A 71,663-nucleotide genomic window follows, 5' to 3' on the forward strand; every position below is an offset into this window, starting at 1 on the left:
TATTCTCTTTTGTTTTATTTTAGTTACAATTTACTTTTAGTTTAGTAAAATATGACAACAACTCCAAAAATAGTGTTTCAAAATAATCCACTATTCTAAAAAGTTTTACCTCAAAATAAAAATAGTTTAGCATTTCTTAAAATATCAAAGGCACTTACTTAATCATTTCAACTACTGTTTTAACCATTTTAGAGTAGTAAAACATTTTACAAAAGTGGGGTTTCTTCACCACAATTACCTTTGCATTCTTTTGTACAACTTGAACATTTTAGTGTTAAAGTTTGAAACTTTTGCTGTTTGCCTGATTTTTAATTTGAATCTGAATCGATTTCAAACTAATGCGAGATTAGCAACAGTAATCGAGGTGACGTGGCATCATTAGCAGAGGTTTACTGTAGCTTGATTATCCGGGCGTCACAGGGGAGAGGCCAAGGGGCACCCCAAGTAGGACCGAATCCAACTTGAGCTCCTGCCCTTGGTCGCGCCCCCTTCCTTATTTGTCAGAGGGGGAAAGGAAAGGGGGAGAGAGAAGGAAGGGGGAGGCCAAATCCCCCCTTACCTTTCTCCCATTGGTCGGCTGCCTTAAGAGGGGCGCGCCAGCCCCTTGTGGGCTGGTGTGCTCCCATCTAATGGCCTGATAGGCCCATCACCCTTCCGCGGGTGCCCGGTACCCCCTCCGGTACTCCAATGATCACCCGGTACACTTCAAAACACTTCCGGTGTCTGAATATCATCATCCTATATATCAATTCTTACCTCTCAACCATTTCGAGACTCCTCGTCATGTCCGTGATCTTATCCGAGACTTCGAAGAACATTTGGTTGCCAAATTATATAACTCATATAACACTATATCGTCAAGGAACGTTAAGCGTGCGGACCATACGTGTTTGAGAACTATATAGACATGACCACCTCTCTGGTCAATAACCAATAGTGGAACTTGGATGCCCATATTGGTTCCTACATATTCTACGAAGATCTTTATCGGTCGAACCATTATGACAACATACGTAATTCCCTTTGTCCATCGGTATGTTACTTGCCCGAGATTCGATCGTCAGTATCTTCATACCTAGTTCAATCTCGTTATTGGTAAGTCTCTTTACTCGTTCCGTAATACATCACCCTGTAACTAACTCATTAGTCACTTTGCTTCTAAGGCTTCTTATGATGTGTATTACCGAGAGGGCCCAGAGATACCTCTCCGATACTCGGAGTGACAAATCCTAATCTCGATCTATGCCAACTCAACAAACACCTTCGAAGATACCTATAGAGTAGCTTTATTCGTTTGATAGCACACAAGGTATTCCTTTGGTGTTCGGGAGTTGCATAGTCTCATAGTCGTAGGAATATGTATTTGACATGAAGAAAGCAATAGCAATAAACTGAACGATCAATATGCTAAGCTAACGGATGGGTCTTGTCCATCACATCATTCTCCTAATGATGTGATCCGATTATCAAATGACAACACATTTCTATGGTTAGGAAACCTTAATCATCTTTGATCAACGAGTTAGTCTAGTAGAGGCTTACTAGGGACACGACATTTGTGTATGTATTCACACCGGTATTTAAGTTTCCCATCAATACAATTCTAGCATGAATAATAAACCTTTATCACGAATAAGGAAATATAAAATAACAACTTTATTATTACCTCTAGGGCATATTTCTTTTAGTCTCCCACTTGCACTAGAGTCAATAATCTAGATTACATTGTGATGAATTTGACACCCATGGAGTCTTGGTGTTCTGCTCGCGAAAGAGGCTTAGTCAACGGGTCTGCCACATTCAGATCTGCATGTACTTTGCAAATTTCTATGTCTCCATCCTTGACCTTTTCACGAGTGGAGTTGAAACGTCTCTTGATGTGTTTGGTTCTCTTGTGAAACCTGGATTCCTTCGCCAAGGCAATTGCTCCAGTGTTGTCACAAAAGATTTTTCATTGGACCCAATGCACTAAGTATTACACCTTGATCGGATATGAACTCCTTCATCCAGACTCCTTCATGCACTACTTCTGAAGTAGCTATGTACTCCGCTTCACACTAGATCCCGCCACGACGCTCTGCTTGGAACTGCACCAACTGACAACTCCACCATTCAATATAAACATGTATCCGGTTTGTGACTTAGAGTCATACGGATCAGTGTCGAAGCTAGCATCTGTTGGAAATATGCCCTAGAGGAAATAATAAAATGGTTATTATTATATTTCCTTGTTCATGATAATTGTCTGTTGTTCATGCTATAATTGTATTGACCGGAAACCGTAATACATGTGTGAATACATAGACCGTAATATGTCCCTAGTAAGCCTCTAGTTAACTAGCTCATTGATCAATAGATGGTTATGGTTTCTTGACCATGGACATTGGATGTCGTTGATAAAGGGATCACATCATTAGGAGAATGATGTGATGGACAAGACCCAATCCTAAGCATAGCACAAGATCGTGTAGTTCGTTTGCTAAGAGCTTTTCTAATGTCAAGTATCATTTCCTTAGACCATGAGATTGTGCAAATCCCGGATACCGTAGGTATGTTTTGGGTGTACCAAACGTCACAACATAACTGGGTGGCTATAAAGGTGCACTACAGGTATCTTCAAAAGTGTCTGTTGAGTTGGCATGAATCGAGACTGGGATTTGTCACTCCATATGACGGAGAGGTATCTCTGGGCCCACTCGGTAATGCATCATCATAATGAGCTCAATGTGACTAAGGAGTTGGTCATGGGATCATGCATTATGGAACGAGTAAAGAGACTTGCAGGTAACGAGATTGAACGATGTATTGGGATACTGACGATTGAATCTCGGGCAAGTAACATACTGGTGGACAAAGGGAATTGTATACGGGATTGATTGAACCCCCGACATCGTGGTTCATCCGATGAGATCATCGTGGAACATGTGGGAGCCAACATGGGTATCCATATCCCGCTGTTGGTTATTGTCCGGAGAGATGTCTCGGTCATGTCTGCATGGTTCCCGAACACGTAGGGTCTACACACTTAAGGTTCGGTGACGATAGAGTTGTTATGGGAAATTGTATGTGGTTGCCGAAGGTTGTTAGAAGTCCCAGATGAGATCCTGGACGTTACGAGGAGTTCCGGAATGGTCCGTAGGTAAAGATTTATATATGGGAAGTCCAGTTTGAATCACTGGAATGGTTTGGGGGGTTATCGGTATTGTACGGGGACCACCGAAAGGTGTCCGAGGGTCCACCGGGTGGGGCCACCTGCCCCGAGGGACTTAATGGGCTGAACAAGGGTGGGAACCATCCCCCTAGTGGGCTGGTGCGCCCCCCAAGGACCCTTCCAGGGCGCAGCCCCTCCCTCGTCCAACACCTCCTCCTCCTCCGTAGTGCTTGGCGAAGCCCTGCAGGAGAACCACAAGCTCCACCACCACGCCGTCGGGCTGCCGGAGCTCTCCCTCAACTTCTCCTCTCCCCTTGCTGGATCAAGAAGGAGGAGACGTCCCCGGGTTGTACGTGTGTTGAACGCGGAGGCGCCGTCCATTCGGTGCTAGATCGGATCTTCTGTGATTTGAATCGCCGCGAGTATGACTCCATCAACCGTGTTCTTGTAACGCTTCCTCTTAGCGATCTTCAAGGGTATGAAGATGCACTCCCTCTCTCTCTCGTTGCTAGCATCTCCTAGATTGATCTTGGTGACACAAAGGGTTTTTTTTGAATTATTACTACGTTCCCCAAAAGTGGCATCATGACCTAGGTCTATGCGTAGATTCTATGCACGAGTAGAACACAAAGTAGTTATGGGCGATGATTTGTTCAATTTTCTTACCGTTACTAGTCTTATCTTGATTCGGCGGCATTGTGGGATGAAGCAGCCCAGACCGACCTTACATGTACGCTTACGTGAGACAGGTTCCACCGACTGACATGCACTTGTTGCATAAGGTGGCTAGCGGGTGTCTATCTCTCCCACTTTAGTCGGATCGGATTCGATGAAAAGGGTCCTTATGAAGGGTAAATAGCAATTGGCATATCACCGTTGTGGCTTTTGCATAGGTAAGAAACGTTCTTGCAAGAAACCCATAGCAGCCACGTAAAACATGCAACAACAATTAGAGAACGTCTAACTTGTTTTTGCAGGGTATGCTATGTGATGTGATATGGCCAAAAGGATGTGATGAATGATATATGTGATGTATGAGATTCATCATGTTGTTGTAATAGGAATCACGACTTGCATGTCGATGAGTATGAAAACCGGCAGGAGCCATAGAAGTTGTCTTAATTTATTGTATGACCTACGTGTCGATGTAAACGCCATGTAATTACTTTACTTTATTGCTAACCATTAGCCATAGTAGTAGAAGTAATAGTTGGCGAGACAACTTCATGAAGACACGATGATGGAGATCAGGATGATGGAGATCATGGTGTCATGCGGTGACGAAGGTGATCATGCCGCGCCTCGAATATGGAGATCAAAGGCGTAAGATGATATTGGCCATATCATGTCACTTTATGATTTGCATGTGATGTTTGTCATGTTTACATCTTATTGGCTTAGAACGACGGTAGCATAATTAAGATGATCCCTCACTAAAATTTCAAGAAAGTGTCCCCCCTAACCGTGCACCGTTGCGAAAGTTCGTTGTTTCGAAGCACCATGTGATGATCGGGTGTGATAGATTCTAACGTTCGCATACAATGGGTGTAAGCCAGATTTACACATGCAGAACACTTAGGTTGACTTGACGAGCCTAGCATGTACAGAAATGGCCTCGGAACACGAGAGACCGAAAGATGGAACATGAGTCGTATGGTAGATGCGATCAACATGGAGATGTTCATTGATGATGACTAGTCTGTCTCACGTGATGATCGGACACGGCCTAGTTGACTCGGATCATGTATCACTTGGATGACTAGAGGGATGTCTATCTGAGTGGGAGTTCATTAAATAATTTGATTATATGAACTTAATTATCATGAACATAGTCTAAAATATCTTTACAATATGTCTTGTAGATCAAATGGCCCATGCTAATGTTGCCCTCAACTTCAACGTGTTCCTAGAGAAAACCAAGCTGAAAGATGAAGGTAGCAACTATACAGACTGGGTCTGAAACTTGAGGATCATCCTCATAGCTGTCAAGAAAGCATATGTCCTTGAAGCACCGCTAGGTGACACACCCATTTTCCCAGCAACTCAAGACGTTATGAACGCTTGGCAGTCGCGTAGTGATGATTACTCTCTAGTTCAGTGCGGCATGCTTTACAGCTTAGAACCGAGGCTCCAAAAGCGTTTTGAGCAGCACGGAGCATATGAGATGTTCCAAGAGCTTAAATGGTTTTCCAAGCTCATGCCCGGGTCGAGAGATATGAAGTCTCCGACAAGTTCTACAGTTGTAAGATGGAAAAAAATAGTTCTATCAGCGAGCATATACTCACTATGTCTGGGTTGCACAACCGTATGTCTCAGCTCGGAGTTAATCTTCCAAATGACTCGGTCATTGACAGGATCCTCCAGTCGCTCCCACCTAGCTACAAGAGCTTTGTGATGAACTACAATATGCAAGGGATGGAGAAGTCCATTCCTGAGTTATATTCAATGCTGAAATCAGCGGATGTGGAAATCAAAAAGGAACATCAAGTGTTGATGGTGAATAAGACCACTAGTTTCAAGAAAGGCAAGGGTAAAAAGAACTTCAAGAAGGACAGCAAGGGAGTTGCCACGCCCGGTAAATCAGTTGCTGGGAAGAAGCCAAAGAATGGACCCAAGCCCGAGACTCAGTGCTTTTATTGCAAGGGAAATGGTCACTGGAAGCGGAACTGCCCCAAGTACTTAGCGGATAAGATGGCCGGCAACGCCAAAGGTATATGTGATATACATGTTATTGATGTGTACCTTACCAGCACTCGTAGTAGCTCCTGGGTATTTGATACCGGTGCGATTGCTCATATTTGTAACTCAAAACAGGAGCTGCGGAATAAGCGGAGACTGACGAAGGACGAGGTGACGATGCGCGTCGGAATGGTTCCAAGGTCGATGTGATCGCCATCGGCACGCTACCTCTACATCGACCTATGGGATTAGTTTTAAACCTCAATAATTGTTATTTAGTACCAACTTTGAGCATGAACATTGTATTTGGATCTTGTTTAATGCGAGATGGCTACTCATTTAAATCCGAGAATAATGGTTGTTCTATTTATATGAGAGATATGTTTTATAGTCATGCCCTGCTGTTTAGTGGTTTATTTTTATTGAATCTCTAACGTGATGGTAGACATATTCATAGTGTTAATACCAAAAGATGTAAGGTTGATAATGATAGTCCCACATACTTGTGGCACTGCCGCCTTGGTTACATTGGTGTCAAACGCATGAAGAAACTCCATGTAGATGGACTTTTGGAGTCTCTTGATTATGAATCATTTGACACGTGTGAACCATGCCTCATGGGCAAAAAGACCAAGACTCCGTTCTCCAGAACAATGGAGCGAGTGACCAACTTGTTGGAAATAATACATACTGATGTGTGCGGTCCAATGAGCGTTGAGGCTCGTGGTGGCTATTGTTATGTCCTCACCCTCACTGATGACTTAAGTAGACATGGGTATGTCTACTTAATGAAACACAAGTCTGAGACCTTTGAAAAGTTCAAGGAATTTCAGAGTGAGGTAGAGAATCAACGTGACAGGAAAATAAAGTTCTTACGATCAGATCATGGAGGAGAATATTTGAGTCACGAGTTTGGTACGCGCTTAAGGAAATGTGGAATTGTTTCACAACTCACACCGCCTGGAACACCAGCGTAATGGTGTGTCTGAATGTCGTAATCGCACTCTATTGGATATGGTGCGATCTCTGATGTCTCTTACCGATTTACCGCTATCATTCTGGGGTTATGCTTTAGAGACAGCCACATTCACTTTAAATAGGGTGCCATATAAATCCGTTGAGACGACACCATATGAATTATGGTTTGGGAAGAAACCTAAGCTGTCGTTTCTAAAAGTTTGGGGATGCGATGCTTATGTCAAGAAACTTCAACCTGAAAAGCTCGAACCCAAGTCGGAAAAATGCATCTTCATAGGATACCCTAAGGAAACCATTGAGTACACCTTCTACCTTAGATCCGAAGGCAAGATCTTTGTTGCCAAGAATGGATCCTTTCTGGAGAAAGAGTTTCTCTCGAAAGAAGTAAGTGGGAGGAAAGTAGAACTAGATGAAGTACTACCTCTTGAACTGGAAAGTAGCGCAGCTCAGGAAGATGTTTCTGTGGTGCCTGCACCGACTAGAGAGGAAGTTAATGATGATGATCATGAAATTTCAGATCAAGTTACTACTAAACTTCGTAGGTCCACAAGGACACGTTCCACACCAGAATGGTATGGCAACCCTGTCCTGGAAATCATGTTGTTAGACAATGGTGAACCTTCGAACTATGAAGAAGCAATGGCGGGCCGGGATTCCAACAAATGGCTTGAAGCCATGAAATCCGAGATAGGATCCATGTATGAAAACAAAGTATGGACTTTGACAGACTTGCCGATGATCGGCAAGCCACAGAAAATAAATGGATCTTTAAGAAGAAGGCTGACGCGGATGGTAATGTGACCGTCTATAAGGCTCGGCTTGTCGCTAAGGGTTATAGACAAGTTCAAGGGGTTGGCTACGATGAGACCTTCTCACCCGTAGCAAAGCTGAAGTTCGTCTGAATCATGTTAGCAGTTGCCGATTATGAGATATGGCAAATTGACATCAAAACGGCATTCCTTAATGGTTTCCTGAAGGAAGAATTGTATATGATGCAACCGGAAGGTTTTGTGAATGCTGACAAGGTGTGCAAGCTCCAACGCTCCATCTATGGGATGGTGCAGGCATCTTAGAGTTGGAACATTCGCTTTAATAAAATGATCAAAGCGTTTGGGTTTATGCAGACTTATGGAGAAGCATGTGTTTACAAGAAAGTGAGTGGGAGCTCTGTAGCATTTCTCATATTATATGTGGATGACATACTATTGATGGGAAATGATATAGAACTTTTGGAAAGCATAAAGGCCTACTTGAATAAGTGTTTTTCAATGAAGGACCTTGGAAAAGCTGCTTACATATTAGGCATCAAGATCTATAGTGATAGATCAAGACGCCTGATCGGTCTTTCACAAAGCACATACCTTGATAAGATATTGAAGAAGTTCAATATGGATCAGTCCAAGAAGGGGTTCTTGCTTGTATTGCAAGGTGTGAAATTGAGCACGGCTCAATGCCCGACCTCGGCAGAAGATAGAGAAAAGATGAGTGTCATCCCCTATGCCTCAACTATAGGGTCTATTATGTATGCCATGCCGTGTACCAGACCTGATGTGAACCTTGCCGTGAGTTTGGTAGGGAGGTACCAAAGTAATCCCGGCATGGAACACTGGACAACACTCAAAAATATCCTGAAGTACCTGAAAAGGACTAAGGATATGTTTCTCGTTTATGGAGGTGACGAAGAGCTTGTCGTAAAGGGTTACATCGATGCTAGCTTCGACATAGATCTGGATGACTCCAAGTCACAAACCGGATACGTGTACATTTTGAATGGTGAGGCAGTCAGCTGGTGCAGTTGCAAGCAAAGCATGGTGGTGGGATCCACATGTGAAGCGGAGTACATGGCAGCCTCGGAGGCAGCACAATAAGAAATCTGGATGAAGGAGTTCATCACTGACCTAGGAGTTATTCCCAATGCACCGGGCCCGATGACCCTCTTCTGTGACAACACTGGAGCTATTGCCCTTGCCAAGGAGCCCAGGTTTCACAAGAAGACTAGGCATATCAAGCGTCACTTCAACTCCATTCGTGAAAATGTTCAAGATGGAGACATAGATATTTGTAAAGTGCATATGGATCTGAGTGTCACAGATCTATTGACTAAACCTCTTCCACGAGCAAAACATGATCAACACCAGAACTCTATGGGTGTTCGATTCATCACAGTGTATCTAGATTATTGACTCTAGTGCAAGTGGGTTGACTGTTGGAAATATGCCCTAGAGGCAATAATAAAATGGTTATTATTATATCTCCTTGTTCATGATAATTCTCTATTGTTCATGCTATAATTGTATTGACCGGAAACCATAATACATGTGTGAATACATAGACCGTAATATGTCCCTAGTAAGCCTCTAGTTGACTAGCTCATTGATCAATAGATGGTTGTGGTTTCCTGACCATGGACACTGGATGTCGTTGATAATGGGATCACATTATTAGGAGAATGATGTGATGGACAAGACCCAATCCTAAGCATAGCACAAGATCGTGTAGTTCGTTTGCTAAGAGCTTTTCTAATGTCAAGTATCATTTCCTTAGACCATGAGATTGTGCAACTCCCGGATACTGTAGGAATGCTTTGGGTGTACCAAATGTCACAACGTAACTGGGTGGCTATAAAGGTGCACTATAGGTATCTCCGAAAGTGTCTGTTGAGTTGGCACGAATTGAGACTGGGATTTGTCACTCCGTATGATGGAGAGGTATCTCTGGGCCCACTCGGTAATGCATCATCATAATGATCTCAATGTGACTAAAGAGTTGGTCACGGGATCATGCATTATGGAACGAGTAAAGAGACTTGCCGATAAAGAGATTGAACGAGGTATTGGGATACCGGCGATCGAATCTCGAGCAAGTAACATACCGGTGGACAAAGGGAATTGTATACGGTATTGATTGAATCCCCGACATCTGGTTCATCCGATGAAATCATCGTGGAACATGTGGGAGCCAACATGGGTATCCAGATCCCGTTGTTGGTTATTGGCCGGAGAGATGTCTCGGTCATGTCTGCATGGTTCCCGAACCCGTAGGGTCTACACACTTAAGGTTCGGTGACACTAGAGTTGTTATGGGAAATTGTATGTGGTTGCCGAAGGTTGTTCGGAGTCCCGGATGAGATCCCGGATGTCACGAGGAGTTCTGAAATGGTCCGTGTAAAGATTTATATATGGGAAGTCCAGTTTCAGTCACCGGAATGGTTTCGGGGGTTATCGGTATTGTACTAGGACCACCGAAAGGTATCCGGGGGTCCACCGGATGGGGCCACCTGCCCCGAGGGACTTAATGGGCTGAACAAGGCTGGGAACCATCCCCCTAGTGGGCTGGTGCGCCCCCCCCAAGGACCCTTCCCTGGCGCAGCCCCTACCTCCTCTAACACCGCCTCCTCCTCCGTAGTGCTTGGCGAAGCCCTGCAGGAGAACCACAAGCTCCACCACCACGTCGTCGTGCTGCCGAAGCTCTCCCTCAACTTCTCCTTTCCCCTTGCTGGATCAAGAAGGAGGAGACGCCCCGGGCTGTACGTGTGTTGAATGCGGAGGCATCGTCCTTTCGGCGCTAGATTGGATCTTCTGTGATTTGAATCGCCGCGAGTACGACTCCATCAACCACGTTCTTGTAACGCTTCCGCTTAGCGATCTTCAAGGGTATGAAGATGCACTCCCTCTCTCGCTCGTTTCTAGCATCTCCTAGATTGATCTTGGTGACACGTAGGAATTTTTTTGAATTATTACTACGTTCCCCAACAGCATCGACGTAAACATTTACGACGAGCTCTTCGTCACCTCCATAAATGAGAAGCATATCCCTAGTCCTCTTTAGGTACTTCAGGATGTTCTTGACAACTGTCCAGTGATCCACTCCTGGATTAATTTGGTACCTCCCTGGCAAACTTATGGCAAGGCACACATCAGGTCTCGTACACAACATAGCATACATGATAGAACCTATGACTGAAGCATAGGGAATGCCTTTCATTTTCTCTCTATCTTCTGCAGTGGTTGGACTTTGAGTCTCACTCAACTTCACACCTTATAACACATGCAAGAACCCTTTCTTTGACTGATCCATTTTGAACTTCTTAAAAACTTTATCAAGGTATGTGCTTTGTGAAAGTCCTATTAAGCGTCTAGATCTATCTTTATAGATCTTGATGCCCAATACATAAGCAACTTCACCGAGGTCTTTCATTGAAAAATTCTTATTCAATATCCTTTTATGCTATCCAGCTTCACCGAGGTAGCAGTTCAGGTAGTCTAGTCAAAACTGTCTACACGTACGTACAACCAGATGCCAAAAATATGACCACGTACGTACATACGGGTGGGGTCTCAAACGCCTACTCGCGCATTTGTACGACCAGGACTCGTGTACATGGAAAGGCAACGGATGGCAGCGACGTTGTCCTGTTCATCGTCAGCTAACTGGCTGGGTCGAAACGGAGGAAACAATGTCATGTTCATCGGGAGCGAAGCCACTCGGTCGGAACGCGTCCTGTTCATCGGGATTCAAGCCACTGGGTCGGAACACGTCTTGTTCATCGGGAGCCAACCAGCTTGGACAGAACAGCCGGAATGGGTTCTGTCGTACTGCAAAGGAAAACGGCCTTCTGTTCGACCGCGTATGGTCGAAACCGGGGTCCTGTTCATCGGGAAGGGTCTGGCGTAAAACGGAAGAAACGGACTTGTGTTTGAGTGCCTATAGTCAAAACGGGGTGCTTTTGATAGGGAGGGGTGTGGTGTACCGCAAAACGGAGGAAACAAACTTTCGTTGGAGCGCCTACGGTCGAAACAGGGGTCCTGTTCATCGGGAGGGGTGTGGCGTACCGCAACGGGACTCCACGGGCTACTGTTCATCCATCGTCGACTTCCTCCAGCCACCATCTGCTACTGTTCATCCACCGTCGACTTCCTCCAGCTTCCACCAGCTACTATTCACCACAGGGTCCTGTTCATCCAGCCTCCACCGGCTACTATTCAACCAGCCCTCCGCATGGGGTCCTGTTCAACCAGCCCTCCACGGGGTCCTGTTCATCCACCCCCAGCCGGCTCGGGTGTGTGGCGGCCTCCTCTCGATCGGGGTCCTGTTAATCCAGCGGTAATGGCCTCGACTACCGTGGGGTCCTGTTCATCCAACCCCCACCGGGAACTGTTCATCCAACCCCAACAACAGTCACTATTCATCAAGAGGCAGCAACAGGTTCGATCAAGTTCAGTTAGCAGCAGTAGCGAAGGGATCGCTCGGGTTCAGTTAACAGCCAGGGATCGATCGCTCGGGTTTAGTAACGTAGCTAGTGCAATCGCTCAGGTTCAGTAAGCGAACGCCTCGCTCGGGTTTAGTTAGAGCCCAACGCCTCGCACCCACGCGTGCACGTGTACGAGAGAAACATGCAATCCCTGCGTGCATCGCTCGGCCCTGACCACCCATTGTAACCGGGAACTCCCCGATATTTTCCTCGCCCTTGCTTCTACCATGATTTTTCCCGTCATGGACGGCCCAAAGAATGTCATGCAGGTGCGTCCCCGGCCCGTCCAGGATGAAAAGCCCATTTCTGTCATGATTTTTTGTCATAGAAGTAGGAGCCCACCACATCTATGATGATACCGGGTTTTGTCACAAGTATCGTCATAGAAGTGTCATAAGCATGACATAAAAAAAATTGTTCAGCCCAAAATGTCAAAGATGTATCTTTTTTTGTAGTGACGGAATGGTGCTAACGCTAGGAGGCGAGAAGACCTTCGTGACGCCCAAGACTAGTGGACGACGACACCCCAGATCGCATCCGGCATGTAAACCCTAGACCTCTCATGTATATATAAAGGAAGGTCTAGGGTTCGCCTTGATCCATCTATCCTCGGATTGGAGAACTCTCGGTAGCAACATCATACACCATTGTAACCTCTCGCACAAGGTATCCCTCCTTTTATGAATAATCAAAACCAGCAGGACGTAGGGTATTACACTCTAGAGGCCTGAACCTGGATAAACCCCTCGTGTGACCTCCGATCCATGACATCCAGCTGCGTTTGGACCCCTACCGAGGGATCTGACGGGAATATGCTCCGTCAACAGGAGAAAAGGGTTGAGCTTGCGCCAACCAAAGCTTCCTCAAAAACCATTTATCACCTACTATCGTCGCTACCTACGCACCTCCAGGGTAGCTCTGACTTCGCGAAAACATGGCGAGACAAAGGAAATTCTATCGAGCACGCCGGAAACAAAACGGCTACCAAAGCCATGTTGACACCCTACCATCTGGCCATCATCATCGTTGCCAAACTCGACGCCACACCATGACACCGCAGGTCGAGCACCTGCCGACAGCAAAGTCGTGAGCATCTAGCACATGGAGAGCGCAAACGGGATCCATGGGTCTTCAAGGCGACACCCAAAGAGGAAAGCGACGACGGCGACGCCCTCTCTCGGCCCGACATAGCCTTAGGCTTTCACCCAAAAAACTGGATCCAGGAGTGTGCAAGTGATGGACTCCACGGCGGCGCCTCCAAAATGGTGAAACGACGTTCACAGATGCCGAGCCGTTGCCGGTAAGAGACCACCCAACACCACCCGCCACGCACTACACCTCCGTTAGCCTGCACACCACTCACGAAGCCACTGCATTAGAAGCTTCTGAAACACACCACATACCTCGGTTCGCCGCCACGCAACGCCGACAGGCCATATCCGCAGCCGGCGCGCGACTTGGCGCTTAACGGCTGCCAGTAACCCCATGTAATTCGTAGTAGAACACAGTGTTAAAGACTAACTCTGTAGCCATCTTAACTGCTAGTTTTGAAATTTATGAATATTGTTGCTTTTTTCATATATATTATAATAAAGATCTGAATACTTGCATGTCTGGATTTGAGAAGTGATTTTAACCATGAGTACACAAACAAAACCCATCTTAAATTCTACGTATGATTTTACTACTTGTGATCGAGTTTGGGCTCTGAAACCGTGTAACTACTGCCTAGTACTACGTACTATTTGGGGCCAACAAGCTTCAAGCCCCATTTCACGTCCTCGCAGCGCCGGAGATGCGGCACCGACCTCGCGGTGTCCGCCGTGTGTTTGAGCTTGCAATCGTACATGGGCGGCGTGTGGAAGCAGGGCTCCATGGACACGTCGCGGCCGCAGGGCGGGTCCGGCGTCTCGCTGAAGTTGACCGGGCGGTACATGACCCACGGCGTGACGCCGGCGAGCCCCTGCGCGACGTACCCGAACGTGGACCAGCCGGAGGTGACGAGCACGTCGCAGAGGCTGAGCAGGTACATCTCCGCCCACGCCTTGGTGTCGTGCGACCTCCGGCCGAACTGCTGGTACTCCTCGTGGCTCGGCTGGTGCACGCCCACGTCCTCGCCGCTCGCCGTCGGCTGCTCCCAGTACATGCTCTTGATGCGCTCGTAGAACCACGGCCTCAGCGAGGCGATTAGGACGGTCCTGGACATGCCCCCGGGCACTGGCGTGATGACCGGCTCACCGGCGGCGAGGACCTCCGGGAGCAGCTTCTCCTTCCACACGCACGACGTGATCTGCCGCAGGATGTGCGGCGACTTGCCCTGCTCGCTGTCGAAGACGCGTAGCTGGATGCCGACCAGCTGCTCCGCACGCGCGAGGTAGGCGCGGTAGTACCGCGAGACGAGGCTCCAGACGTGGTCGGCCGGGTGAAAGAGGTAGCGGCCGAGGTGGTGGAACACGGCGTCGCGCTCCGGGAAGAGCGCGGCGAGCTCGTCCGCGAACGACGGGACCTGGAACAGCCCCGGCACGCTGTAGGTGTCCATCCTCGCAACCAGCCACTGGATGCTGGACATGAGCCGCTGGTCGTCGTCGCAGAAGAACCTCTTGTCGCCGTCGCCGTAGTCGTGCTCAAGGTAGGCGTACGCCAACGCCGGCACCTGCACCGGCTCCTTGGAGTCCACCGTGAGCACCTTGTTCTTGAGCATGTTGCCGTAGGTCTCGGCGGCGTCGACGGTGATGTTGGCGAGGCCCGCCACGGGGAAGTCCGGGGGCAGCAGCCACGTCGCGCCGGGGAACGGCTCGCAGAAGAGCTCGTCCATGCCGTTGCCCCGGTCGATGAGGAGGACGCGGTCGGTGAGCAGCGCGTAGAGGAACGCCGACGCGACGGCGAGGATGCGGTTGCCGAGGCCGCGGTTGCAGACGGAGACCACGTACTTGCACTCGGCGTCGACGGCGCTCCTGCCGGCGCTCAGCTGCTGGATGGCGCGGCCGTACGCGTCGCTGCCGGGGCCACACCGTCGCTGGAGCTCTTCGTGCCGTCGCAGCCTCGCGACGAGGTGCGGGGAAGGCCGCCGCGGCGTGTTCCGTCGGTACGCGGAGGACTCGTGCCTGCTGCGGCATGTCTTGTCGTCGACTTCGTCGGCCAGGAGGCCGCCGAGGAGTTTGTCCGGCGCGTTCCTCGCGTACGGTAACCAGGCGTAACCGGAACCTGCATGCACGTAAAAAGAGAAGGTTTAGCTCGTCCAGCTCCAGTCAGAGTCAACTTCAGCTAGTATTGACTTGTCTTGGCGTCAGATTTACGCATGGGGCAGACAAACAGTCTCTACACTGAAGCAACAGTTGACTGGGGTTTGGAGATGCTCTTATGCGCAACAGTGCAAGCAGCTAGCAGGAGGTCAGTTAATTTCATTGAGAAAGGTTGTGAACATTCACGGCCGACGTGCAAAATCAATGCATAATAACGGTAGGCTAACTTTCAGTTGAGTAAGCAGTGACCCATGTTTGCACGATGCTGCAATTACAGCTGCCGATGCTGCGCATATGTAGCCTGCAGCAGACTGCGTGGACAAATCTATGGTCTAAGATTAGAACTACCAGTTTACCACGATCGAAACACATACTATTGTACAGAGACTTGTAAGCATGCATGTATGTATGATATGAGAAAACTAAGCTTGGTTACCTCGGCGCAGCTGGGCTCCGGCAGCGGCGATCCAGACCGCGGGAACGCCGACGCCGTCGACAAGAAGGACGACCGCCAGCAGCACGGCCACGACGAAGGCGACGAGCAACAGGTTGACCGCCGGCCTGCACCGCCTCTCACCGGCGTCCATCGGCCTCTTCTTATTCTTCTTCCGCGGCGTCATGGAGCACTGGTCCGGAGCCTCCTCGGCCTCCAGCAAGTCGCGCGCCGTGGCGGTCCTCGGCAGCACGGCCGCCGGCGACGCCTCCTGCTCCGTGACGCCCTCCGCGAACACCTTGGCCTTGCGGTGCATCGCCGACGCGCGTGTTCCTCGGCTAACCAACTAAAGCTTATGACGCCGTTGCGAGGCGAAACCACTCTTTATCTATTGCTAGCAGGGGCAGGCAAGAAACTGCGGCTGGCCTACACGGGATTAGGCGCGGCGCATTTCTCGCGGATTTGTTTTAGTCGATCGATAACGCATTGGATTTGTCAAATCTTAAGAGCTACGGTCTACGGCCTGTCCTGCACCGCCGCTAGTACTGAAAACAGGACATGAGCAATTAATCACATCGTAGAATAATGTAGGATAGTACTGGCACTTGCGTGCATACTTTTTGGATCGTACCGGCGAGTCCACGGTTCATCGTCAAATGTGATTACGCAGAGCAACTAATCACGAGCCGAGTTCTGATGCTAAACGAACTGAACCACAGCTTCTCTATCTTTCGCCCCACTTGCGCATGGTTTCAGAAACAGAGTTGTTTAGTGCCCACTACCATGGGGAGTTCAGGGCCTCTTTTGATTCACAGATTTTAGTGCTAATTTTTTTATAAGAAGGGTTAGTGTGTTTCTTTAGATTCAGCTCCCTGCACGGCAGTGCTGAAATTCCCATTTTAGCAAACTGAAGATACCTCCATAACGAAGTCAACAGAAAAGATTCAATTACAGATGTAAAACAAAGAATGAACCAATAAAATACATTTCCATAGGAAAAAAACAGCACCGGTAATTTAGCTAGTACACACGAGAGCACGAGCTTATTCTGATTACTCTCGGTTGCGAGGAGTCAAGAACTTAAGATGAGGGCACGCCATATTCTGATCAGCCGTTCGTGAGCTGGTTAATTCACAAACCGGCAGTGCTTTCTGATCTGCCCGTTGGCCTCGGTCTTCACCTCGATGCTGCCCATTTTCACCATAGCCGCCTTGAATTGCTTCAACCACTCCCGCAGGTCCTTGGCGTGATTGTCGACCAATCTCGATGTCGTCTCAGATGACATGAGCGCGGCGTCTGACTTGAACAGCACCTTGCGTTTCTGCACGTTGTCATAGTATTGGTTGTCCAGATCATCGGGAGTCTCGGGATCCTGAACCACAGTGGGGTCGCCGCCGCGGCTGCACTGCCCCTGCAGGGATGCGGCTAAAGTAGGATCCATCGATGAGGGGTTTGGGGGTAGGCGGTCAAGGAAGGACGAGCAGTGGGAGATCCCGACCGTATGGGCGCCCGAGAGGGTGACCATGTCCTCGAGGCTGAGCCCCTTCACTCTGAACATATCCTCGAGGACACTGACGTTGGCGAAGGGAGGGGGCAGGTTGGGGAGGGTCTCGCTGGCGAGGGACATGTTCCCGTCGTAGCGGCCGGCCGGCATGTCGAAGTTGGACTTCCTGTCACCCCATAGGAAGTCGAGGAAGCTGAACTTCTTTTTTCCGCTTAGCAAAACGGTGGCGTCGCGCCCGGCGAAGGCTACGATGTCGGCGCACGAGACGACCCCCTCGCACTCCTTCTCAAGCTTCTCCTTGGCCGCGTCGATCACCTCGTAACCGCGGAGGCTGGGGAAGTTGGGGATGCCGAACTTCTCCGTCTGCGGGTTGGCCGTGGTGTTGTCAAGGAGAACCGAGGCATCGCAACCCTGGGCAAAAAGGCTCGCGCACGTTAGTGCCTCACAAACATATCCATGCATGCGTAAATATTCACACGTATGGACGTAGCATGATTGCATGAATTCTATACACTTGTAGTTCGGCGTACCCTGACAAAACAGTCGTGGAAGAAGAGGCGGATGAGCGCGGCGCTGATGCCAGGGTCGGCCTTTGCAGCCTCCTCGACGACCTCCCTCACGATCTTCTCCGCGTTATGGCACTTCGTTTGGTAGTAGCCCACGGTGAGTACCGCTGGTGCGGGTGCCGCAGGAGGTGGTGGGCTTGGGGTGGGCGGCAATGGGTTGGGATACCCATAGCTCGCTTGGCATGTGTGCGCCACACAACCAAGCAATGCTACCACAACCAAGGCAGCAAGCTTGTCAGCAGCCATGGTTGCTATATTATGAACTCTGCAGCTAGCTAGCGAGAGGATGAAAAGACGGATGGGTGAAGCAGAGTTGGTGTTGTGCATGTCTATTTATAGCTGGCTTGATCCAAGCTAATCAAACTGTCCTAGACGAGCCAACGACCATGGCCCATGGGATGAACATTATGCCTGCATGCATGGGATTTTGCGTAATCTTTTGAACATGCATGTTAGGTTGTGGTGTTTAAGTCAAGAGGGAACATGCATGGCGAACATAGTGACAGCTCGCGCGGTTGACATTCCATGCCCGTTTCCTCCGTTGTGGGTGTCAGGTGGCATCAACTGGCTCCCATAGGTTTTGATATTGTATCGTGTGCCGCATGTAAGGGATGGATGCAGTTCTTTTATTGGTGACGGAGGGCAATGTCCAGCGTCTCTTGCGTGGATCAGGAAATTGTTGTTGCGGTCGTTGGGTTAACTTTTTCCCCCGAATGTAGTTGTCAATTATTTCTCATGTACTGTATCAACTAATGTATATTTTTTTAATGAAAACAAGAATTTCTTGCATGTGACAAGTTGAGCAATGGTTGATCCTTGCACCAAAATTTGTAGCCAAGACATTGTTTCGTGGGATTTCTCGTCTCAAATCGATGAATGCCTGCAAATTTTCTTTTAGAGAACAGACACAAGAAGTGTCCGGCTTTTAAATTAATAAAGCTAGCCGACCACGGCAATGGTAACATCAACATAAGTACGTTACAGACCAAACAAACCTCCTGCCAGTGAGAATTCCTTCGAAAGTAACACGCCTCTTTGCTGCCTTCGCGTGTCCGTAGCACAAAACAAGCAACTCCGTTTCAGGGCCCTCGAAATCAGAGTCCTCCGAGGTAGCAGGGATCTGCGCGTGCAAAGGAAAGCCAAAGATTTGATCCAAAACTTGAGAACAAGCTCCTTCGAGAAATCCCCAAATCACAAACCCTAACCCTAACTCTAAGAACTTACCTTCATGGTGCCGTCGTTGGAAACTGAGATGACGTACTCAACGGTGTGGTCGCTACTTTCACCATCACTCCAGGAAACCATGACACGGCGGCGGCGGCGGCGGCAAGCACGAACAGAGCAAGAGAGAGGAGAGCACACAGAGCGAGGGAGACATAGTGGAGAAGAGATGGGGGGGGAGAGTAAGATTTGGTCTCTCGACCGAACGACGCCGTCTAACGGTGGTCTGCACGGCTAGCTACGCCACGTAGGCAAAAAAGAGACCCACATGTCATAAACTCACTTAGCAGAGTCAGATCCGTCGATCAGTGTTTTCTGCAAAAGGAAAAAAAATACACAAGACATGGTGTTTTTTGCCAAAAAATGTACGTAGTGGTTGTCCGCTAATTTAACCTTCAAAGTGATTGTTTTGTGCAATTTACTCCAGCGTGGCAAAACCTGAGCAGAAACTAAGAAACTCAACAAACACCAACATGTACAGAACAAAGCCCCCCCCCCCGCGCCGCGCGCAACTAAGAACGGCAGAGAACATGGTAATCGGAGTATTTTTCCTATTGATGAACCTGCTTATGTTCCACTATCTACAGTTCGGATCTGTTGAGTAACGTGATTGTATTAGGAAAAACGAGATAGACTAGAATTTATTCCGACTTGTCTTGTACTCCAAGTAGATTATGTACTCCTATATATATGCCCATGAGGCTCAAGCAATACAAACAACAACTATTCCACCAATCCTCCTCTCTCCCTTCTAACATGGTATCTATCGCAAGTCGATCCTAAACCCTAGCCGCCGCCGCTTCCGCACCTGCGCGCCGCCCCCGGGCCGGTCGGCCTCCATGACCGCCGCCGGGGGCCGCGCCGCCCGTACCTAGGGTTCGTCTGCCGGCCGTGTTGGCCGGCTGCCCTAGAGAGTTTTTTTTCCCGATCCTTTGATCTGGGTTTTCTCTCTCTCGCCGGTCGCTTTGATCGGCGTCTACTTTTTGGTTTTCCGGTCTTTGTGATCCGGTTTGCGTCGCCCACCGCCGCCGTCGACCCCGTGCGCCTCTACTCCGACTTCGGCATCGACTACACCGGCGTCTTCACCGACCCGGCGGCCTACCCGCCGGTCGCCCCGACCCGGCGGCCTCGCGTCATGCGGCGGCCCTTCACCGCCGCCGTTCGCGCGCCGGCCCGCCCGTCGATCTACGCCGGCCGTCACCGCCTGCTCCGACCGGGACTCCTGCATCACCCCGACCCGGCGGCCTCGCGCCATGTGGCGGCCAATCATAGCCGCCCTGCCGCCCGCTGCCGCCGGCTTCATCTCGGACTCCGCCGCCACCACGCCTTCACCGAGCGGTGTCCCCGACCTCGCGCGCGATCGGCTTGATCACCCGCTCGCCGCCGCGATCCGCCTCATCTACGCCGCGCGACCGACCTGGCCCGTCAGTTACGCGCGCCTTCGCAGGTCCCGTGAAGATCGTCTCCGAGTTCAGCGCGCCCCTCCGTCGATCGAGCAACGGGCTGCCGCTGCGCTACCCCCGTAGCCGCAGCGCCGCCGCCCCGTGGTTCTTCTCCCGGCTGCACCGACCCGCGTCACCGCTGCGTCGCCCCTTCGGGCCGTAGTGCCGCGGCCCGCGGTCTACCGCCGCCCCGAGGCCGTCCACTCCCGGCCGTCCCTGTGGCTGCACCGACCCTCGCGCCGCCGCTGCGTCGCCCCGTCGGGCCGTAGCGAGCGTGGCACGCGGTCCCCGCCGCCGTCTCGAGGCCGTCCACGCGGTTGCACCATCCCGCGCTCCGCCGCTGTGCGCCCCTTCGGGTTGTAGCACCGCGGCCCGCGGTCCCTGCGACCGTCCCGAGGTCTTCCGTCGTCACCCCGACCTGCCCGCCGCCGCCGCGTCGTCCCTTCGGGCCGTAGCGCCGCGGCCCGCGGTCCACTGCCGTCCCCGCGCGTCGACTTCCTGTGGCATGCACCGCAGCACCTCCTTTGGCGTGGGAACACCACCGTCCGCGCCGGTCTTCGTCATGCCGTCAGGGTTCTTCGCCTACTTCGAGCACCGCCGCCGCACTGCTAACCTAGCCGCCGCCGCCGCCTTCAGGCCGCCGCTGCCGCTCTTCTTTGGCCGCCGCCGCCGCTACCTTCGTAGCCGCCGCCGCCGCCCGTCCACCCCCTTCGTCTTCGTCCAGCACCAGCTCGTTGCCAGCGTCGCCATCATCTACCCCGATCACTTCATCTACTCCGACAACCGCGGGCGATATTGGCCCCGTGCTGATTGGCGCCGCAACCGTCGTCGAGTCCTTCTCTGCTGGCCTCTCCGACTTCTTCGACATGGCGTACAGCTTGTGCAGGTCCCAGTCTATGCATGCCCGGTGCTGGCAACACCGCCGCGTGCCTTCGTCCACGACGTGTCCCCGGGCCTGGCAAGCCTGGCGCGGCGCTTTGTCAACTTCGTCTTCGTCCGTCTACGCATGCCCGGTGCTGGCAACACCGGTGCGTGCCTTCGTCCACGATGTGTCCCCGGGCTTGGCAAACCCGCCGCGACGCGTCGTCAACATCATCTACTTCCTGGCGCACCACTACTTCGACACCACTGCGCCCATGCTAACTCGGCGCCCCCTTGCGCCCGCGGCTCCACGGCGACTTCCTTGACACCGGCTACCCCGACTCGACATCGACCACGGCTCCACCACACACGCTCTCGGCTACATCGACAAACGGCACAAAGGGCTACCGCCTGCTTGAGCAACCTCGTTGGTTTCCACTCCAGCCACGACTCCGCGATGCGTCGACCGTTACGACTGTGGGGGGGGGGTGTCCGTCGGCTTGCCTTCGGATTCTTCTCCAGTCTCACCGTCTGCGTCGCTACCGTTGTGACTGCGGGGGGATGTTGAGTAACGTGATTGTATTAGGAAAGACGAGATAGACTAGGATTTATTCCGGCTTGTCTTGTACTCCAAGTAAATCATGTACTCCTATATATATGCCCATGAGGCTCAAGCAATACAAACAACAACTATTCCACCAATCCTCCTCTCTCCCTTCTAACAGGATCAAATGCACGAGAGGAAAAAAAATACATCTGTGGAACATATTTTCCCGTAAAAAAAAAGAGAAGCCTACCCTCTATCTTAGCAAGCAATTGTGTTACCGTGTGAAGAAAAGAAAAGAAAAGAAAAGTTACAGCTACAACTGAGTTTCATTTACAATCTTGAGCCCCCAGCTGACGTCCTCGCAGTGCCTCACGTACGGCACCACCTTGCCCAGGTCGGCGAAGCTCTTGGCCTTGCAGTCGAAGTAGGGGGCCTGGTGGAAGCACGGCTCGATGGACATGGCGCGGCCGCATGGTGGCTTCGGCACGACATGGTTCTTGGGCTTGTACAGGTCGTCCTCGGGCTTGTACATGATCCATGGCGTGAGGCCGGCGAGGCCCTGTGCGACGTACCCGAAGGTGGAGTACCCGCTGGTGATGAGCACATCGCTCATGCTGAGCAGGTAGATCTCCGCCAGCGCCTTCATGTTGTGCCTCTTGTTCTTGGACCTCTGGTACTCTTCGTGGCTCGGCTGGTACACTTTGACCGTGGTGCCGTCGACGGTCCCGTGCTCGCTGTACCTTCCCCGGATCTGATCACTGTACCAAGAGCTTAACGAAGTCACAAGAACGGCAATTGTCCGATTATTCCCGGTGGCTGCTTCATGGGTCACGCCGATGATTTGTGGCAGCAGCTTTTCACCCTGAGCACAAGAAAGGACCTGCTCTAAAACGTGTGGAAATGGCCCATTTCTTTGGAGGATGCCCTTGGTTTCAAGTACTCTGATCTGTATCCCCACTACTTTGTCAGCTTTAGCAAGGTAGGCCCTGTAGTACGTTGTCGCCGAATACCAGATATCATTTGTGGGATGAAGAAGATACCGGCCCAAGTGATGGAAAACGGTGTCCTTTTCAGGAAACAGCTTGCTCAGTTCATCCTGGAAACTTGGGATAAGAAACAGTGACGGCACAAAGTACATGTCGGTTCGCATGATCAGCCACGGCACGCCTTGCAGGAACTGTTGATGGTCTTCGCAGTAGAAAAGCGTGTCGTTGGGAGCGCAGTCGCCGTCAAGATAGAGGAACACATAGGGTGGCCTAGCACTGGTTAGAGACCGATAAGTGTTGCCACGGATAACATTATCCTGCAACATGTTGCCGTAGCTCTCTGGGCTACGCTCGGTGAACTCATTATAGCTCAGAGGGAAATCTGAAGGAATCAACCATGAAGTTCCAGGGAAAGGCTCGCAGAAAGTACTGGCAATCTGCTTAGAACGGTCCACAAGCAAAACCCTGCCTGTCAGAAGCGCGTAAAGGAACGCTGAAGTGATCTCAAGCATCCGGTTCCCCATCCCGGCATGGATTATCAGGAAGAGATAGTTGCAATCCGATGTGCCGTTGATGCTCTGAGTGGACATGAGCTGTTTTGCAGCATTGTTGTATGATTTGGTGCCTGGACCACACTTCTTTTGCAGTGCTTCTTGCCTCCTTAATCTTTCTATGAGGTATGAAGAAGGTACTCTTGCTGCATTCCTGTGATAACGTGCAAACTGGTACCTGCTGCGACACGATCTTTCATCAAATCCCTCGACCAGAAGGCCTCCCAGAAGTCTGTCATAATCAATTTGTGCCGATGGAGATAAATCATCAGGCATATCATCTCTTATATCTGAAAAGGATAAGATGTTTTAAGTCAGCGCAAGAAAACAATACAAGGAGTGGACCAAAATAATAGTATTGGTTTGCTGCTGCATTTTGTATTTAAAAAGCCTAATAGTAAATATAAGTTGAATTACTCTTGTCATTATTCTCATAGTGGAAAGCCGGAAACAGTCACTTGAATTACTTAAAATCCCTAGAAAGGATTGGGACATGGAAACTGTTGGGGAGCACCGACAGGTTTTATTTCGGAAAAACTAACGCCCACACGTGTGGGCGTTTGCACATCGTCCACACGTCTTCATCACCACTCATTTTGCCACGTATGAACAGATGACATCAGCAGATATTTTTTTGGTTTTCGGCTTAAAAATGTTTTATCTTCTAATTAAAAAACGAATTAAAAATCTGTTTTCACCATTAAATGCGTCTCGACGAGGTCTTCAAAACTACACCTCATGTTGATATATTTTGACGAAATTCTTTTTGCCCAAAAGTTGCCATGATGTTTACACTGTAGTTGCCATAGTGCTTAAACTAAAGTTGCCATGTGGCAATTTTAGTTTGTAGATCATGGCAATTTTAGTTTTTCGATGATGGCAATTCTGGTACTTTGACCATGAAAATATTTTTTTGTATGAACCATGGCAATTTTAAGTGCATGTATCATGGCAATTTTAATTTATGGTGCTTGGCAAGTCTAGTTTCTTAATTTCTTGTTTTATAATATGTCAAAATTTACTTTTAAATGTAGAAGAAAATAACTGAAATATATCATGACAACTTCAGTGTAAACATCACGGCAATTCATGTGCAATAGACACGACAACTTTTAACCCTAAAAATAATTCATCGAAATATATTGATATGAGATCTAGTTTCGAAGATCTGGTTGCGAGGGTTTAATGGTGAAAACGGATCTTTAGTCGGATTTTTCATTTAAGAGATAAAACATTATAAAACAGAAAATTCAAAAAGATTTCCACATGCATGCATGCAGTGACATGGTATAGTGTGTGTGCTATAAGGTGTGTGAGCGGATTTGGCTCCCACCACACGTGTGGGCGTTAGCGATGTCCTTTTATTTTTGTATCGCTTGAGTAAGCCAGTAACAGAATATTATAACAAAGTGGGTTGTACCTTCTAAAAAAATACACGAGAAGACTGACTGAAAGTGTCTTTTCAATGAACAATCTAGAATAACTAACTGGACATGGACCTCTAGTTGCCCCCGGTTTTCTTCAGTGGTAGCGTATATACATATTATGTCGTCAGACATATTATGTCATCACGTTCACGTACAACATATTGTTTCAAATGCGTAGTTGAACATTTGAATTAACGCGTGTTGTCATGTGTACAAATTTCTTCAACTTTCCTATACGTGTTGTCATAACATATGCTACAAATATAAAGTGGTATACCCAACGTATTGAATCCTTTTATGAAAAATATTTATTCACAAAAGATATTATTCTTAAAAAAGTATCCCTTCTAACACATCGATCAAAACATAGACCGATCAAAGCATTTTCAGAGTCTTAAAAAAGTATCATTATTTATACCAAACTAAACACATTTTTTTTACAAAAAAGGGGGTCATCACCCTTTCCATTAATTTTTGAACTGAAGGCAGGCTAGTATATATACTTTCTTGGTTCGATATGTCCCTTCCAACATTCGTGTACATGACTAATTATATCTTACCCGCCGATTGTTATGACGAAAACTAACTCGAATTATCTCATTAATGAAACCAAGCAACAGAGTTCAAAGCTCCTAGGCATAACCAAAGGTAGCCAGACAGATAAACATCCAACCAAACGGCTGTTATAAAGACATACTAGAACAACTTCAACTAACCCCGAGAATTTTTGTCTATTTAGAAGCACAATATTGTATCTATTTAGAAGCACAATATTGTATCACAATGATAAATTTTTGTCTTTTTTGCACATGCCATAAAAAACTTATCGTGAAACTTTATGCAGGCACATAAAACATGAAGATGTATCCGTGCAATCTTTTTCAGATATTTTCAGCATTTAGAAATGTTTCAAAGTGGGTTCATATGTATCCGGGTTCATGGATGCACTTCCCCTTTAGCTAGTTGATCGCATGTGCACTCTGTATGCTCTCGCGTCTAATTTCATCCTTAATTACCTTGAAAAGAATATCCAAGTTACGCATACTCCTGCTAGGTCAATACCATACTGGCCTATGGCGGACGGGGTACGACCAACTTCAGATTGGTATTTAGACAAAGCCGGTCCAAATAAACTAAGGAGCAAGAGATGGGAATCTGCGTTGTAAGGAATCTCCATCGTCGTGTATTAAAACGACGCCAACCATTTGTTTAGCACAAACACTCTGTATCATCCGGTGTCGTGCATCAAACATTCATGGACTGGTTCGCATGTGCGAATTCCGCCAAGCAGATAACAAAGCTAGAGATATTTGGGAGAGTGTAGACGCCCCACATTGGACTCCAACACAACCGGACCACTCAAAACCCCGTCCGGAGCCCTTTCTTCCCACTTCGTCCTTCCTCTCTTGCTCTGTATCCACACCCACAAAGACCGCCGCTACCTCTACATCACTCTGGTTGCCGCTCAATTCTTGCCGAACATAGGTTTAAAAACACTCCACCGACTATCTTGCTTAACACCATCTCGACCGAGGCCAACCTTTGGGTCATCGCCGGTGCAAAAAAATTAGGGTCTTTCATATCGCGAGAGTAATAATCCATGTGGTGTCGTGGGTGATTTGTAACAAACTCTATTCTCTCTTATTTAATGGATGAGGCAAAGCTTTTGCCTCCGTTTCAAAATAAAAAAAATCTTGCCGAACAACCGTTGCTCCACCCAGGCGCCTTGTAATTCATCGCCGTTGCACCCTCAGGTCGGTCGACGGCTCGGGTATTGTCCGCCCCCTGTCGACGCCGTCCATAGCAAACACCACGTCTGATAAGTGTTCGGCCAAATGCCATCGACAATACTTTTTTACCTTCTCTTTGTTTAACATGAAGCAAGCACTCTGAAGGAGGATGCATTAATCCATTGCTAATCATGTTTTCCTTCCGCCAAGATTTTGGAAAAAAACACACTAGTTGGAACATTTTGGAAAAATGCTGTGTCGGGACAACTTGGTTTGGATCCTTGTGGAAGGTTTGAGTGTCCGCTTTGGAGTTTGTTCGTGTGATCTCTTGTGCTCCTACGATTCGGTCGATGAAGTTTGATGTCCGGACAGCCGAGGTTTCGAGCTTTGATAACTCTCTGAGGGCGTCTCCAACACTGACCGGCAATTTGCTCTGGTATCCTTTCACGGATAGTGAGGGACCAGTCCACGGACACGGATGCGGGAGCCAGCCACCCAACGTTGTCTGCATACATCTGACCCTAAATTTTATTTTATTTTAAGTCTGCACGATCAACTAGTAGCATATATAGTCCAAAATAGTTCAAATGTTCAAATGCAACAATAGTCCAAATAAAAAAAACAAATATTACAATCCAACATTGTTGTCCCCCTTAACCACCCACAAATGCTCAATTAGATCTTCTTTCGATTGCTCATGAGTTGCTCGATGCCGAATTAGCTGATGCTTTTGAACAAACTGTTCAAATGTGGTTGGAGTTTGGTGGAAACGTTTGATAGGATCACCCATATTCTCAAATTCAAGACCTGCAGCAGCATCCTCACCCCCATCCTCCATGATTATGTTGTGCATGATCACACAACAGGTCATCACCTTTCACAAGGTCTCCGGATCCCATTAATGTTTAGCATGTTCACGAACAACTACAAAATGTGCCCGCAGAACTCCAAAAGCCATTCAACATCCTTTGTTTCTTGTCTTTGGACAAAGTGAGACTTTTTCTGACCAATTGGTTAGAGATGGTGTTCACAAAGGTAGCCAAGCAGGATAGATACCATCAACCAGATATTAGCCCATGTTGTACTCATGCCCATTGGCAGTATAGTGGTAAGGAGGAGCTTTTCGTTCAGTCAGCCTAGGAAACAATGGTCATCGCTGCAACACATTGATGTCATTTGTGAGACTCGGGCAAGCCAAAAAAAGCGTGCCAAACCCAAAGATCCTATGATGCAACTGCTTCAACAATGATGATGGGCTTCTTACCATGAACATGATATTTGACCTTGTAAAGCTTTCGGGTAGTTCTTCCATTTCAATGCATGTAGTCAAGTGATCCGAGCAAACCTGGCCACCCTCTTGCTTCCGAGATTGCCAAGAGCCTCTCGGTGTCTGCCATAGTTCGTTCGCTCAGGTACTGAGATCCAAACATCTTGACCACTGCAGCTGTAAACCTAACCATGACATCTCCGCATGTGCTCTCGGACATCTGTAGGTACTCGTCCCATGAATCAGCGACCATGTCATATGCAAGCATCCGTAGTGCGGCCATGCACTTCTGGTATCAAGAGAACCCAATGCTTCCCACGTCATTCTTCTTCAAGATGAAGTAGTCATCAAAGGACCAGACGCCATGGTAAAGATGGTCTAAGACATCTTTGCATATCTGAAAGCGATGGCGAAAATTGTCAGCAAATAGGGCATCAGGGGCAAAGTAGTCATCCATCAGCGTTAAATGACCCGTAATCGATCCCCTGAAATTTAGAACATGCTCCTCCACATGTTCCGTGTCTTGAAGCATCGCCTGCATCATCGCCGTCTCGTCCCTGTAGTTCTCCTCGTCAAACGAGATGTCGGGCGACTTAGCATAGTGTTCGTATATGTACTCCATATCCGAATCCATTGTTTCAAAGAAGAAGGGACAAAAAAATTAGCTTGGGAAATTCACCAACCAGTTGTCGGGCATGGTGAGCATCGTATGAGCGGATGGTACCTTTGCGATAGTCAGAGAAGAGGTGAGGAACGGCAGGGGTACGGCGTGGCGCTCAGGGTGGTAGAGCAGCAGCGAAGGTAAGAGAGAAAGATTGAAGAAGAGAAAATGAAAGGATGGAGGCGCGGGGTCCGGGAGGGGTTTTGGTGGGCCAAAGGTGTCGGAGTCCTACGTGGCTGCTGTTTGGACACCCCGTAAAGCCCTCCACTTTGTCCTGGGTTTGACAAAAAATACGGCTGGCCCGCTCGACGGATTGATACGGATCCATGTTAAATTGCTCAACACATTCGAACCACATGGTCCGGACGGTTGTGGACGGTCTGAGAGTCCGCTCTGGAGATGCCTGAGCGGTCATAGCGGTATTGTTTTTTTACTCTCCTTTGACATGAAAAAGCCCGTAGTCCGACGTCGTCCACTGAAAATTCTCAAGCTAGTCTAGACTTAGAAAAGAAAATCCCATGGCTCGGATCTTCCGTGTCTAACTCAACCGTATTTTCCCGCAAAAAATATAAAATAAACAACTCAACCGATTTAACTGGCCTTTGGCTAGTTGATTTGATCACCTCTGCTGTGCTCTCTCATCTAATTCAACCGATTTATCGTTAGCAGGCCAGCAAGACGAGAGTATTTTATCACTTAGCAGGTGATGCGGTTGTCGGCCTTCTGGGAATGGGGGTCTCCAGACTTGCCTGCCTGCGGCCTGCAGCATGGCTCAGCCAGTGGCCCAGTACGACCCGTCTTCATCAACCCAAGCTCAAGACCCTCGCGAGGGGCTAAGCCTTGCGGGACGGACGACACAAGGCCTCCTCAGAGGCGGCCTCACCAGGCAGGCTCGCCAGGAGGCGGAGAGATCAAGGCAAGGGGTACCTCGCGAGGTGCTCATGACGCAAGCCATGACAATCGAGACCAGGCGGGCGCCAGCTTGTGCTGAATCCTCGTTTCCCCTTTGGTGCAAAGGGGGATAGCGCAGGCGCGGAGTACCGAGGCAGCAAGCAAAGGTTTCCATATCAGTGCAACGAGATCAAGACCAGCAGAGCGGCAGGACAGAGGTCACCGTGGAGCCCAAGACGACGTCATCACCAGTGCCTTTGGCAGTCGAAGACAACCTTTAGTCAGGATAGCTTGTACTAGTTGTCCCCTTTCAAAATGGCCGTTGTTGGCTCCCTTCCCCGCTCAATATTTGGGAGGAGGACCAAGACCTCTATAAATAGGGCTAGCGACCACCAAGGAAAAAGGGGAAGACCCGGCCAATCAGATCGAATCCCACCTCAAGCAAAACCATCCACCAGGCACAAGAACACCTTGCCTCGCGAGGCTGTTCTTCCCTTGTACTGTTGATCATCAGCCCAAGAGGCAATCCACCACCACACACAGGAGTAGGGTATTACACTACAACGGTGGCCCAAACCTATATAAATCTTGTGTCTCTTGTGTTGTTCATCGTGCTAACTTAGAATCGCGGCGAAGTTGTGAGTGTGAGGGAGAAGATCTTCGTGCGCACCCCAGATTTTGAACCTTAGAGGTCTTACCGGAACCCGATATCTGACATTTGGCGCGCCAGGTAGGAGTGCGCCGAAAATTTTCCTCCGCAGATCTGTGTTCCGTCATTTCGTCGCGTCCATGGCAGACGCTCGCCGAGCCCGCGCCGAGCGCCGGGCTGCTCTCGCCACCCACGTCGCCCAGACGGCCCCCGTCGGTGGGCCTCCTCGTCGTTCCCCGTCGCCTGCTGCCAATGCCGCTACCGGCCCGGCAGGGAACGAGCATCAAGCATCTTCGTTGCACCACTCAATGCAGCGGAAGGCCGCACCGCCACTCCGTCGCTAACCCCGGCTGGTTCGTCGTCTCACGCTCGTCACGCCCCCACGGACACGCAGGCCACGTTGCTCCTGGCACGTGAGCTCCTGCATTACCGCCCCGTCGACGACCTCTACGAAAAATGGCTCGCTCGCATCATCGAGCTTGTCAGAGCCGCAGGGGGCTCTCCCGGCGCCGTCCCTCTCGCTGCCTCGCCCTCCGTCATGCATGGGCGACGCTGCTCAGGAAGCGCCTCCGCCACCTCCTCCTCAAGAAGGCGCCTTGGGTCCGAGGCGCGCGGCCCCTGTGCGAGACCCATCGCGTCCAGCGCCCGCGCGCCATGAAAGAAGCTGCCAAGAAATCCCTTGGCCTCAAGATGGCGCTCGTGTTCTCCCAGCGCCAGCGCGGCAAGATCGCATCCCCGCACCAGCGCGCCAAGACCCCGCGCTGCCCCTAGCGGCAGCACGCGCGGACCACCAGGACCAAGCCCCGCATCAGCAAAGGGCTCAGGCGACCAAAGCAGGTTTCCTCGCCTTCACCACCGAGCTACGTAGCGTCGCCTAGCCCGGCAAGTTCAAGCCGGACCTGCCTCCTCGCTACGACGATACTGCCGACCCCGCGGAGTTCCTGTAGCTCTATGAGCTGGGCATCGAGGTGGCCAACAGAGACGAAAAGGTCATGGCGAACTGGTTTCATCCCATGGCGCTCAAGGATGGCGCCCTCACCTGGCTCCTGAACCTGCCTCCCGGCTCGATCTCCTCCTAGGACGAGATGCGTAGACGCTTCATCGCCAACTTCCAGGGCACTCACGACCGCCCCCCGGCCATGGGCGACCTGCGCCGCATCAAGCAACAGCTAGGGGAGACCCTGCAGAAATACATCCAACGCTTCAACAACGCCCGCCTCAAGATCCCCAGGGTGACGGACAAGGCCATCATCTCAGCATTTTCTGATGGCGTCCGCGACGTCAAGATGAAGGATGACATCCATCCATGAGGATCAGTGCACATCTCTGGAGCTGTTCAACTTGGCGACCAAGTGCACAAGAGCTGAGGAAGGACGCCTCTCCCTCCTCGAGCTTCCGGCTGCTGACCCAGAAGAGAAGAAGGTCAAGGCCAAAGATGTGAAGTGCAAAGGGGCAGCCGTGCTCACGGCGGAGCCAGACATAAAGCACGGCAGGGACCAACCGGAGTCATCCAAGGGCAACCAATTATGCGCCTACCACAACCTCTACACCCACAACACCAACGAATGCCAGGAGCTCAGGGCCGTTCGAGAAGGACACATCGGTCGACGCCCCGAGCGCAACGACCGGGGCTACGGCCGAAGAGGAGGAAGAGGCAGAGGATGATGGGACGACCGAGGCCCTCGCCAGGAGTGGCGTGACCGACCTCGCGAGGATCGTTGGCAGGACCAGCCTCGCGAGGGAGCCTGGAGGGACCAGCCTCGCGAGGACCGCCCGCAGGGCAACGCAGGCCTACCTCCACTGCCATCATCGCCACGGAGGAATGATGACCACCACCAGGACGAGGGGGATGGGGGCTTCCAGGAGCCACATGCTATCGCTTGCATCTTGGGCGGTGCTCAGGCCCCAGCCTCTCAGTGCATCTTCAAGTAGTTCGCTCGCGAGGTGAATGCAGTCCTCTCCAAGCTCGAGGCCACGCGCCCGCTCAGGTGGTCCAACTGCGCCATCACTTTCAGCTCGGCAGATCAACTCAAGTGTGCGGCTACCGCTGGCGTCCTCCCAATGCTCTGCTCCTCAGTCATCAAGTTACCAGGACCCTCATCGATGGCGGTGCAAAGCTCAACGTCCTGTTCGTCGAGACGTTCAACAACCTCCAAGTGCCATATTATCAAGTGTAGCCTACCAAGCCTTTCTCGGGAGTTACTGTTGGCTCCACCACCCCGATAGGGCAGGTCCACCTTCCTGTCACCTTTGGACAGCGCAACAACTATCGCACCGATCTCATCAACTTCGATGTCGCCCACATTCGCCTGCCATACAATGCCATCCTCGGGTATCCAACCCTGGCCAAGTTCATGGCAGTGACCTACCATGGCTACAATGTCCTCAAGATGCCAGGAAGTGGTGGGATCATCACGGTTCCCTGCGAAGAGAAAGATGCAGTGTGCTCCCTCGAGCGCGCCTTCCAAGCTACATCAATCGAGGACCCAGATAACAAGGGTGAGAACCCTCCTGAGGCAGTCCCCAAGAAGAAGAAGACGTCGCCCAACTCAAGGCCTCAGGAGGTTAGCTTCTTAGGAGGTGTCGCATCAGGATCCGCGCCCGCGCAAGGGGCGCCTCCCTCCATCGCATAGGAAGGCGCGCCCAGCGCCCTCCTCGAGCAGGGCTCGGGGCTCTCTTCTGGAGGGCCTCAGACTTTGCCAAGATCACGAGGGTGGTGCTCGGGCACCACTTGGAGGCGTGCTTCGCAGCACGTTTCCCTCAGGAAGGCTTGGGCGTGGAAAGCCCAACCCTCAGAGTATATCACCAAGACCACTCGAGAGCTTTAAGAAGCAACGCCCATGCGCGGCGATCGCCGTCCACCTGGCGTAGCTCCTCATCCGGGCGAGGATGGTGGACTGCGCATCTACATCAACTTCTCAGGGCTGAACCGGGCCGCGTCTCAAGAGCGTCTCTAGCCCTCGCGCGTGGGACGTTGCGAGGGTCCACCGCACAGCTATGTTCGCATGCCTTTCGGCCTGTCGAACGCGGCTGCTACTCACCAGTGCCATCTGTGGAGCATCCTGGCGGCTCAGGAGGCCAGGCATCACGCGGTCCTGGCAGAGATGGAGATGGTCCTCGAGGAACCGCCTGTTTCCCCAGAGCCTCCCGAGGCTCGGGGCTCCGGTGGCTCGTGAGGGTCGGCCTTTTCACCGCGCATCTTCAGCTACTCCAACACCCCCTCTACAATGGTACCAGGTGACATCTTTCGAGTTCATTTCAGTTGGGAGCGCCCTCAGGGCTGCATCATTCCCATGCCGCACGGGTTTGCCCCTGCGGCATGTATCCCTTTTGCTTGTGTCTTTAGTTTACCGTGCTAGGGGGCGCCCCTCGGGCTGCATCATCCCCAAGCCGCTCGGGCCTGACCCAGTGGCATGTATCCCTTCCACATTTACCTAAGATGATCTGCCTTTCATGCCTAACCTGCCTATGATTGTCTTCTGCCACCCACCATGGGCCTTCTCTCCCTCATGCAAATCGCTTGCACGTTAAAGGGGGGGGGGCTCCTGAGCATCGCGACTCATGAGCTCTTACTGGCTCTCCAGCCCTCACCCCCTGGCCTTGTCCACGATATCGCGACATGGCACACCAGCGGCGGCTGAGCTCGCTCGAGGTCCGGGACCTGAGGACGTAGAGCATTTGTATCTAATCACCCTGCAGGAACACACAACCGTCCAAGACTCAAGACCCAGGCGCAACCCGCCTTGAGGTAGGGCCTCATGAGTCCTGCGCTGGCTCACAAGTGCCCAGACACACCTCGTCTAGCCCTATCGTGCAAGCCACGTGTCAGGGCGGGGCTGTACACGCCTAGGGGGCTCCTCCCGGAGGGCCCCTCCTCCCACGCACTAGTGGAAGCACCATGCTCCGCGCTGGCTGACGACACTGCCGAGGAGCGGCTATGCCCGTACCCATACGGAAGCGCTATGCTCTGCGCTGGTGATAAACAACTGAGGACGGCCCACGGCTGCATCAACCTCAGGGAGACCAGAGCTTAGTGTCTAGCCTCATCGCAGCACCTCCCCTCGGGAGCGTCATGCGAGGGGGCTGGACATGGGGGCTGCGCCCGGGTCATGCCCGAGAGTACGCCACCCAGCCAGGTTCCTCGGACCTGGTCGTCGTGCGCCCCTCCCTGAGCGGAGCCAAGGTACGAAGATCGTTTGCATGTCAAGGGGGACTCCTGAGCATCGCGACTCAGGAGCCTAACTGGTCACGTAGCCCCTTACTCCTTAGTTCCGCAAGGCTAACAACGGTTGAGGTATGCGCGGGGCCGGGCCCTGCCGACGTAGAACGCCAGATATACTCCTACATCCCCTCCCTATTTGATGTTCGCGCGTCAAGGGGGACTCTTGAGCATCGCGACTCAGGAGCCTAACTTGTCACGTAGCCCCTCACTCCTTGGTCCCGTCCTCGTGATCCGGTCGGGGCTAACGGCGGTTGAGGTATGCATGGGGCCGGGCCCTGCCGACGTGGAAGATAAAGCAAATAGGAAGGAAACTGCTAGATTCCGAAGCAAATCCAGAAGCAAATATTACAAACCATAATTGTCTTCATGATACCAAACGCAAGTTTAAACGCCTCCACGAGGCACGGTGCATATTGTAGGAGTTAAAACAGGAAAGAAGCCGCGAGAAGATCACCCTTGGGCAACACCGTCATTCGCTAGGAGCCCCGCCTCCATGGTGGGGTGGCCTCCATCAGCTCCACCTCCTGAGGCCGCGGAATCAATAGCACCTTCCCTGGGCACAGTGGCAAAGGCGCGGAACTTCACCAACAGGGCCTCAGCTCGGCCCTTCACGGCTTTAGCAGCAGAGGCGGAACGCTCGTCGTCCACGGGCTCCAGCAGCTCGTCGAGGTTGGCGCCAGGGTCGTGAAGGTAGACGTGGCTAAAGACACGTGTCAGCGCCACAGAAGAAAGGACGCGAGCCTCAGTCTCGGCCATGGGGCCGATGCCGGTCACATCTTCCTCGAGCGCCTCAACCAAGAAAGGGAGCAGCTGGACAGGGCCCTCCTTGGCACCAACCAGCGGCTTCTCCAAGCCATCCTCGTAGAGCGCCTTCAGTGCCTTGCGAGACCTCACCTCAAGATCCGTGAAGGCCACGCGATCCTCGAACAAGACCTTCGCCTTGGCGTCCAGCTCGGCCCTCTCCATCTTCAACTTCTGCTCTAGCGTACCCAGCCGGCCGCGTTCGGCGGTCAGCTTGGCGTCGCGTTCCCCGATGGCGACCTCCCGAGCCTTCATCTCCTCCTCCTTCGGCTGGCTGTTATGAGCTTCCTTGGCGAGCTCATCACGCAAGCCCTGCAGCTCGGCCTCTAGCGCAGTGCAGCATTCCCGGGCGATCGTGGAATCCTTCAGCGCCGCATCACGGGCGGCTGCGACCTGAATCGTGACTCACTTCTCCCCCTCAGAAGCTGTTGCAGCCCGCTCCAGCGCCGCTCAGACAGAGGTGTCGGAGTGAACCCAGCCAGAGATCATCTCCAAGCGCCCGGCCACCAGGTGGGAGTCGGTGCCCTGGAGATCCTTTCGCAGCCGACCCAGCTCAGAAAGGGCACGGTCCAAGACAGCAGAGGAGGCAGAGGAATTCAGAGCCAGCGGTGCAGGAGGAGAAGGCGGCACCGTAACCATGGCTCGGGAGACTGGGGGCTCCTGAGTCTTGGCCACCTCAGCAACAACATCAGGCACCGGCACCTCCAGAGCTGGCAGGGCCATGGGGGCTGGCATCCCGCCAGAGCGCTCCTCCGGGCCTCGCGAGTACGATCGGGCAGGGGAAGTGCGAACTGCATTGCCTCCCCTTCCCATGAGCAAAGGTGCGGCCGCAGCAGATGAGCCTACCCCAGGCGGAGCCACCGTGTCCCCTTCTGTTTCTTCGCCGCAGGCAGCGACCTAACCAAGTGATGAAGGACGGCAAGTTCCGGCAGCAAAAACAAGAACAAGACAGAGTTCGAGCACTTACTGGTCAATCGCGGCGTAGGCCACCGACCGCTTGTTGAGCTTAAAGCCCGAGAGCCTCTTCGTACGGGGTGCAGCCTCGGGAGGTCCAGAAGCAGAAGAGGGCGCATCGGGAGAATTGGAGACGGCTTTGGGCAGTGCCTGGGCAGCAGCAGCCCCTTGGGAGATCAGCGCCGACCTGTCCTTCTTCAGGATCACGGGCGAGTCCTCTCCTTCTTGCACGACGTTGGCCTCGTTGTCGTCCGGCAGGGTGCGGAGGATGCTGGCCCTGCGCCAGGGGGAGGTATCCCCCGTCCCCTCAGCGGTCTCCTCCGAGTCGTGCTCCTCTTCTTCCTCGTCCTCCTCTCCTCCCCCACGGGATTCACCAGTAGACACTTCCACCGGCGCCGTCGCCCCCTGGCCCTCAGGAGGCACCGCCGGCACCAGGCCGCGCCCATCAAAGGTGGGCATGGCATCTACCGCCAGTTGCCAGTTGTCGTGGGGGAACAGGGGGGCAGGAGTGTCCTCCATGCCTCCCAGGTCGTCTCCAACCAAAAGGTGGAGAGTTGCGGCCAGGTCCTCGTTGGCCAAGGCCGCCGGGTTCAGGCGAAGATCGTTGTCCGCGCTCCCAAGCATCCACAGCAGGCGCGAATGCGCCTGAAGTGGAGCCACCTGTTGCGTCAGGAACTCCCTCAAGAGCGTAGACCCGGTCAGCTTCGCCGCCTTCATGTTGCTCGGCCTCAGGTCCGTGTTCATCTTCTCCAGCGCCAACTTCGCACGGCTGTCATCAAGCTTCACGCGAGACCACCCCTCGTTAGGCTGGGGCTGCTCCGTTGGCAGCACCAACCGGGAGTGGATGCATCTGGCATCCATCATGACCCACTTGCTACGGAAGCCGTCGACCCTCTTCCCGGTCTTCGAGATTGCGTTGGCTTTGGAGTACACGACAAAACTGGCACACACCGAGGTATACTTGCCGGTGATTCGGAGGGAGAAGAAGTGGCGCAGCAAGGCCACAAACGGCATCACCCCAACGTGCACCTCACAATAGTAGGCGAAAATCGACAAAAGGAGAATGGAGTTGGGATGGAGAGGAAGGGCCTGCAACTGGTAATGGAGGAGGACGACGTAGAAGAACTCAGAGAAGGGAGGAACCAAGCCGGCGACGACGACGCTCATGAAGAAGGGGTAGAAGGTGCTCCCCTTGGCCTCCGGCTCGGTAGAGCCGGCCCGGAGTTTGGTCGCCCCCATCTCGTTGCCCTCCACCGCCGTCATCAGGCGCGTAGCGGCGAGATTCTTCTCCGACATGTTGGGGGCGTCCAGGGCCGGCAAGTACCAAGCTGGCAGGGCGTTGGCCGCAGCCTTGCGGGGTGCCATTGCTCGCTGAAAGGGGAAGGAGGAAGGGGATCTGGAGCAAGGCGAAGGAGAGCAATGAAGGCAAGCCTTACCCGGGCTAGCGTTTTGTCAACCGGGCAGTTGCTGAGGCAGTGTGGGGAAGTGGAGACGCCCACGTCCAATCAGTCGCCACACGTTGACCAATGCCGCATGCTGTTGGGGCCCGGGGCGCTCCGCACTTGCCCTTTGGCTTCGCTGCTAAGCCAAGTCCGAGCGCGCCTTATGCCCGGGGGCTACTGTCGGCGTTCTGGGAACGAGGGTCCCCAGACTTGCCTGCGTGCGGCCTGCAGCGTGGCTCAGCCAGTGGCCCAGTACGGCCCATCTTCATCAACCCAAACTCAAGACCCTCGCGAGGAGCCAAGCCTCGCGGGGCGGACGACACAAAGCCTCCTCAGGGGCGGCCTCACCAGGCAGGCTCGCGAGGAGGCGGAGAGATCAAGGCAAGGGTTACCTCGCGAGATGCTCATGACGCAAGCCATGACGATCGAGACCAGGCGGGCGCCAGGCGGGCGTCAGCTTGTGCAGAGTCCTCGTTTCCCTTTTGTTGCAAAGGGGGGCAAGCGCAGGCGCGGAGTACCGAGGCAGCAAGCAAATGTTTCCATATCAGTGCAACGAGACCAAGACCAGCAGAGCGGCAGGACGGAGGTCACCGTGGAGCCTAAGACGGCGTCATCACCAGTGCCTTTTGCAGTCGAAGACCACCTTTAGTCAGGATAACTTGTACTAGCTGTCCCCTTTCAAAATGGCCGTTGTTGGCCCCTTCCCGCTCAATATTTGGGAGGAGGACCAGGGCCTCTATAAATAGGGCTAGCCACCACCAAGGCAAAAGGGGAAGACCCGGCCAATCAGATCGAATCCCACCTCAAGCAAAACCACCCACCAGGCACAAGAACACTTTGCCTCGCGAGGCTGTTCTTTCCTTATACTGTTGATCATCTGCCCAAGAGGCAATCCACCACCACACACAGAAGTAGGGTATTACACCACAACGGTGACCCGAACCTGTATAAATCTTGTGTCTCTTGTGTTGTTCATCGTGCTAGCTTAGAATCACGGCGAAGTTGTGGATGTGAATCGGTAAGGAGAAGATCTTCGTGCGCACCTCAAAATTCAAATCTTAAGGGTTTTGCCGGAACCCGATATCCGACAGTGGCCAATGTGAGATTAGGATTTAGACATGATCGCCCCGAGTAAAATAAGCAACGCTCAGACAACGGGAATCTGCTTTGCAACCATGTTCGTGGGGTATATTGTGCCCCTACGATTCCCTCCATCCATGAACTTCCCCATCATTTCCTGGACCTCTTTTTCTACAAAAAAGACCATTCCCTGCATCTACTACTTGCTGAGAACCTTTCCATCCGTGACCTGCTATACGTACGACATTTTCATGTCCGAACACACATACAATTGTTGTGGCATGTGCTTTCGTCCAATCAACCAACTCCACGGGGAAAAGGAATGCAGCTTGGAGTCTAGTAGAGACACATCAGATCGTATATACGAAGATCGTGTGCAAAGCAATTTCTCTCGAGTCTCTGAGTAAGTGGTGCAAGTTCTACGATGATCCATCCGGAAAACGTCGATCGGCTTCAGCTTCTACAGTCGTACGGTAGCTGCGTATGCGTGTGCGCATATGTGTGAATGGTCGAGTATGAATTCCAAGGGGTGTGGCAGTACCTTGGTCGTCGTCGTCGTACTTTGGGAGGTCGTCGACGTCGAAGAGCATCTCCGACGAGGACTCGGCCTGCAGGTTCCCGACGATGAGGACGCAGGCCGGGAGCGTGAGCAGGCAGAGCACCAGCGCGGCACGCACGCAGTTGCGCCGGTGCCTGCCCCGCCCCGCCTCCTGCTGATCTGCGGCTTGGGCGTGGGCGTGCGGCGCCCTTGCCTCCGTCTCCAGGCGGCCGCCGCCGCTCAGGGGCAGCCTCTTCTCGTGGCCGCCGTTGCTCCCCCGCCAGCTGCTGGGTTGTTTCTCCATGATCGAGCTACCTCCACGCTAGCTCTAGGCTCTCTAGCTCGCTCGTTTGCTCCGCTCCGTGCTCGTATATACTACGTTGGCAGGCAGGCAGGCTACAAGATGCGTCTTGTTTGCGTTTTGGTTTGGGGTCTCCGCCGTCTCGGGGACGGAGCGGTCAAAGCTGGAAAGCCGCGGCCGCGTGGGCGCTGCACCGTGCGAGAGGAGGTTTTATCGTTGTAGTATATGCTTTGTACGTAGTGGGGGTTGAAGACGGAGCCTGGAGTCTAGTGGTGGGTTTTTTTTTTTGCAAGATCCAGCTTTTCGCTGGCTTTTCATTGATAAGCAGGAAGCAGTGGAAAAACAGAAGGTGGTGTGTGGATCCAGGCGATCCGAGGGCTTGCCATAGACCGGCAATCCTCAAACAACAAGAACCTAGGTTCCCCGAAGGGGCTTTCAATGCAGGTTGCACTCGCGGCTCACCATAGCTCGATGCAGTCCGTAACTCTTCTGATGATGTTGGAGACCTTTGGGGTGCTTTTCTTGAAGGTGGCGTTGTTCCGTTCCTGCAATATCTCCTAGCAAACAAGCAGTAGAAGCGTGTTGGTGCCTTTTCGCCATCTTGGCGCGGCCAGCGCAATGGAGGAGTGCTGGAGATCTTGCCATCTCGCATCTGGAGCTAGTGGGGCGCAGCCCGTCCATGAGCTTATCGTCTCCCAGACATTCTTTGCCATTGGGCACTCCCAAAACAGATGCTTCGAGGATTCAAGGTTTCGAGTGCACAACTGGCAGAAGTACTCGTTCTTCCAGCGTCGGCGTTGAAGTCTGTCGTTGCACCACAGCCTGTTTTGTAGCACGAGCCATGCAAACATCTTGATCTTCCCGGGGGCCCAAGCATTCCATATGATCTTGCCGAAAACCGAGAACGTCATGCCCTGGAATTGCAACCGATAAGCTGATCTAGCTGAGTATTCGCCCGTCCGCTCGAGGATCCATCTGATGGAGTCGGGGTTGCCCGCACGCAGTTCGCCGGCAGCGCCATGAAGCCGTCTATGCAGGACTAGGACGTCGTTGATCAGATGTTCAGTACGACCATGGGCTAGGTCTTTGATCCAGGTGTCGTCCGTGAGGGCCTCCTTCACCGTCCTGTTCTTTCTCTGGGCATGCAGGGCCAGCCGCAGGAATTGCTGGGCGAGCGTGCCCGGCCCTATCCAATGGGAGTTCCAGAAAGACGTCGACGCGCCGTCCCTGATGCTAACCGAGGTTGCTGCCGTGAAGAGGGAGAGGTCGTCGTCGTTGCAAGGCAGGACCAAGCCCACCCATGGGCGCTCAGGGTGGCGCCATGCGAGCCAGGGCCAGCGCAGGCGAAGAGCACGACCAAACCGCGATAGGTCAGGGATTCCCAGGCCTCCATTTTCCGTTGGGGTGCAAACCGCTGCCCAACTGACTTTGCAGCTTGCCCCGGAGATTTCCTCGTCTTGCTTCCAAAGGAAACGGCGGCAACACTTGTCTATTTCTTTGAGGATCTTTTTTGGCACCCTCAGCACGGTGAGTGCAAAGGTAGGCATGGCGCTGAGGACACAGTGGACCAGCATGCCGTCCCGCGATGTGGATTAGGTTCCTCTTCCAGCCCGCCAGCCAGGCCTTGATTCTATCAATGATGAACTGCAGATGCACGAGTCGAAGCCGGCCGGTGATGAGTGGCAGGCCCAGGTATTTGATCGGTAAAGGGGCGATTGAGCCGCCAAAATTGCGCAGCACATCTGCGAGGTTTATGTCGATGCAGCTGATCGGCGAGGCCGTGGATTTTTCGGTGTTTATGCATAACCCTGTAGCGCATCCGAATTGGCGTAGGATGCCAGTAGAGAGTCGACCTCCTGACGGATTGGGTTGATGAAGACAACTGCGTCGTCGGCGTAGAGACTAACCCTGAGGTTCAACTCGCGGCCTGGTATCTGTTGTAGTAGTTGTTGCTCGACCGCCTTCGCCAGCAGGTGGTGCAGTGGGTCTATGGCGGGAATGAAGAGTAACGGCGAGAGCGGATCACCCTGGCGAAGACCGCGACGGTGAGCGAAGAGGCGGCCCGGCACCCCATTCAAAGAGACCGTCGAGGACGTCGAGGAGAGGAGCAGGGCCACCCAATCTTGCCAGCGCGCGCTAAACCCTAGCTGCTGCAGCAACTCTAGCAAGTAGTCCCACGAGACCATGTCAAACGCCTTCTCGATGTCGAGCTTCATGAGCAGTGCCGACGTTTTGCAACGGCGGAGGTGGGGAACGGTGTTTTGCACGTAGAGGTAGCTATCGTGGATGCATTTGGTTTTGAGCAATGCCGTTTGCGCCGGAGAAATGATAGTGTGGATCACCTTCACTAGCCTCATGGAAAGGACCTTGGAGATTAGCTTCACCATCGAATGGATCAGGCTAATCGGGCGATAGTCCGTGATCGCGACCGCTCTGTCCTTCTTGGGGAGGAGAACGATCATTGCACGGTTGATGGCGGCCACATCTCCTCCCGCTAGGTGATAGAACTGGTGGAAAACCGCCATGACATCGAGCTTGATGATCGACCAACATGCTCGAAAGGAGGTTCCGTTGAAGCCATCCGGCCTAGGCGCTTTTTCCTGCGGAGAAGCACAAATCCCCTGCCAAACCTCCTCCTTCGAAAACGGGTTATCTAGATCGGCAGCCGGCAGCGACGGAAGATTGAGTGAGCTCCAGGCAATGGTGGTGTCTCTGACTGGCGCCGCCCCAAGGGAGGAGCTGAAGTGGTCGTATATAGCACTGGCCTTGTCGCTGTGCTACGTGATGATGGAGTCTGACGTGTGGATGGTGTGGATGAAGTTTTTCGGCCTCCTCGAATTGATTTTGGCCTGGAGAAAGGCCGATCGGGCTTCTCCAGCCCTTAGCCATGTGATGCGCGAGGCCTGGCGCTTCCTGGCCCTCTCGATCGCGGCCAGGCCAAGGACGCGGAACTTGAGCTTCTTACGGAGAGCGAGCTCGCCGCTGGAAAGTTGTCTATGTTCTTGGGCGATATCGAGGCGGAGGACTACTTCATTTGCGATTTGCAGCTGTAGACGAGTGTTTCTGAAGAAACCCTTTGCCCAGATTTTGAGGTCTTTTGCCGCCCTATCTAGTTTGACGTGGATGTGTTTGAATGCACAGCTAGAGGCAACGGGGCGATCCCACGCATGTTGCACAGTTTCGTAGAATCGGGGGAATCGTGGCCAGAAGGATTCAAACCGGAAACGAGCCGATCAGCGTGGTGCGGTTGCTACAGCGAGCAGAAGGGGGCAGTGGTCGGAGCAGGACGTTGAAGCGGCGTGCAGGAGGAAGGTTGGGAAGAGGGTGTCCCAAGCATTGCTGCAGAAGAACTTGTCGATGCTGACAAGGGTTGGATCTTCGCGCTCGTTGCTCCATGTGAAACGGCGGTTTTTGCATCTAAACTCCCGGAGTCCTGCGGTGTCGATCGCCGCTCGGAATTTGCCCATCATTCTACGGTTGATGTTGCTATTGTTCTTGTCATTAGCCTTGTATATGAGGTTGAAATCACCGTTGATGAGCCAGGGGTCGTTTGATGGCGGTGCCGTCCTAGCTACTTCTCACAAGAACTCATCCTTTCTACTATCGTCGACGGGGCCGTACACCGTGGTCAGGCAAAACATTGTTGAAGTTGTCCTGAGGGTGACGCGGGCAGTGATGGAGAAGAGGCCGATAGCATGCGATTGCACATCTACTACAGAGTTGTCCCAGAAGATTGCAGCACCGCCCTTGGTGCCGGAGGCGGGGAGCACGACGCAATCAGTTAGCCTTGCTCTGCCGACGTACTTGACCAGGGGGCGACTCCAGGCTTCGATTTTAGTCTCCTGGAGGCAGAGGATAGCTAGCCTATGAGCTTCTGCCGTTTCACAAACTACTGCGCGTCGCGTCGGCGTGTTTAAACCTAGGATGTTCCAACTCATGATGGGACAATTTGTGTCAATCATTTAAACACTATGAGCGATCCTGTGGCTGAGCGATGGGGCCGGCGCACGTTGAGGATAAACATCTCAGAGCTAGTGGTGGGTTTGGCAGCTTGGCATTACTCAACTTTCTTTCGCTGTATATATCATGAGTGGACTTGCGCTGCAAGCCATGAGCCCGTTCATGTGAGGTCTGAAGGAATTGCAGAATATAACTGAAGAGATATATGCCGTGTGATTTTTCGTATGATCGAGCAGGTTTGTAAGGTCCGCCGTCTTGATCAAGTCAGTCCATCGATCTCGACGTAGTACGTAACAAATCTCTAGCCTCTACGTGCACTCCAGCTGACCGAGGATGATCTAGTCAATGGGACAACGGCCTATATCTCTGTCTTTTCTTTTTCTATTTGATTGAAGGAGAGGCTATATCTCTGTCATGGTAGAAGAAATTTGTTGCAGTGTCACGGAAGGAAGAAAAAAAACTAAATACAGTAACTGGCTATTGGCGCAATGCTCGAAGTCTTGGTGCTGACCTTTGCACACATATTTTTTATCTTATTTTATACTTTCTCTTGGTGCTCTACATCGACGTTGATTCTACACTAGCTGAAGTTTGCGCTACATGCATGTTGCGTTTACTAGATTTTCTCTTTGACAAGGTGGGGTCTGATTCGATGCAAAAAAAAAGGTGGGGTCTGATTTGTAACCAAAACGACCATGGTTCAAAAATAGGTGTTTGTTCAATAAATCATTGTACAGAGTACTTACAGTGGATTGTTTTGGCATGAATTGCTTAGAAACAAGTACTTCCACTCAAAACCCACCTATTTGAGCCTACTGAAATGTCTTCCAGTGGAGCTTCATAGATTTTATTTTATTTTTGCGAATACGCTCTGAGGCGTATCATTCCATTGATAGTAGGGATGGCAATGGGTCGGGTTTAGGGCGGGTGAAGCTGGTCCAAATCCAACCCATGACCCATCTTCCTACTCTCTGCCCATCCACCAAATTAGCCATGGACACAACTTGTGCCCATGTCCAAATCCGCTGGATACCCACATACCCATGGAGCTCCATGGGCATAGAAAAGTCAGCATGAAGCCTTCCCAAAGATCAAATTAGCTCATCATCATTCACTCACAAATGACAACATAAGCAACATGCATAAGTAGGCAACAAGTAATACGATGAGTCCTTAAGTGTGGCATACCAGAGGTTGATTCTGTAGCATATAGCTTATGGCACCAGTTGCATATTGCCTGCCATTTCCCATTGATTCGCTCTTTCTACTGTCACTGGCATATGCCCCACATGTCATGTGGATATCCATTGGATATCCATGGAGCACAAATTATAACCGTGCACAACCCGGCTATTCGTGGGTATCCATATCCACGGATCCATGGGCAGAAATGCGCTCCATACCCTTGCCCAACCGAGTCGGGTATCCATGGGTATCCATATCCATGGATAAAAATGCCATCCCTAATTGATAGAAGAGGGTAGAATACAGAGTTTGGGTTCCCAAATTGTCGTGCACAGAGAGGCGACACTTGGGAAACCCTTGAGCCGGAGAATGGGGGTTGCTCAGCCCCCATATACATAAGTCAGGCTACATGAATGATCATCAAGTCCCTTGGCGTCAGCCCAAGCCATGCGCTTGGCCTCAGCCTTGATCTCGTCCAGCAGCTCGCCAGTCGAAGGTTGAATGCCATCAAAGATAATGGTGTTCCTATGCTTCTAGATGGCCCAAGCGGTGATGATGGTGAGCGAGGCAAAACCCTTACGAAAGTGGGAAGGGGCCGCGAGGGTACTGTCCGACCACCAGTTGAAGAACTCCATCGTGCCATCCGGTGGCAAGATCGGCAGTCTGCACCAAAAGAGAACCTCATGCCAGGTGATGCGAGAGAAGTTGCAACCAGCCAAGATGTGGTGGAGGGTTTTGTCTTCCTGGGAGCACAATCCGCAGGTAGGCTAGTGTTGCAAGCCTCTGCGCGCCAACCGATCAGCGGTCCAGTGGCGAATCTGTGAAGCAAGCCATAAGAAGAACTTGACGTTGAGTGGTGCCCAGCTCTGCCAGATAAGCTGCCAGAACGGTGCTGTGGTGGAGCCAAAGAAAAGGGCTGAGTAGCAGGAGCTGGCGGTGTAGGTTCCCTTCGAAGACCAGCGCCGGGTTAGGGTGTCTTGTGTGGACCTGCTCAGAACAAACAACAAACAATGGACCTGATTAGAACACATTTAAACACCACAAAAGTGATACCATGCCCTTAACAACAGATTTGAGTTCATCGTTTTGAGCTTGGACGCATCAAGGCAGCCAAGCCTTGCTACATATCGCATGTACATGAATAAGCAAACTTAGCAAGAATGAGCAGAGAACAGTTAGAAAGATTAATAAAACACACACTGATAAACACACCTAGTAGAGTAATTTAAGCATGGCAGACACACTCCGCTAATTAACATCACAGATAGCGGCGACTCAATGGCCGACACACAACAGGTAAGTCTTGAAGATAAAACCTAGTGTCAGATTAAAAATATCAATCATGGTAGTTATCTTGAAAGGAAAAATCTTTTCTGTTCACAACGAATTGGCTAACTGAAACATGAAGATATAATTCTACTCAAGAAAACAAACTAAATATCTCTAGACTTGTTTGCAGAAACTCGTACAAGTTTCTTACAAACAGATTTAGTTAACAGTCCAGTTAACTGAATGGTTAAATCTTCAGGGCTATTTAGTACGTACAACATATTTATTTCAAAAAGGCAGTGAGGATGCTCCTTGTTTTTCAGATGAACAAGTTACTTGTTTTTCAGGCAATCGGCTCGGCAGAGACTTTCCTCGAAGGAAGCCGTAGAGGAGTTATCAGGATTCACGAGCATCTGCACAGCTGGGAGCCTTGGGCAAAACAGGGGTATGTATGTATGTATGTTTGGGTGGACAGGAGACGAGGATGGTCTAATACTCTGATGTATATACAACAGCTGTTGTATAGGGGTGAGTACATTGTATAGCATATCTTTTCGGAAAAAAAAACATTGTATAGCATACACTGTAACAGCTAGAGTATAGTAGTATTCGTTTCAAAAAGGCAGGAAGGATTTCCAGGCATCATTATTTAAGATGAAGTCCAGACAAGTTGCTTGTTTGTCAGCACAGCTTATTCAGCGGCACAGATGCTGATTGTTGTTGCCCTTTTTTAGCTGAAATTCACAAATTCAGAATGCAATGCCTAACCTAAGATGGTCTGAAATTCTTTCAATGTTTACCACTCAATAATCTTTACGAAAAAGGGTTTCCCCCCGCTTTATATTATAAAGCAATGAACCAAGCATCCAACACAACAGTACAAAGTACAATAAGTCATAGAGTCAAGCTGGGGGCTCAGCAAGACAAGCCCCAAAGAAAGCTAAAAAAGGAGAACTAATTCGGCCCGGGAGGCGGTGGCGGTGGTGGCGGTGGTGGTGCAAAGGCCGATGCCAAGGAACGAAGACCCGCAATGATGTTGTCGATGACATCTCGGTCGCGCCGCTTGCTAAGCGGTCTCCAGATCTGTAAGAAGCCACACACTTTATAGATCACATCAGTCACACGAAGCGGAATTACGCGTTCGATGACTAGTTTATTACGGGTACACCAAAGGGACCAGGCAAGGGTACCCAAAGCCACCCAAATTGGGGCGCGACTAGCGCCAGGGAGCCTAAGGACCTCCCCAAACAAATCTGGGAGGTTGTCATGGCACCAATTGCCACCAACCACCTCTCAGAAGCAGCTCCATAGGAACTGCGCCGCAGGGCATCGGAAGAAGATGTGGTTGCAGTCTTCCGGTACCAAACAAATGGGGCATAGGCCATCCCCAGGGCCATTACATTTTCGGACCTCCGTGCCCGAGGGCAGGCGACCTCGGACACATTGCCAGAGAAATATGCGGATTTTCAAGGGGAGTTTGATCTCCCAGAGCACCGAGAGCTCCACCGGACCAGGGGTGGGAACAATCGCCTGGTATAGGGATCTAGTCAAGAATCTACCGCTTGGATCGAGATGCCAAGAGGTTCAAGGGAGGGGGAGTGGAGGGCAATACACTCAAGCAATTCATCCCATTGCTAGAGCTCCACCGCCCCGAAGGTATAGCGGAAGGTAATAGCGCCCAAGTCAGCCAAGGCCACAGCCACGGAGAGCTGTGGGCGGACACAGATCGAGAATAATGCAAAGAAGTGTTCCGCGAAGAGGCGCGGCCCGGACCATCTATCCAGCCAGAATAAGGTGGCTGATCTGGTGCCAACTTTAATGGAGGTCCCAATGTGCAAGACCAGCATCAGGAGGATCACCGATTGCCAGAACTGGGACCCTCCAGATCTACTTGCAAAAACCAATGGTTGCCCGCGAAGGTACTTCACACGGATAATCTCAAGCCACAGGCCACCCTCATCGTCTGGATCCGCCAAAGCCATTTGGACAGAAGGGCAATATTCATCCGCTTGGAAGAAATAACCCCAAGGCCTCCTTGGTCCTTAGGCTTACAGATCTTAGCCCATTTGACCATGTGGTACTTCTGTTTATTGTTCTCTCCTACCCAGAAGAATCTGGAGAGGAGTTTAGTGACCTCATGATGAAGGGATTCATGTAAACTATAGAATCCCATGACATGCATCAATAGGCTAATAAGGGAGAAATTCATCAAAATCACTCGAGCGGCTTTAGAAAGCCATCTCCCCTGCCACGGCTCCATCCTAGGTTGGAGCTTGGCGATTATTGGACAGAAGTCCTTCTCCAATAGGCACGTGTCACTAAGTGGCATGCCAAGGTAAGTTGTTGGGAAGGACCCCAAGCGACAGTTCAGGCGATTAGCGATTCGCTGAGCTTCCGTTTGAGAATATCCCAGGACCATCACCTCACTGTTGGCGAAGTTAATTTTGAGGTCCGACATTTCCTGAAAGCAGAGGAGGAGGAACTTAAGGTTCTGAACATCCTCATCAGAGCCTTCCACCAGCATAATGGCATCGTCAACATATTGGAGGTGGGTCAGACCTCCCTTGGCCACAAGCTGGGGGCAAACCCCCCTAATGTGGCCGGCGCGCTTGGCCAAATCAAGGATCAAGAGAGGGCATCAACCACAAGGTTGCAGAGAAATGGGGATATCGGGTCTCCCTGTCGCACCCCTTGGCCAATCGTGAAGTATGGCCCGACCTCCCCGTTTATGTTAATAGTCCTCCAACCACTCGTCACTAACTGCATCACTCGGGCAACCCAGTGGGGATCAAATCCATGCTTGAGCAACACCTCCCGAAGGAAGGACCAATGGACGGTGTCATAAGCTTTGTGGAAGTTGATCTTGAAGAACACAGCGCAGAGATGCTTGCTCTTCACCTCATGGATAACTTCATGGAGAACGAGGATCCCATCCGAAATATACCTGCCTTTCACGAAGGCCGACTGGTTCGGGTGATGGATCTAGGGGCTGAATAGGGCCGCCCTAGTGGCGTAACCCTTCGCCAAAATCCAAAATATCACATTGAGGACTGTGATAGGGCGGAATTGCCTAATGTCTACCGCACCCGGCACCTTGGGAATCAGAGATATGATCCCATAGTTAAGCCGGGACAAGTCTAATGTTAACCTAGAGAACTCTCGGAAAAGGTCAAGGCTGATCTCCTTGACCATCGGCAAGAAAGCCTGAAAAGATGGACCGACAGTCCATCGGGGCCTGGGGCCGAGGCCGGGTTCATGGATTTGACAAAAGCCTCCACTTCAGTGGCATCAAAAGGGGCGAGCAAGGCCGCATTTTCCCCAGGGGAACCTTGTTGGTCGGGCGACCAGATGTGGTCAGCAAGAGTGATACCACTTCGAGGGCGCCCCTGAAATAACGACTTGTAAAAGTCGTCCACGAGCAAGCGAATATCCCGAGGTTCTTGAAACAGCTGACCTCCTTCCCATAAAAGGGGAATGGAGCAGAGACGTGATACGTCTCCAACGTATCAATAATTTTTGATTGTTCCATGCTATTATATTACCTATTTTGGATGTTTATGGGCTTTATTTTACACATTTATATCATTTTTGGGACTAACCTACTAACCGAAGGCCCAACCCATATTGCTGTTTTTTTTGCCTATTTCAGTATTTCGAAGAAAAGGAATATCAAACGGAGTCCAAACGGAATGAAACCTTCGGGAACGTGATTTTTGGAACGAACAAGATCCGGAGAGCTTGGAGTGCAAGTCAAGAAACAATCGGAGCCTCCACGAGATAGGAGGGCGCCCCCCCTATAGGGCGCGCCCCCTGTCTCGTGGGCCCCTCGGGCATCCATCGACGTACTTCTTCCTCCTATATATACCTACGGACCCCGAAAACATCCAGGGGCACCATGAAACACAATTTCCACCACCGTAACCTTCTGTATCCACGAGATCCCATCTTGGAGCCTTCGCCGATACTCTGCCGGAGGGGGAATCGACCATGGAGGGCCTCTACGTCAACATCCTTGCCCCTCCTATGAGTTGTGAGTAGTTTACCACAGACCTACGGTTCCATATTTATTAGCTAGATGGCTTCTTCTCTCTTTTTGGATCTCAATACAATGTTCTCCCTCTCTCTTGTGGAGATCTATTCGATGTAATCTCTTTTTGCGGTGTGTTTGTCGAGATCCGATGAATTGTGGGTTTATGATCAGATTTATCTATGGATATTAATTGAATCTTCTCTGAATTCTTTTATGTATGATTGAATTATCTTTGCAAGTCTCTTCGAATTATCGGTTTGGTTTGGCCTACTAGATTGATCTTTCTTGCCATGGGAGAACTGCTTAGCTTTGGGTTCAATCTTGCGGTGTTCTTACCCGGTGACAAAAAGGGTTGCAAGACACATATTGTATTGTTTCCATCGAGGATAACAAGATGGGGTTTATATCATATTGCATGAGTTTATCCTTCTACATCATGTCATCTTGCTTAATGCGTTACTCTGTTCTTATGAACTTAATACTCTAGATGCATGCTGGATAGCGGTCGATGTGTCGAGTAATAGTAGTAGATACAGGCAGGAGTCGGTCTACTTGTTTTGGACGTGATGCCTATATACATGATCATGCCTAGATAACGTCATAATTATTCGCTTTTCTATCAATTGCTCGACAGTAATTTGTTCACCCACCGTAATACTTATGCTCTCGTGAGAAGCCTCTAGTGAAACCTATGTCCCCCGGGTCTATCTTTTATCATATTTGCTTTCAATCTACTTTTATTTGCATCTTTACTTTTTTGCATCTATGTTATAAAATACCAAAAATATATTTATCTTATCATACTATCTCTATCAGATCTCACTTTCGCAAGTGGCCGTGAAGGGATTGACAACCCCTTTATTGCGTTGGTTGCGAGTTCTCAGTTTGTTTGTGTAGGCGCGTGGGACTTTTGAGGAGCCTCCTACTGGATTGATACCTTGGTTCTCAAAAACTGAGGAAAATACTTACGCTACACTTGCTGCATCACCCTCTCCTCTTCGGGGAAAACCAACGCTAGCTCAAGACGTAGCAAAAAGGATTTCTGGCGCCGTTGCCGGGGAGGTCTTCGCTCAAGTCAAGACGTACCAAGTACCTATCACAAACCCATCTCCCTCGCATTTACATTATTTGCCATTTGCCTCTCGTTTTCCTCTCCCCCACTTCACCCTTGCCGTTTTATTCTCCCTCTCTTTCCCAATCTCCTCCTCTCTTTTTGCTTGCCGTTTTTCTATTTGCTTATGTGTTGGATTACTTGTTGCCATGGCGCAATATAATACCAAATTGTGTGATTTATCGAATACCAATAATAATGATTTCCTTAGTACTCCGATTGCTCCTCTTAATGATGTTGAGTCTTGTGAAATCAATGCTGCTTTGCTGAATCTTGTTATGAAAGATCAATTTACCGGCCTTCCTAGTGAAGATGCCGCTACCCATCTAAATAATTTTGTTGATTTGTGTGATATGCAAAAGAAGAAAGATATGGATAACAATATTGTCAAATTGAAGTTATTTCCGTTTTCACTTAGAGATCGTGCTAAAGTTTGGTTTTCGTCTTTGCCTAAAAATAGTATTGATTCTTGGAACAAGTGCAAAGATGCTTCTATCTCTAAGTATTTTCCTCCCGCTAAGATCATCACTCTTAGGAACGATATTATGAATTTTAAACAACTTGATCATGAGCATGTTGCCCAATCTTGGGAAAGAATGAAATTAATGCTTCGCAATTGCCTTACTCATGGTTTGAATTTATGGATGATCATACAAAATTTTTATGCCGGTTTGAACTTTGCTTCTAGAAATCTCTTAGATTCGGCCGCGGGAGGAACCTTTATGGAAATCACGTTAGGAGATGCTACAAAACTTCTTGATAATATTATGGCTAATTATTCTCAATGGCACACCGAAATATCTTCTAGTAAAAAAGTGCATGCTATAGAAGAAATCAATGTTTTGAGTGGAAAGATGGATGAACTTATGAAGATGTTTGCTACTAAAAATACTCCTCTTGATCCTAATGATATGCCTTTGTCTTCTTTGATTGAGAATAATAATGAATCTATGGATGTGAATTTTGTTGGTAGGAATAGTTTTGGAAACAATGCTTATAAAGGAAATTTTAATGCTAGACCGTTCCCTAGTAATTCCTCTAATAATTATGGAAATTCCTACAATAATTCTTATGGTAATTTTAATAAGATGCCCTCTGTTTTTGATAATAGTGTGAAAGAATTTATGATTCCTCAAAAGAATTTTAATGCTTTGCTTGAAGAAAAATTGCTCAAAGTTGATGATTTGGCTAGGAATGTTGATAGACTTTCGCTTGATGTTGATTCTCTTAAACTTAGACCTTCTCCTACTAAGGATGATATCAATGAGTCTCTCAACACTACTAGGGAAAATGCTATACACAAAGGTGTAGCAGTAGCGTTGGTCAAAACTCAGCGTTAGCGCTACTTAGTAGTAGCGCTTGTTGCAAAACCACGCTACAACCATTATTTTAGCAGTAGCGCGTCTTCACAGAAAAGCGGTACTACTAAAATTCCCTCACTAGTGCCGGTAGGCTAGGAATAGTAGCAGCGCTTCTCCCAGAAGCACGCTACTGCTAAAAACATTGTAGCAGCGCGTTTCTGCTGTAGAGCGCTACTGCTATGTAAAAGAAAATAAATAGAAAAATAAGTAGAAAAGTAAATGAAAATGAAAGAAATAGAAAAAGGAGAAATGAAAAAAAAAGAAAATGTAAAGAAAACAAAAGAAAAAGAAAAAAAAAACAGAAAGGGTTAGATGCAGCGCGTTTGTCTGGAACACGCTATAACTATCTTAGCTATAGCGCGCTTCAGCAAAATGCGCTACTGCTAGTTTGACTCAAATCCCGGCGGCCCTGGCTCAAAATTTTGCTAAGTCCTTTCCCCCCCTCTCTACTCCCCCCTGTCCCCCAAGTGCTCCAACGCCGCCGTTGCCCTGCCGCCTTCGACCACACCGCCACCGCCCGAGGCCGCCTTCGACCACACCGCCGCCGCCCGCCGCCTTCGACGCCGCCGCCGCCACCCCCTCGACCTCACAGCTGCCGCCCGAGGCCGTCGTCGACCTCACTGGCGCCTCCCTCGAGCTCGCCGCCGCCGCCGTCGACCTCACCGCCGCTGCCCGAGCCAGAGCCTTCCCTCGCCGCCGACCGTAAGGCTATGCCTCTCCTGTCCCTACCCTCCTATTTCTCTCTGCTAGGGTAATTATATATATGTGTTAATACTGTGTTGATGTTCATATGAACCCTAGGTGTTCATATGAACCCTAGATTTTTTTAGGGCAGTAGGCATTTTATAGCATTTAGGAAAAATGATTAGCAATTTTTTTAGGAAATTAGCTAGGGCAATTTTTATGAAAATTCCTAAACAGTAATTTCATTTAGCTTTAAACTAATAGAGGGTATATAAATAATAGTAGCGTTTAGATTTAAATTAGCAGAGGGTATAAACAAAAAACACTTAGCTATAAAAAAAATTTGACTACGGACCTGAATTTGTTCCAAATTTCATTCAAATGAAATTTGAATTATTTGGACTATGGACCTGAATATTTTTGAAGAAATTGGGTGTAGGTACTAAGGTCTTGCTGTGGAAATTCTGGTGAGGTCAAAAGGGTTAGAGAAAATGTAGTTCCTAGACTTTTAGCTTTAGACAAAAAACAAAAGTATTTAGCTATAAATAAAAAACAGTAGCTATGGCATTTAGCTATAAACAAAAAACAGAATTGTTTTTCTTTTCAAAAACTTGGTCAAACAGAACAATAGCTATATGTCATTGATGTTCATTTGCATATTCCATTATTGTTGATTATATCTTTTCATTGAAGTGGCCATGTTATATGCAAATTCCTCAATAGTGTTTGCTCATGTTATATCTTTTCATTGAAGTTGTTCAATTGTGCCCAAGTGACTTAGTTGTTTCCAGGGAATGATGCTGAGTGGCCTATGTTTTGCCGGAATGTTGATTCATTTCTGTTTCGGCAAATTTCAGGTTCTCGATTTGTCCACTTTTTAGCAAAGGTCATGCTGAAATTTCCCATGAATTTCGGCATGACTTGTGCTACAAACTAGGACATATCGAGTGCCCGGGATTTGCCGCACCAGGAAGGAGTCAACATTCCTTCAAAACAATAGTCCTTTTTTATGTCATTATTAATTTTATTAGGTGCACCCGCACCTCCTCCCACACCGGCTCCCGCATCTGCTCCCGCACCGGCTCCTGCACCGGCTCCCGCACCGGACGTGCTCGGCGGTGCTTCGTCTTTGGCTGAGCTCGACGCCCTCACGGTATCTTTCACACCGGCCCCCTTCAATATAAATGTATAATCTCCCATTTTCGTTGCCTTTCGGATGTCTCACGTCACAGACTTTTCTTTGCAGGCCGACGAAACCCCGTGCACCATATTGTACACCATCGGCGACTAGAAGGTGGACGTGGGGAAGGCGACAATAATGAAGCCGAAGGAACCATTGTTCCACAGCCGGCCGATCCCCCCGAACGTCTTCAAGGTTTCCATGGCCAGTGTCGAATCGGGTCACGAGAATTTGCCTCCTCCAACACTACTGGTGGATGGCAAGGAGACACCGCGGCGGCTTGGTGATTGTTGCAATGGGTGGGTCCTGTTGTGGCCAAAGAGTCTACTTCATTTGGAGGTGGCCGGGAGCACACCCACGAGCACGCAACCTCAGCAAGGTATGAACATCAACACCCTACCTACCCAATTAGCGTCGGGTGTCGGGTTGGGTGATAGCAGACGGGGTAAGGAGGAGGCTCCATTAGTCGTTGATGATGTCGCCATGGATGAGGATGAGGATGATGATGGCGCTGAACAGTATGTCTATACTGGCGCCTCCTCAGGGTTTGAGCGTCATGAGTCGGTGCCTGAATTACCGTCTCAACGTATTATTGACGACCTTCCGGTAGTAAAGAAGTCTAGGAAGAGAGTGAGGAAAGGCAAAAAAGCTGATTCTATGATCTAGCCGCCTCAGCAGCCTCGGCTTCAGGACCGTATAGATATCCCCGATGCGGATAAATGGCATATCCCCGGTCAACCAATCCTACCTGCAACAGCGCTACGGGCCAGATTCAGCGATCTAAGGAGACTTCATGACGATGTGCTGCGGGTAGAGAAAGGCCTCATCGCCTCGAAAGATCCAGGATACCCACTCTACGTGGTTAACGTTCCGCGGCAAATGTCGTATGTCGACAGCTTCCCTGCGGATAAGTTCTTCCTCCGATTCGATTACATATTCGACATGTTTCACGTGAAGAAGCTGGATTTTACGTTTGTCCGCCTTTATGCCTTGCACATGAACTACATCATTGGGGTTGAGCAGATACGTCATATCTGTGTCGCTGACCCGTACTACATGCACGAGAGCTTCTTGGGAGTCTGTGCAGAGCAGCGTGAATACGCGAGGGATTACATCATCAGTTTCATGCTCGCCAATAAAGACAAGGAGGCGATTCTCGTGCCTTATCATCCCGTGTAAGTCATCCGCACTGCTATCCTTCCTTCGATTTCAATAATTCATTTGCACGGTGGAGGCTAATTAATTTGAGGTGTACTTAGTATGCGCAGCGGCGGGCGCGCCGTCCTCATCATCCTCTACCCCCGATTCTCCCACGCTCTTTACTTGGACTCATCGAAGAACATTCACAAAAATGATTACACCCACATCAAAGATGTTCTCGACAGTGCTATGTTTTACTACCAAGCAAGGGGTGGAGAGGTTAGGGACAAGAAGAGAAGGGGCGGCAGGGCCGCCTTCAGCCATAAGACTGACTTCTACTGCATCCAGCAACCGAACGATTCTCTTAATGATGGATTCTACATCCTACACCACATGCTGGAGTACAAACGGGATCACCAGAACCTTCACATGTCACCTAGATCTAGCGATGCCCATATTCTGCAATGGGCAAAGGACATAGGAGATATCGAGGATCATCGACTTCGAGCTGAGTTCTATAACATCTAGCGCGAACTTTCCCAAATCATCATGAAAGAGGTCGTCCGAAAAACAGGGATGTTCTACGGAGAAGGACAAATGTCGCGGGAAGACGTCCGAACATGGATAGCCTCTCAGCGTCTCGACATGAAGCCTTTCACTAAGCTCGGGGACTATCTCCCTGACCTCGATGGATGGCACGACATGTTGGAGTGATTGTTGATATATGACAATGTGTCTGTTTAGTCCATACTTTCTGTATGACAAAACTTTGAGTTATGCGCAGTGAAACTTTATTTGTGATGTAATTAAACTGTCCTCCTCCTCGACTAGCAAAGATCACTCTAGTTAGGGCATTTTGGGTACGATGAACTTTGTTATTTATGCTTATGATATGTTGTTTCTATTTTTGTCAAGTCTGTCTCTTTCTGTTGCTCAACTATATATGTTGCATATCATCGACTCATGTGACGATGCAGGTGCATAGATCATCGATGGCGAAGAAGTGCTACGCCAGGAGTATATATACGATGAGTGGCCGGAGTGTCAGCCCCAGGTGTTGCCGGTTTCCGGTTTCCGAGCGACATGCAGTAGTTAGTTTAGGTTCACGCTAATGCGAGAGAGGGATACGAACTCATGTACTCACGTACTCAAAGTGATAGCTCTTCTCGCGTATACCATTGTTTAGATGGATGACGATGTATTTGCAAGTAATCAAGGACTTGTATCGCTATTTTCGAGATGATGACGAGAGACCACTTTGTGTTGGATGATGATTATGATGAGACTATTTGTATGTATATGCTATGATTACATTCATGGTCTCGCAGGCATTTGTATGTGTATCATGATGACATTTCTATGTGCTAAAGATTCTTCTATAAAGCCTGTTCAAATACAAAACAAATATGCCCCAAAAAACAAAAAATCTGTTAAATTAGCAGTAGCGAGTGTATAGAAGTTAGCAGCAGCGCCGCGATAGTAGTAGTGCGTTGTTGCAAAGGGCGCTAGAGCTACTAGCAGTAGCGTGCTCCCAGTAACCGCGCTGCTGCTACACTTGTGTAGCAGTAGCGCCGGTGACCATGCACTACTGCTATATGTTAGCTGTAGCACCTGTCCCCGCGCTACTGATACACCTAAAACCCGCGCTGCTGCTAGCCTTTTCCCTAGTAGTGCAAAGTGATGAGAATTTCCATTGACGAGTGCAAGGAAAGAACTGCTAGATTGCGTGCTAAGAAAGATAGCTTTATAAAAGCGTGTTCTTCTAGTTTCCGTGAAAATAATGATGAGGATCTTAAAGTTATTGATGCGTCTCCTATTAGATCTATGTTTTGCAATATTAATTTTGATGATTATGGGACTGATGATGAATCAACTTTGCCTAGAAGGCGTCCCAAGAATTCGGAGTCCTTAGATCTTAATGCTAAATTTGGTAAAAGTGAGATTGGAGAATCCTCAACTTCTAATAATGTTGAACCTACTATCTCCGATTTCAAGAAATTTGACTATGATAATTGCTCTTTAAAAGTTTGTATTTCCTTGTTGCAATCCGTTGTTAATTCTCGTCATGCTTATAGTCAAAACAAAGCTTTTACCAGACATATTGTTGATGCCTTGATGCAATCTTATGATGAAAAACTTAATTTGGAAGTTTCTATACCTAGAAAACTTAATGATGAGTGGGAACCTGCTATAAAGATTAGAATTAAAGATTATGAGTGTTTTGCTTTGTGTGATTTGGGTGCTAGTATTTCCACAATTCTGAAAACTTTATGTAATATTCTAGGTTTCCATGATCTTGAAGATTGCTCTTTGAATTTGCACCTTGCGGATTCCACCATTAAAAAGCCTATGGGAAGGATCAATGATGTTCTTATTTTTGCAAATAGAAATTTGGTGCCCATAGATTTTATCGTTCTTGATATCGATTGCAATCTTTCTTGCCCTATTATTCTTGGTAGACCTTTCCTTAGAACGATTGGTGCGATTATCGATATGAAAGAAGGGAATATTAGATTCCAATTTACCTTAAAGAAAGGCATGGAGCACTTTCCAAGAAAGAAAGTCAAATTACCTTATGAATCTATCATGCGTGCTACTTATGAATCAAGTGCCAAAGATGGCACTCATTAGATCTATCTTCGCTTTTATGCCTAGCTAGGGGCATTAAACGATAGCGCTAGTTGGGAGGCAACCCAATTTTCTTTATGTTCCTTGTTTTTGTTCCTGCTTAGTGTTAAATTTTGTTTCTACTTTCTGTTTAGATGTGTTTTTATCTTTTGTTTAGTGTTTGTGCCAAGTAGAACCTACAGGATAAACTATGATGATGGTTGATTTGATTCTGCTGAAAAACAGAAACTTTGCGCTCACGTGAAAAAAATCAATAAATCACAGAAACGTGCTTTTGCATTGATTCTTTTTTGCTTCTGATCAATAAACAAATTCTACAGTACGTCCTAGTTTGGTAAGATTTTTAGAGTTCCAGAAGTTTGCGTTAGTTACAGATTGCTACAGACTGTTCTGTTTTTGACAGATTCTGTTTTTCGTGTGTTGTTTGCTTATTTCAATGCATCTATGGCTAATATATTAGTTTATAAACCATAAGGAAGTTGGAATACAGTAGGTTTAAAACCAAAATAAATAAAGAATGAGTTCATTACAGTACCTTATGTGGTGGTTTTGTTTTCTTTCACTAACGGAGCTTATAAGCTTTCTTGTTGAGTTTTGTGTTGTGAAGTTTTCAAGTTTTGGGTAAAGCTTTTATGGACTATGGAATAAAGAGTGGCAAGAGCCTAAGCTTGGGGATGCCCAAGTCACCCCAAGATATTCAAGAATAGCCAAAATCCTAAGCTTAGGGATGCCCCGGGAAGGCATCCCCTCTTTCGTCTTCGTTCATTGGTAACTTTACTTGGAGCTATATTTTTATTCGCCACATGATATGTGTTTTGCTTGGAGCGTCGTGTATTATATTGGTCTTTGCTTTTTAGTTTACCACAATCATCCTTGCTGTACACACCTTTTGGGAGAATCCTATTTTATTAGAATTTGCTAGAATACTCTATGTGCTTCACTTATATCTTTTGAGCTTGATAGTTTTTGCTCTAGTGCTTCACTTATATCTTTTAGAGCATGGTGGTGGATTAATTTTGAAGAAATTGCTAGTCTCTCATGCTTCACTTATATTATTTTGAGAGTCTTTTAGAACAGCATGGTATTTGCTATGGTTATAATTTGGTCCTAGGATGATGAGCATCCAAGTTGGGTATAATAAAAACTATCATAGAAAGTGAATTGGATGCTATCATCAATTTGATGCTTGATAATTGTTTTGAGATATGGAGGTAGTGATATTAAAGTCATGCTAGTTGGGTGATTATGAATTTAAAGAATGCTTGTGTTGAAGTTTGTGATTCCCGTAGCATGCACGTATGGTGAACCGCTTTGTGATGAAGTTGGAGCACAATTTCATTTATTGAATGTCTTCCTTATGAGTGACAGTCGGGGACGAGCGATGGTCTTTTACTACCAATCTATCCTCCTAGGAGCATGCGCGTAGTGCTTTGGTTTTTGATGACTTCTAAATTTTTACAACAAGTATATGAGTTCTTTTGAATAATGTTGAGTCCATGGATTATACGCACCCTTTCACCCTTCCATTATTGCTACCCTCTCTTGTACCGTGCAAATTTCGCCGGTACCATACACCCACCATATACCTTCCTCAAAACAGCCACCATACCTACCTATTATGGCATTTCCATAGCCATTCCGAGATATATTGCCATGTAACTTTCCACCGTTCCGTTTATTATGACACGTTTCATCATTGTCATATTGCTCTTTGCATGATCATGTAGTTGACATCGTATTTGTGGCAAAGCCACCATCATAATCTTCATACATGTCGCTCTTGATTCATTGCATATCCCGGTATACCACCGGAGGCATTCACATAGAGTCATATCTTGTTCTAGCTTTGAGTTGTAATTTTTGAGTTGTAAATCCATAAAAGTGTGATGATCTCCATTATTAGAGCATTGTCCTAGTGAGGAAAGGATGATGAAGACTATGATTCCCCACAAGTCGGGATGAGACTTCGGACTTTACAAAAAGAAAAAAAAGAAAAAAAGAGAAGGCCAAAGAAAAAAAAGAAAAAAAGAAGAGAAATAAAAAAAAGAATGAGAGAAAAAGAGAGAAGGGACAATGCTACTATCTCTTTTTCCACACTTGTGCTTCAAAATAGCACCATGATCTTCATGATAGAGAGTCTCATATGTTGTCACTTTCATATACTAGTGGGAATTTTTTGTTATAGAACTTGGCTTGTATATTCCAATGATGGGCTTCCTCAAAATGCCCTAGGTCTTCGTGAGCAAGCAAGTTGGATGCACACCCACTAGTTTTGTTTTGTTGAGCTTTCATATATTTATAGCTCTAGTGCATCCGTTGCATGGCAATCCCTACTCACTCACATTGATATCTATTAATGGGCATCTCCATAGCCTGTTGATACGCCTAGTTGATGTGAGACTATCTTCTCCTTTTTTGTCTTCCCACAACCACCATTTTATTCCACATATAGTGCTATGTCCATGGCTCATGCTCATGTATTGCATGAAAGTTGAAAGAGTTTGAGATTATTAAAGTATGAAACAATTTCTTGGCTCTTCATCGGGGTTGTGCATGATTACATACTTTGTGTGATGAAGATAGAGCAATAGCCAGACTATATGATTTTGTAGGGATAACTTTCTTTGGCCATGTTATTTTGAGAAGACATGATTACTTTGCTTAATATGCTTGAAGTATTATTATTTCTTATGTCAATATGAACTTTTATTTTGTATTATTTGGATCTGAACATTCATGCCACATTAAAGAAAATTACATTGAGAATTATGCTAGGTAGCATTCCACATCAAAAATTCTCTTTTTATCATTTACCTACTCGAGGACGAGCAGGAATTAAGCTTGGGGATGCTTGATACGTCTCCAACGTATCTATAATTTTTGATTGTTCCATGCTATTATATTACCTGTTTTGGATGTTTATGGGCTTTATTTTACACATTTATATCATTTTTGGGACTAACCTACTAACCGGAGGCCCAGCCCATATTGCTATTTTTTTGCCTATTTCAGTATTTCGAAGAAAAGTAATATCAAACGGAGTCCAAACGGAATGAAACCTTCGGGAACGTGATTTTGGGAACGAACAAGATCCGGAGAACTTGGAGTGCAAGTCAAGAAACAACCGGAGCCTCCATGAGATAAGAGGCCCCCCTGTAGGGCGCGCCCCCCTGTCTTGTGGGCTCCTCGGGCGTCCATCGACGTACTTCTTCCTCCTATATATACCTACGGACCTCGAAAACATCCAGGGGCACCAAGAAACACAATTTCCACCACCGTAACCTTCTGTATCCGCGAGATCCCATCTTGGAGCCTTCGCCGGCACTCTGCCGGAGGGGGAATCGACCATGGAGGGCCTCTACATCAACATCCTTGTGCCTCCTATGAGTTGTGAGAAGTTTACCACAGACCTACGGGTCCATAGTTATTAGCTAGATGGCTTCTTCTCTCTTTTTGGATCTCAATACAATGTTCTCCCTCTCTCTTGTGGAGATCTATTCGATGTAATCTCTTTTTGCGGTGTGTTTGTCAAGATCCGATGAATTGTGGGTTTATGATCAGATTTATCTATGGATATTAATTGAATCTTCTCTAAATTCTTTTATGTATGATTGAGTTATCTTTGCAAGTCTCTTCGAATTATCGGTTTGGTTTGTCCTACTAGATTGATCTTTCTTGCCATGGGAGAAGTGCTTAGCTTTGGGTTCAATCTTGCGGTGTTCTTACCCAGTGACAGAAATGGTTGCAAGACACGTATTGTATTGTTGCCATCGAGGATAACAAGATGGGGTTTATATCATATTGCATGAGTTTATCCTTCTACATCACGTCATCTTGCTTAATGCGTTACTCTGTTCTTATGAACTTAATACTCTAGATGCATGCTGGATAGCGGTCGATGTGTGGAGTAATAGTAGTAGATGCAGGCAGGAGTCGGTCTACTTGTTATGGACGTGATGCCTATATACATGATCATGCCTAGATAACGTCATAATTATTCGCTTTTCTATCAATTGCTCGACAGTAATTTGTTCACCCACCATAATACTTATGCTCTCGAGAGAAGCCTCTAGTGAAACCTATGGCCCCCGGGTATATCTCTTATCATATTTGCTTTCAATCTACTTTTATTTGCATCTTTACTTTTTTGCATCTATATTATAAAATACCAAAAATATATTTATCTTATCATACTATCTATATCAGATCTCACTTTCCCAAGTGGCTATGAAGGGATTGACAACCCCTTTATTGCGTTGGTTGCGAGTTCTCAGTTTGTTTGTGTAGGCGCGTGGAACTTTTGAGGAGCCTCCTACTGTATTGATACCTTGGTTCTCAAAAACCGAGGGAAATACTTACGCTACAATTGCTGCATCACCCTCTCCTCTTCGGGGAAAACCAACGCTATCTCAAGACGTAGCAAGACGCCTGCAGCCATTGGCGATGGCGTGGAAGTAGGCAGTGTTGGCATCCCCAAACAACACCCAGTTCGTAGAACCACATTGGCGCCAATATTCTTCCTCCTTGGAGTAGATCTCCATGAGGGAGTCCTCCAAACGGTATCTATGAGCCCATTCCTCTGCAGAGATCCCAGCAACATCTGCACGGAGGTCAAGGGCTCGGATCTTCTCAAGAAGGGGGGCCTTCTGGATCCGAAGATCCCTCCCGAAATTAGCCCCCCTTCCCTTCATGAACTGTTGGGATCGCTTGGACAGGTGGTGCGATTCGTCCAGGATCGACATCTGAATATGGGGCTCAGCTAACGCCGAGACCCAGTGAGCCTGGACGGCTGCCAAAAAGCCTGGTTGCCGGAGCCAGAAAGTTTCGAAAAGGAACCGCGGAGGGGGACGCGGTCTCTCATCCCTAGATGATAAGAGAAGGGGGACGTGGTTGGACCCAATGCGAGTAATAGCCTGGAGGGAGGCCAAAGGGAACCGAAGCTCCCAGTCGAGGGAGACAAACACACGATCCAGCACACTAAGGGCTGGGGAAACCTGTCTATTGGTCCAGGTAAATCTCGTCCCGACCCTGTCTAGCTCAAGGAGACCTAGGTCCGCAACCCACTCATTAAAACGACGAATCTCCGCAAGATCAACCCGCGAGTTGCCTTTTTCCTCAGCGGAGCGAAGGAGATTGAAGTATCCCCCTACCACCAGCGGAAGGGTCGCTGAAGAGATCTTGGCATGAAGTTTGGCCAGGAATGCATTGGAGCGACCATGATAAACAGGGCCATACACCACGATGATCTCCCACTTGAAATTCATATCGCGTTCCCAAACCTCCATGCTAACAAAGTGGGATCCACGATCCATGGAGCCCACCTCGAAGGTGGCATCCTTCACACCTAAAGGGATGCCATCAGAGTGACCTGTCATTCCACTAGATGGCAACAAGTGCCAAGCGAATAGATGTTTGCTAAGGCGCTCAAGTTCCACGAGAGAGAATTCGGTGTGCATTGTTTCTTGGATTGCTACCACATCTATGGACTCATCGCGCATGTAATCTATAAGCTGCCTGCGGTGGCCATCAGGACCGAAGCCCCGCGGGTTCCAGAATAGAGCGTGCATGATCACTCGCCTAATGGGTCCTCCCGTGACCCAACCGTGGTAGTAGCACTATGGGAACGACACAACTAGGTAGTATGAGAGTGCGTCCGACCACTGATCTCACCCGGGTCGGCCTCACGGGGACCCCGACCCCCAGCCCAACGGGGCGTAGGGGTGGGGGCCTCCGCAACTCAATAATCTTTAAGTAGCCACTGTTACTGTATGGAAGAATTCATGAATTGTATTCTCTTCAAGTAGGTCCAGAATTCATTGACTGAATCGGCTGCATACATGCATTGCATTTCTTTGTTTTGTGGTGGTGCTGGAATTCCAGAGCCAAAATTGCAGTGTCTTGAGGCAGCAGGGCAGCAGGGACAATCAAACACACCTCCATTAATATGCTCTGCTACTTACCGAATTATATGAATCACTGCGCTTCCCTATGGCAGATATGCATACATACATACATGTCTTCAGACTTATGCAATATGCAGTAACACTTTTAAAGACCTCCTCTGCTGCTTGCTGAAATAATACTTCAGTATAGTGTGCTGACTGACTCTAGAGAAGTGTGTAGGACTTTTTATGTGATTTAACTATGGTACATAATACTATGCAAAACAACATATACAATGAGGTAAAGCGTTCATATTCAGTCTAATAATATCCCTGAGGTTATCTGACTTATCTTCGACGAGAACAACACGAGTTTTTTTTTCTTTTGCAGGGTAAAGGAGTTTTATTCCGAAGTATGCTGAGCTGGAAGCAGTCATCAGGGCCTTGGGCCAAATAGGGTGTATCTTTTGGAGAAGATAGTGTGATGTATGGCAATTGTTATATAGTAGAGTGTGTTTGTTTCATTGTAGATCATACACTGTATAGCAAAACAACTAATATACATTATAGACCATACACTGTAATAGACTAAGGACATCTCCAACAGGCAACCTACAAATTTCCTCCCGCATCTGTCCGTGGATAGGGGAAACAAGTCTCCGAACATAGATGCTGGAGGACGCCATCCAACGCTAGCCGCATACATTCAACCAACAATCTGAACCAACCTCACGAAATTCGATCAAACCGGATGGATTTCATCCAAGTTCGGATATAATTTACATAAAAGGATCGATATTTTGAATATTTTACTAAAAAATAGAAAAAAAACCTAAACCCTATACTGGGCGACCATCGGGTACGCGTGGCCGCCCTACCCTGCCGCAGCCGTCTCCGTCGATGCTGTCTTGGTCCCTCCAGCGGTGGTACAGCGTCGGAGGGCCGCAACAGTCTTGTCCTGCGGCTGCTTGCCACTCACGGAGGAGCTGCTCCACCTCCTGTTGCACCGTGTAAGTGCTGCCGCGGCCACTGCCGACGTGGCCTTCGGAGCCCTGGCGGTGGCCTTATCGGAGTCGGCATTGGCGGAGCAGTCGCTAAGCAGCCACTCCTCGCTGATCCTGGCGAGCTCACTATCAAGGCAACGACCACGCCTGTCGACCATCTCTGCGGTGGTCACGGAGTGATCGAGCGCCCACGTGGCAGCGAGGTCTTGGTCGTTAAGGACCCACTCCAGCGCTGCGTCGCTCTTGGCAAACGAGGAGCGGCGAGTGGCATTGCGCAAGTCATACCACTCCTGTGGCCGAGCCGCGCGCTCCGCCTCAGACACGATGGACCTCGAGCCTAAGGGACCGCCAAGGTAGTGGAGAAGATGGCCCCACACCTTCTTGATCATGGGAGGCAGCTCCTCCTTGACAGCAAGGCGGTGGCGGCACGGCGGTGAAAACAGCGTGTTGATGTGGTCATACCGGTTGCGTGGCGGGGATGCAAGCTCCTCCTTTATGTTGTGTCCAATCTGGATGCTGCTGTGGTGCGGGGGCAAGGCCGGCTCCTCCTTCATGTGCGGGAAGTCTGAATTTCACGGTTCTGCTGGGGCGAGGCCGACTCCTCCTTCACCGGCATGAGCGTGGATGCCGGCTCAGTCTTGACGCGGTGGCACGGCGGGGAGGCCGGCTTCTCCTTCACATGCGCCAGTGATGGCGGAGATGGCCCCATGTCACAGGGCGACCGCTGCATCATTGACTCAATCTGACGAACAAAATCTTCATCCATCAGAGCGGCCTCCTTGAGTAGTCGCCGCGGCTGCTGTGGTAGCTCATGCAGCTGCGGCGGCGGCGCATGGTCCTCCTCGTCATTGGAGGAGATGAAAATCTCCTCCTTCGTGAAGGAGCCAACCGTCATGGACACTAATGGGCCCGGAGAGCGGCTACGGCGGCGCCAAGAACCGCCGGAGGAGGAGCTTCCGCCTCCTCTGCCTACCGGCCTGCAGCACCACGCGTGACTTCGGCATTGCTGGGGTCGAAGAGAGGGAGAGAGGGGCTCGGGCATGGAGACGGGGGGAGGGGGTAGTGCATCTCTGTGCAACTCCGGTGCATGTCTTAAATATCCGCAGCGCGGCCCACATGAAGGGTCGCTCAACCGCTTCAATGCGACACAACGCCAGAGTTGGTTCCTCGGGAACCTGCATCCGCATTGAAGCGGCTGCTGCCTAGAGGTCGCGTCGGTCAATGCTGCCCTCCCTCCCTCCCTGGTCACATCGCAACATCAATGTCGGGCTCCACGTGCTCATGACCGGCATGAGTGCGACGTGGTAAGCAGAACGTGCATTGGAAGGAAAGCGTAGGAGTGACGGGTGAGGGTTTTTTGATGGGCCGGGACGGTCAGAAGCGGGCTTGGGATCAGTTCGGACTCCCGCAAACCTCCTCCATGTCTGTCTTCGTTTTCTAGGAGAAATCGCGTCCGGACTGCCCCGCGGATCGATACAGATTGACATTGGATGGCTTCCACGGTCCGACCGGTTGCGGGAGATTTACGCATCAACCTGATGCCCTGACAACTAGGGTATAGTATTTGTTTCAAGAGGGTAATATGACTAAGAGTGCCAACCGTCTAGGGACAGTGTTGCTTGATTTTTTGCATGAACTTAGCCGGTTTGGCAGAGCAAAATGACTTTTTTGCATGGATTGTCGGACTGAAATTTTTGTGATCAGACGCGTATACAAACTATGAACATCCTTCTCCTTTTATTGTGATCGGCCGCTATGCACACAGCTGGCAATATTACTACGCATTTAAAATAAAATTGTTCGGACCCGTACAAACATTTACAGGATGCGGTTGGATAGCCGACTTCCACCATGTCCGTGTACCGGTCCAGAACATAACGGGGTTTGAGCCGACGTATTTGGTCCAGATGTGTCCGTTTGGATCAAAATGGCCGACTTAAAAAATGCCGGCCCAACGCACCGACGCAAATCCAAATCCCATTATGTCGCTGCCCGCATGGACACATTTTCCGGTCCAAATTTGCGACGATTTGCATTCACACGAACACAAGACCGACGTGCCGCGCGTCCACCCGGTATCTGCCTCAGTCCCACCTGTCGGCCGCCGAACTATCACCATGTTCATAGTTAATGCATACTGACCAACTTTGGGCCCGCATGGCAGCCAATGGAAGCGTCCGGAATCCACACCTTTTAAATTAGAAGCATGCATGGTGGGGGTGGGGCGGCCTCATCCACTTCTTCTTCCTCCCTTCCACATCTGGCCATGCATTCCCACTTAGCGGCAGACAAAAACCCTAGCCCTGGCCATGGCAGGCTTTTTGGCAAAGGAAAGGGCAAGGCCAAGCTAGACAGGCCAGCTCATCGCGCAGACTGGTAAGGTGGACGATGGTGCCAGCGGTGGGGAGGGCTCGCCGGCCACAGGATAGGTCGTATATCTCGGTGCACCGTGTGTGGTACCATTGGGAGCACCGCGTCCCATTGCTGTGGCCGAATGTCAACCTCCCCCATGACTTGTTGGGAACGTTGCATGAAAACAAAAAAATTCCTACGCCTGTGCACGATCTATCAAGGAGATGCATAGCGACGAGAGGGGAGAGTGTGTCTAATGTACCCTCGTAGACCATAAGCAGAAGCGTTTCACAACGTGGTTGATGTAGTCGAACTTTCTTCGCGATCCAACCGATCGAGTACCAAATGTACGACACCTCCGCGTTCAACACACGTTCAGCTCGGTGACGTCCGCGCCTTCTTGATCTAGCAAGACGACGAGGTAGTGGATGAGTTTCAACAACACGACAGCGTGGTGACGGTAATGGTGAAGTTATCTCGGCAGGGCTTCGCCTAAGCACTACGAAAATATGTCCGGGGGCGTAAATGGTGGAGGGGGGCGCCGCACACAGCTAGGCAATTGTCTCGTCCGTTCTAGGTGCGCCCTTCCCACATATATAGTTGGGAGGGAGGGAGGAGCAGCCAAAGGAGGCGCCCAAGTAGGAGGAATCCTACTTGGAGTCCCTCCCAAGCCGCGCCCCCTGCATTATAAAGGTGCGGGGAAAGGCACGGGAGGGTGGCCCCCCCTTTCCTTTCTCCCATGAGAGGGAAAGGCAGGAGGGGCCAGCCCTCCCCCGTTTCCTTCCCTTAGGGCCTACTGCCCAAAGAAGGGGCGCACCAGGGGCTGGTTTGTTCCCCCTTTGGCCCATTAGGCCCATATCTTTGTCGGGGATGCCCCAAACTCCTTTCCGGTGACCCGATAAGTACCTGGTACCCTCCGAAACACTTCTGGTATCCGAATACCATCATCCTATATATCAATCTTTACCTATCAACCATTTCAATACTCCTCGTCATGTCATTGATACCATCCGGGACTCCGAACAACGTTCAATCATCAAATCACATAACTCATATAATACTATATATATCATCATTGAACGTTAACATGCGAACCCTACGGGTTCGAGAACTATGTAGACATGACTGAGACACCTGTGTGGTCAATAACCAATAGCGGAACCTGGATGCCCATATTGGCTCCTACAAATTCTACGAAGATCTTCATCGGTCGAACCGTTATGACAACATATGTAATTCCCTTTGTCCATTGGTATGTTACTTGCCCGAGATTCAATCATCGGTATCTCTATACCTAGTTCAATCTCATTACCGGCAAGTCTCTTTACTCATTCCGTAATACATCACCTCATAACTAACTCCTTAGTCATTTGCTTGCAAGCTTATGATGTGTATTATCGAGAGGGCCCAAAGATACCTCTCCGATACTCGGAGTGACAAATCCTAGTCTCGATCTATGCCAACTCAACAAACACCTTCGGAGATACCTATAGAGCATCTTTATGATCACCTAGTTACGTTGTGACGTTTGACAACACACAAGGTATTCCTCCGGTATCCGGGTGTTGCATAATCTCATAGTCGAAGGAATATGTATTTGACATGAAGAAAGCAATAGCAATAAACTGAACGATCATTATGCTAAGCTAACGGGTGGGTCTTTTCCATGACATCATTCTCCTAATGATGAGATCCCGTTATCAAATGACAACACATGTGTTGGGGAACGTAGCATGCAATTTCAAAAATTTCCTACGCTCATGCAAGATCTATCTAGCAGATGCATAGCAACGAGAGGGGGAGAGTGTGTCCACGTACCCTCATAGAACAAAAGCGGATGCGTTACAAAATGCGGTTGATGTAGTCGAACTTCTTCTAACTCCGACCGATCAAGTGCCGAACGTACGGCACCTCCGAGTTCTGCACATGTTCAGCTCGATGATGTTCCTTGCCATCTTGATCCAGCATGGTGTCGAGGAAGTATATGAGTTCCGTTAGCACGATGGCATGGTGACGGTGATGGTGAAGTGATCTGTGCAGTGCTTCGTCTAAGCACCGCGACAATATGACCAGGGGTGTAAACTATGGAGGGGGGCACCGCACATGGCTAACAGTTGTTTTTGTATGTTGTAGGCGCCCCCCTCCCCCACTATATATAGGTTTGAGGGGAGGAGAGGCAGTCGAGGGGGCGCCCTCGGTAGGAGGAATCCTACTTGGGGTCCTCTCCCAATTCAGCCACCCCCCTCTCCTATTCCTATCCGGAGTAGGAATGGAAGAGGGGGGAGGGGGAATCCTATTCCCTTTTTCCTTTCCACCTTCCCATTTCCTTCTCCAATTTGGCCAGCCCATATAGGAGGCGCACCAGCCCCTTTGTGGCTGGTGCATTTCCCCTCTTGGCGCATAAGGCCTATTTCTTTTGCCACGGGTGCCCGGAACCCCTTCTAGTGACCCGATAAGTACCAAGTGCTTCCCGAAACACTTTTGGTGTCCGAATACCATCGTCATATATATCAATATTTACCTCTCGACCATATCGAGACTCCTCGTCATGTTCGTGATCTCATTCGGGACTCCGAACAACATTCAGTCACCAAATCACATAACTCATATAATACTATCTCGTCAACGAGCGTTAAGCGTGTGGACCCTACGGGTTCGAGAACTATGTAGACATGACCGAGACACCTCTCCGGTCAATAACCAATAGCGGAACCTGGATGCTCATATTGGCTCCCACATATTCTACGAAGAACTTTATCGGTCGAACCGCTATGACAACACACGTTATTCCCTTTGTCATCGGTATATTACTTGCCCAAGATTAGATCATCGGTATCTTCATACCTAGTTCAATCTCGTTACCAGCAAGTCCCTTTACTCGTTCAGTAATACATTATCCTGCAACTAAGTCATTAGTCACTTTCCTTGCAAGGCTTCTTATGATGTGTATTACCGAGAGGGCCCAGAGATACCTCTCTGATACTCGGAGTGACAAATCCTAATATCAATTTATGCCAACCCAACAAACACCTTCGGAGATACATGCAGAGCATCTTTATAATCACCCAGTTACATTGTGATGTTTGATAGCACACAAGGCATTCCTCTGGTATCTGTGAGTTGCATAATCTCATAGTCGGAGGAATATGTATTTGACATGAAGAAAGCAATAGCAATAAAATTGAACGATCATAATGCTAAGCTAACAAATGGGTCTTGTCAATCCCATCATTCTCCTAATGTTGTGACCCCGTTTATCAAATGACAACACATGTCTATGGTTAGGAAACTTAACCATCTTTGATCAACGAGCTAGTCTAGTAGAGGCTTACTAGGGACACGGTATTTTGTCTATGTATCGACACATGTATTATCTTTCCGGTTAATACAATTCTAACATGAATAATAAACATTTATCATGAAATAAGGAAATATAAAATAACAAATTTATTATTGCCTCTAGGGCATATTTCCTTCAGTTAGTTCACATCGCCATGTGATTTAACACCGATAGTTCACATGTTTATATAATTAACACCCATAGTTCACATCACCATGTGACCAACACCCAAAGGGTTTAGAGTCAATAATCTAGTTCACATTGCTATGTGATTAACACCCAAAGATTACTTAGGTGTGATCATGCTTTGCTTGTGAGAGAGGTTTAGTCAATGGGTCTACCACATTCAGATCCGTATGTATTTTGCAAATTTCTATTTCTACAATGCTCTGCATGGAGCTACTCTACCTAATTACTCCCACTTTCAATATGTATCCAGATTGAGACTCAGAGTCATCTGGATCAGGGTAAAAGCTTGCATCGAAGTAACCTTTTACAATGAACTCTTTATCACCTCCATAACCGAGAAACATTTCTTAGTCCTCTAAGGATAAGTTTTACCGTTGTCTAGTGATCTACTCCTGGATCACTATTGTACCCTCTTGCCAAACTCATGGCAAGGTACTCAACAGGTTTTGGTACACAACATGGCATACTTTATTGAACCGATGGCTGATGCATATGGAATGACTTTCATTCTCTCTCTATCGTCTGCCGTGGTCGGGCTTTGAATCTTACTCAAATTCATACCTTACAACTCAGGCAAGAACTCCTTCTTTGACTGATCCATTTTGAACTCCTTCAAGATCTTATCAAGGTATGTATTCATTGAAAGTCTTATCAAGAGTCTTGATCTATCTCAATAGATCTTGATGCCCAATATTTAAGCAGCTTCTCCGAGGTCTTTTCTTTTGGAAATATTCTTATTCAAATATCCTTTTATGCTATTCAGAAATTCTACATCATTTTCTATCAACAATATGTCATCCACATATACTTTTCAGAAATGTTGTAGTGATCCCACTCACTTGTTTGTAAATATAGGCTTCATCGCAAGTCTGTATAAAACCATGTGCTTTGATCACCTCATAAAAGCGTATATTACAACTCAGAGATGCTTGCACAAGTCCATCGATGGATCGCTGGAGCTTGCACAGCTTGT

At 49.3% G+C, this 71,663-nt stretch overlaps 3 protein-coding genes across 3 annotated transcripts; all 3 read right to left on the minus strand.

Annotated features, from left to right (window-relative positions):
- Positions 1-13,687: 13,687 nt before the first annotated feature.
- On the minus strand, positions 13,688-16,072 carry LOC119325338 (galactoside 2-alpha-L-fucosyltransferase-like). Its single transcript, XM_037599087.1, has 2 exons — positions 15,738-16,072; positions 13,688-15,263 (listed from the first exon to the last, which is right to left on the minus strand). Exons 1-2 carry the CDS (start codon positions 16,048-16,050, stop codon positions 13,801-13,803), a joined length of 1,776 nt encoding a protein of 591 aa, XP_037454984.1. The 5' UTR covers positions 16,051-16,072; the 3' UTR covers positions 13,688-13,800.
- Positions 16,073-16,648: 576 nt separating this feature from the next.
- On the minus strand, positions 16,649-18,089 carry LOC119321983 (peroxidase 2-like). The gene is made up of 2 exons (XM_037595483.1): positions 17,769-18,089; positions 16,649-17,649 (listed from the first exon to the last, which is right to left on the minus strand). Exons 1-2 carry the CDS (start codon positions 18,048-18,050, stop codon positions 16,861-16,863), a joined length of 1,071 nt encoding a protein of 356 aa, XP_037451380.1. The 5' UTR covers positions 18,051-18,089; the 3' UTR covers positions 16,649-16,860.
- A 4,099-nt stretch (positions 18,090-22,188) lies between these two features.
- On the minus strand, positions 22,189-39,378 carry LOC119321779 (galactoside 2-alpha-L-fucosyltransferase-like). The gene is made up of 2 exons (XM_037595323.1): positions 39,078-39,378; positions 22,189-23,702 (listed from the first exon to the last, which is right to left on the minus strand). Exons 1-2 carry the CDS (start codon positions 39,376-39,378, stop codon positions 22,189-22,191), a joined length of 1,815 nt encoding a protein of 604 aa, XP_037451220.1.
- Positions 39,379-71,663: the final 32,285 nt, after the last annotated feature.

This window comes from Triticum dicoccoides, chromosome 6B (assembly GCF_002162155.2).
Source record: "Triticum dicoccoides isolate Atlit2015 ecotype Zavitan chromosome 6B, WEW_v2.0, whole genome shotgun sequence".
Classification (NCBI taxonomy): domain Eukaryota; kingdom Viridiplantae; phylum Streptophyta; class Magnoliopsida; order Poales; family Poaceae; genus Triticum; species Triticum dicoccoides.

Excerpts from the sequence above, each read along its gene's own strand:
- LOC119325338 (XM_037599087.1), bottom strand. The coding sequence starts at position 16,050 with ATGCACCGCAAGGCCAAGGTGTTCGCGGAGGGCGTCACGGAGCAGGAG. Across the intron at positions 15,264-15,737 it reads CGGAGCCCAGCTGCGCCGAG|GTTCCGGTTACGCCTGGTTA; the intron begins GTAACCAAGCTT and ends ACGTGCATGCAG.
- LOC119321983 (XM_037595483.1), bottom strand. The coding sequence starts at position 18,050 with ATGGCTGCTGACAAGCTTGCTGCCTTGGTTGTGGTAGCATTGCTTGGT. Across the intron at positions 17,650-17,768 it reads TCCACGACTGTTTTGTCAGG|GGTTGCGATGCCTCGGTTCT; the intron begins GTACGCCGAACT and ends CTTTTTGCCCAG.
- LOC119321779 (XM_037595323.1), bottom strand. The coding sequence starts at position 39,378 with ATGGAGAAACAACCCAGCAGCTGGCGGGGGAGCAACGGCGGCCACGAG. Across the intron at positions 23,703-39,077 it reads GTACGACGACGACGACCAAG|ATATAAGAGATGATATGCCT; the intron begins GTACTGCCACAC and ends TATCCTTTTCAG.